At 47.3% G+C, this 71322-nt stretch overlaps 1 protein-coding gene and 4 pseudogenes across 1 annotated transcript; 2 read left to right on the top strand and 3 right to left on the bottom strand.

The window, feature by feature from the left end:
- Nucleotides 1-25005: 25005 nt before the first annotated feature.
- CDH5 (cadherin 5) lies at nt 25006-60640 on the bottom strand. The gene is made up of 12 exons (XM_066637053.1): nt 60489-60640; nt 43818-44027; nt 42479-42767; nt 41601-41717; nt 40450-40617; nt 38343-38530; nt 37261-37514; nt 35527-35657; nt 33535-33659; nt 32721-32829; nt 30775-31020; nt 25006-28044 (listed from the first exon to the last, which is right to left on the bottom strand). Exons 2-12 carry the CDS (start codon nt 43998-44000, stop codon nt 27536-27538), a joined length of 2319 nt encoding a protein of 772 aa, XP_066493150.1. The 5' UTR covers nt 44001-44027; nt 60489-60640; the 3' UTR covers nt 25006-27535.
- LOC136660874 (5S ribosomal RNA) lies at nt 46551-46664 on the bottom strand (annotated as a pseudogene).
- On the bottom strand, nt 47663-47779 carry LOC136660794 (5S ribosomal RNA; annotated as a pseudogene).
- LOC136660824 (5S ribosomal RNA) lies at nt 57127-57246 on the top strand (annotated as a pseudogene).
- A 694-nt stretch (nt 60641-61334) lies between the features above and the next one.
- LOC136660957 (5S ribosomal RNA) lies at nt 61335-61454 on the top strand (annotated as a pseudogene).
- The last annotated feature ends 9868 nt before the right edge of the window (nt 61455-71322 follow it).

Genomic DNA, 71322 nt, shown 5'->3' with positions numbered 1-71322 from the left:
GCGAGGAGGTAGATGTGTTGTCAGCAGTGACCCCTTTAAGGGTAAGGCCTGGGCATTCAGCAGAGAGTGTGCTGCACAGCTGCAGCCACTTGAAGGCAATAGGGCCCTCAGGCATAAAAGCACCTGATGAAGGGAGCATTTGGTGTGGGTAGCAGAAGGAGGAAGGACAGACTGGAGTAAGGGACTGAAGAATTGATGGCTAATGGACTGATGTGTGAATGGACTTTGAAAGCTGCTGGAACAGAAATTACTGGAGACACTAAGACTGGTGTGCCTTAGTTGTTGAGGTGCATGAAAAACACATCTATTTAGCAATCTCCCCGGGAACCCCCCCAGGTTTGCTGCTACATTGCCGAGTATTGACACCGCCCCCGACAAGGTGCTAAAATTGACAAGGCACACCACACTGCCAGCAGGGGCTCACATCCCCCAGTGGCCCTACTAACAAATGACCCTCCCCCAAACCCCCGCAGCACACCTGCAGACCATCTGCAGCACACCAGAGTGCCAAGCACAGTGGTTGAAAATGGCTTCCTAACTTGCAGGCTGGTCACCTGCACACCCTGCTCTTCAATTCAGCAAGAATGTTCCTTTGTCAACAAAATATTCGTCACTATTAAACAAAAACAGAGGTGAAGGGATCCAGGTGAAGGATCCTCCCTGGATCAGTGGATAAATGAAACAGCGGATACTGGATCCCTGGTTGTCAGTGGACACCTGTATTGCCTCCCATTGCTCCATTTCGGGTTGGAAGTCAGGACACCTGGGTTCACAGTGCTGTAGGCTATCCTCATCTCCCTGCAACTCCTGGCCCATTTAGAAATGAGAGCAAATCAGCAAACCTGGGATTTGGAGTTCCATTTTTCAAGGGTGGATTTCTTAAAGAGGTAGAATAAAAATCATTGTAAGGATGGCAATTTCAAAGCTACCCACTTTTTCTTCTGGGATGAAACTGGGAGTCTGGAAGTAGGTGTCCTCTCTCAGCATCCCTTTGTAGCCTCTCGGATTGTTCTTTGTTACAAATTGAGGCAAAAATTCTATCTGAACACTTTGGTGGTAGAAAACGTATGTCCACACATTTCTTTCCTCAAGTAAATTTTAAAATGCTCAACCTGCAAAGGGAGACACTGGTAAGAAGTTCAATCACCAGCTCTTCTATAGAACATCTATTACTTGGAAATCGAAAGGGAAGAAGTCAAAGGTCTTGGGTACACCTGAGAGTCATATCCATAAGCACTCACAGGGAGAGGATATGGATTATAAGGCAAGGAACCAAAATAGCAGAGAGAAAAAACACAAGGAGATGCTTCTTTAGGGTCACAGAATACAGAGCCTTGCTGGAAGACAGAGTCAAGGTTTAGCAAGAGATAATAAAGAAAAAGAAACTCATAACTCCAGCAGGTTTCTTAAATGTAGCACAGAAGCAGGTCATCTGGTATCTGGTAAATGTCACCTGGAACACCATTTATGCACTTTCAAAAGGGTTGGTGGTGAGGCCACACTGAAAAGGTCAGATGCATTCAGTCTGATGGGGGGGGGGGCAGAAGAAGCTTTACCTAAAATCGATTTTATATTTTACAAAGAAGTAATCAGGAAGAAGAGGCTAAGAGACTTGAGATGGAGAATGTGTACCTGGTTGAATGCTGTGTTCTTGTTTGTGTGCTAGAGAGGAGGTAGGGTTGCCAACTCTTCAGAGTTGGCCTGGTGCGTCCGGAAATCTCCCTCCAAGTGACCATAAAAAGCAATCCTGGACATAAGCAAAAAGCAATCCTGGACAATCCTGACCATAAAAAGCAATCCTGGACCATAAAAAGCAAGTCCTGGACATGCGTGTGGCCTCTGGGAACCCCAAGTGCCTCTGGGACCCCAAGTGTCAGGTAAACTGAGAGTTTAGCATCTGGGCGAGGAGAAGGCAAGTAGACCTCTGAGTTTTGGACAACCAGAGGGTAAGTGTACTCTTTCTAACTCTTTGTCTTTCTGACTCCCTGTCTTCTAACCTTAACTTTAACTTTAAATCAACCTTAAAGCAAAATTGAAAGTTAGCACCTAAGGGAGGTACGTAGGTCTACTCTGAGCAGGAGCAGAGTCCTACTCGTGAGTAAGAGCCCAAGGGTCAGGCACTTAAATCAAAGTTGAAAGTTAGCTGCACCTAAGGTAGCACCTAATCAAAGGAAGGGAGGATGATAAAGTGGAAAGCAGGTTTTTCTACTTTGTTTTAAATTAACCCTATACTCAACCCAAGTTAAACTTAATCTAAGTTAGAACATAGCCTAAACAGTTCAGTAAATTGGGACACAGGCTCTAGAAAGCTATAAATAATTAAACAAATATTTATTGTTTAATTAAACAATTAAAGCAATAGAAAGCAATAAATAATTAAACAAACTCAAATAAAAACTAGCATGAGGTTACAAAACAGTCCAGCCTAAGAGAACAGAACTAGGAGGGAAAGAACCTAGGAAGGGCCAATTCCCAACCACCCAGGCATAGTCCATTTTTAGAATTTCAGCATCACCACCTTAGGATGTGATAAGAGCCCCATTAGGCTAATCCAAGCACTCCATTCAGGAGCCTGCAGAGTAGGTTACGCCCATCAGCAGCCTTTTGTCTTCCTGAGCTTTTGTAAACTCACCTGGGAAGACCAGCCCCCCTTTCAATCAGGAAGGAAGGAAGGAGGAGGAGCCAGCCAGGAGTATAAAGCTAGGCCTGCCATCGCGTGAGGCTCTCTCCAGATGCGTGTGGCCTCTGGGAACCCCAAGTGTCAGGTAAACTGAGAGTTTAGCATCTGGGTGAGTTCGGCAGCAGGGCGAGGAGGCCAGGGCCTCATACACTGCCCTTCCTCTTCCCTTGAGAAGAGGGCTGCTATCCAGTGTAGGGTTTTTAAAAGGACCCCTAAGTAAAACAACAACAACAAAAAAGCTATGCAGTCAGACAGCCAGCAGCAGGGTGGGGGCTATCCAGTGTTCTGCATCGAGTGCCACATGTATGATTATATGCCTCTGGGGCATAAGTCATGGGTGTGTCCTCGGTGCAAGGAGCTCCAGGCTCTCAGGGAACGTGTCTGCTCCTTGAAGCCTTGGTGGCCGACCTGGAGAAGCGCAGGCAGCCAGAGGAGGACCGTGGGGAGACTTCTGGGGACGATCAGGCTTCGTCCCAACCTCAGGCGTGCAGCTCCTCGGCTGCCCGGGAGGGAAGTCTCGGGACTGGAGGACATCATCCTGGAGAGGAGGGAAACAATCCCCTAGCGGGGGACCCCTTCTCCAGGGGATGGGCCCATATCCGAACGCACTCAGGATACTCCTCAGCAGGAGGGGGGTCGGGGGCTTCTTGTAGTGGGGTATTCGATTATTAGAAACATAGAGAGGGGGGTTTGCAACGGATGTGAGGACCGCATGGTGACTTGCCTGCCTGGTGCGAAGGTTGAGGTCATCACTTCTCGTCTAGACAGGCTAGTAGACAGTGCTGGGGGAGAGGCAGCGGCTGTGGTGCATGTCGGCACCAACGACGTGGGCAAGTGTAGCTGGGAGGTCCTGGAGGCCAAATTTAGGCTTTTAGGCAGGAAGCTGAAAGCCAGGACCTCAAAGGTAGCGTTCTCTGAAGTGCTACCTGTTCCACGTGCAGGGCCAGCTAGGCAGGCGAAGATCAGGGGTCTCAATGCGTGGATGAGACGGTGGTGTAGGGAGGAGGGGTTTAGATTCGTTAGGCACTGGGGAAATTTTTGGGACAAGCAGGGCCTGTACAAGAGGGACGGGCTCCATTTGAACCAGAATGGAACCAGACTGCTGGCGCATAACATTAAAAAGGTGGCAGAGCAGCTTTTAAACTGATCCCTGGGGGAAGGCCGACAGGAGCTGAGGGGCATCCGGTTCGGGACTCCTCATCCCTATGGGATGAGGATGGGGAGGTTAGAGAACAACAAGACAAAGGCAGGGTAGGAGAAGAAATTGGGAAAGGTAGCGTGATGGGATGTGATAGATGGTTTGGCACAATGAGAGGATGCGGGGACAAAGAAGCAAATAAGCAGCCCATCCTGGGGCATTCCATGTATAAATGCTTTTATGCGAATGCCCGAAGTCTGCGAGCAAAGGTGGGAGAACTGGAATGTCTGGTGACAAGGGAAAATATTGACATAGTGAGCATAACGGAAACCTGGTGGAATGCGGAGAATCAGTGGGATACCGCAATCCCGGGCTATAAACTCTACAGGAGGGACAGGCAGGGGCGTGTTGGAGGTGGGGTGGCCCTTTATGTTAAGGAAGGGATAGAATCCAACAAAGTAGAGATTGAAGGTGGGTCCAACTCCACCGTAGAATCTCTATGGGTTAAATTACCAGGCTTGTGCAGCGATGTAATACTGGGGGCGTGCTATCGTCCTCCAGACCAGAAATCGGATGGGGACCTTGAAATGAGGAAACAGATCAGGGAGATGACAAGGAGGGACAGGGTTGTAATCATGGGGGACTTCAATTATCCTCATATTGACTGGGTCAATTTGTGTTCTGGTCACGATAAGGAAACCGGATTTCTTGACATGCTAAATGACTGTGGCTTAGAGCAGCTAGTCACGGACCCCACCAGAGGACAGGTGACTTTGGATTTAATTTTGTGCGGTACGCAGGACCTGGTTAGAGATGTAAATGTTACTGAGCCATTGGGGAACAGTGATCATGCTGCGATCCGTTTTGATGTGCACGTTGGGGGAAGAATACCAGGCAAATCTCTCACAAAAACCCTTTACTTCCGACGGGCAGACTTCCCCCAAATGAGGAGGCTGGTTAGAAGGAGGTTGAAAGGGATGGTAAAAAGAGTCCAATCTCTCCAGAGTGCATGGAGGCTGCTTAAAACAACAGTAATAGAGGCCCAGCAGAGGTGTATACCGCAAAGAAAGAAGGGTTTCACTAAATCCAGGAGGGTGCCCGCATGGCTAACCAGCCAAGTTAGAGAGGCTGTGAAGGGCAAGGAAGCTTCCTTCCGTAAATGGAAGTCTTGCCCTAATGAGGAGAGTAAAAAGGAACATAAACTGTGGCAAGAGAAATGTCAGAAGGTGATATGGGAGGCCAAGACTATGAGGAACACATGGCCAGCAACATTAAGGGGAATAATAAAAGCTTCTTCAAATATGTTAGAAGCAGGAAACCCGCCAGAGAAGCGGTTGGCCCTCTGGATGTTGAGGGAGGGAAAGGGGAGATAAAAGGAGACTTAAGAGTTGGCAGAGGAATTAAATGAGTTCTTTGCATCTGTCTTCACGGCAGAAGACCTCGGGCAGATACCGCTGCGCAAACGGCCCCTCCTGACCGAGGAGTTAAGTCAGATAGAGGTTAAAAGAGAAGATGTTTCAGACCTCATTGATAAATTAAAGATCAATAAGTCACCGGGCCCTGATGGCATCCACCCAAGAGTTATTAAGGAATTGAAGAATGAAGTTGCAGATCTCTTGACTAAGGTATGCAACTTGTCCCTCAAAACGGCCACGGTGCCAGAAGATTGGAGGATAGCAAATGTCACGCCTATTTTTAAAAAGGGAAAGAGGGGGGACCCGGGAAACTATAGGACAGTCAGCCTAACATCCATACCGGGTAAGATGGTGGAATGCCTCATCAAAGATAGGATCTCAAAACACATAGATGAACAGGCCTTGCTGAGGGAGAGTCAGCATGGCTTCTGTAAGGATAAGTCTTGCCTCACAAACCTTATAGAATTCTTTGAAAAGGTCAATAGGCATGTGGATTTGGGAGAACCCGTGGACATTATATATCTGGACTTTCAGAAGGCGTTTGACACGGTCCCTCACCAAAGGCTACTGAAAAAACTCCACAGTCAGGGAATTAGAGGACAGGTCCTCTCATGGATTGAGAACTGGTTGGAGGCCAGGAAGCAGAGAGTGGGTGTCAATGGGCAATTTTCACAATGGAGAGAGGTGAAAAGCGGTGTGCCCCAAGGATCTGTCCTGGGACCGGTGCTTTTCAACCTCTTCATAAATGACCTGGAGACAGGGTTGAACAGTGAAGTGGCTAAGTTTGCAGACGACACCAAACTTTTCCGAGTGGTGAAGACCAGAAGTGATTGTGAGGAGCTCCAGAAGGATCTCTCCAGACTGGCAGAATGGGCAGCAAAATGGCAGATGCGCTTCAATGTCAGTAAGTGTAAAGTCATGCACATTGGGGCAAAAAATCAAAACTTTAGATATAGGCTGATGGGTTCTGAGCTGTCTGTGACAGATCAGGAGAGAGATCTTGGGGTGGTGGTGGACAGGTCGATGAAAGTATCGACCCAATGTGCGGCAGCAGTGAAGAAGGCCAATTCTATGCTTGGGATCATTAGGAAGGGTATTGAGAACAAAACGGCTAGTATTATAATGCCATTGTACAAATCTATGGTAAGGCCACACCTGGAGTATTGTGTCCAGTTCTGGTCGCCGCATCTCAAAAAAGACATAGTGGAAATGGAAAAGGTGCAAAAGAGAGTGACTAAGATGATTACGGGGCTGGGGCACCTTCCTTATGAGGAAAGGCTACGGCGTTTGGGCCTCTTCAGCCTAGAAAAGAGACGCTTGAGGGGGGACATGATTGAGACATACAAAATTATGCAGGGGATGGACAGAGTGGATAGGGAGATGCTCTTTACACTCTCACATAATACCAGAACCAGGGGACATCCACTAAAATTGAGTGTTGGGCGGGTTAGGACAGACAAAAGAAAATATTTCTTTACTCAGCGTGTGGTCGGTCTGTGGAACTCCTTGCCACAGGATGTGGTGCTGACGTCTAGCCTAGATGCCTTTAAAAGGGGATTGGACAAGTTTCTGGAGGAAAAATCCATTACGGGGTACAAGCCATGATGTGTATGCGCAACCTCCTGATTTTAGAAATGGGTTATGTCAGAATGCCAGATGCAAGGGAGAGCACCAGGATGAGGTCTCTTGTTATCTGGTGTGCTCCCTGGGGCATTTGGTGGGCTGCTGAGAGATACAGGAAGCTGGACTAGATGGGCCTATGGCCTGATCCAGTGGGGCTGTTCTTATGTTCTTAAACTACAATTCCCAGGAAGCCTTGCAGGTCTTCTTGTTATCTGGTGTGCTCCCTGGGGCATTTGGTGGGCCGCTGTGAGATACAGGAAGCTGGACTAGATGGGCCTATGGCCTGATCCAGTGGGGCTGTTCTTATGTTCTTATTTTGCATGAGACCACCAGGGATTTCCAAAAGGGCGGTGGTTCCCAAACTGTGAACCTGGCTCCTATGGAAACCAGGAGGCTGTGGAATTCTTACGAAAATGTGCCACCCTATACAATGTATGGAATGGTAGCCCAAATGGGGAGCCACAGCCAATGGACCGGTAGGTCAAGGGAGCCACCAGTCAGAAAAGTTTGGGAACCACTGCAGTGAGACATCAGTCCATCGGGAACCTTCATTGCACATTGAACCACATAGGAGGAAATAATTTGTTTAGCTGAGACCTCTCCTTTACTTTCAGGTAGGGCCAGCACCAGGTTTCTGGGGGCTCTGGGTCAAAACTCTACACAGGGTCCCAATGGGTCCTAATGGTACCCCCCCAGCATGTCCTGGGCATTATTGCTGGTATTGGTAGTGAGGGTGCAGGGACCAGCCTATATAAACAGGTGGGCCCTCTAAAAAGCTTATGTTTTTAAGCAGAGGTTTACGTTTTAAGGCAGAGGTGCACATTCTCTATACAGATGCTGCTGAGAATATTTTGCATCAGAGGGTGACCTTTCCAGCATATCATTTCTGAGACTAATCTGATTACTCCATCTTGAGCAGCTAAACGGGTTTCATGCATGACAGCTGTGCGTCACCAAATAGCTATTTAATTATTCTTTTTCAAGACAGCTGAGAGCCTTCTGTGTTTGTACCAGGGACGTGTGGGCAAGGGAGGCAGGGCCTCACCTGTCATACAAGGAAAATAGCCTCGGCCTCCCTGTGACTGCACATGCGCTCCGTCTAGTTTCTGAGGAGTTGTGTGATCACCGGGGAGCTGCTAGACTAGAGCTGTTGCAGTGAGAGCTCAGAAATGGGGTGGGCCGTTTGCGCAATGTGAGTCCCTGTGATTGCACACACGCTCCACCCAGTTTCTGAGTGGTTATGAAATTGCAGGTGAGGCTGCACTCCCATCTGCCACCACTCCAGTCCCTCCCTGTATAGGGACTAGACCTGTGGCAGCAAAAGCTCTGCCTCTGCTGTGAGTGTGCATGTGCCGTGTAAAAATGATGCAGAAATTTGGTGACCTGGAACTTTGGCAGTGATGTGATGATGTCATCATCTGTGTCACTAAGCTCTGTGCGCATTGCCTCCCTAGCCTTGGATCTCACCTCACATCACTGGTTTATACTGTATTGAGGATGTATCTCCCCAATTGGCAACCTTGGATCATCCAGGTTACCAAACAGCTTTGGTTAGCCCTCCACTTCTGCAGCTCACCCTTTCATGCAAACACTGAATGCGCAGTTGCCTGGGGGCATGGCGAATGAGCAGCACCAGCCTATCCATGAGAAAGAGTGAGGTGATTGCTTTGGGTAGCATTTGGAGGAGCCATTGGTCTCCATCCACTTGCCTCCATTGTACCTCCTCCTCTTCCACCCCTGGGGGCTGGGGATAAGAATAGGCCCTCAGTTTGGCTGTACTTGTCGTAAGAGGCGACTAAACAGCCACCGGGTAGATGGGACTGGTCAGCCTGGGAAGGCAGCTCATCTGAGAGGAGGAAAACTCTGACCCCAAACCTCCACTGCCTTGTGGCTACATCCAGTTATGGAAAATGCTTCAGGAGTCAACCTCGAGGCAAAATCCGGAGCCGGAGTCCCTGAGGCAGTTCATGGCTGAACACAGTCACGTTCTGGCAACTCCTGCGACGCCGCTGGAACCAACCGTATTGGCCTCTGCCTTTCCATTGGACCATTTCAGCGACGTGGAGAGGGGGGGTTTGCTGCATGGGTAACAGCCTATCCTCCATACCTACTTTACCCAGGCTTCGCGCACTGGAGAGGACACTCTGTTCCAGAACCACCATTCAGAGCGTGACACCATAGTCTTCCGAGACTGAAGGATGCCAACAACCTCCTCCTCTTCCACCAGCTCCTTGGCTTGAAAAAGGAAGAGAGTGATGGAGCAGAAGAGGAAGTTCAGAGGACAGCATATCTGACACTCCAGCCCACTACTCTAGTATCAGGAATAGAGGAGGGAATCTCCAGGAGCGGAAGGAGTGACAAAGGAAGGCAGCAGAAACAAGGACAGGGGCAGAGAATAGAGAAGAGCTGGGCAAAGGGGTAGGCTGGCCAAGGAGAGAGCACTGTGTTACTCATGCACAAGGGGGCCTCAGGGACTTTCATTCCTACCTCATGCCTTCCAAATGAGGATGGCCAGGGAGGCTGGAGGTTCATGTACTGGGTAGGAGCAAACTAACCCCAGGGGTATGTCAGATGTTGGAGTGACTGACAGTAACTCAGCCCACCCCTCTGAGTCCAGGCTATCATGAGAAGTTAGAGAATACAGTTGGTGCTCGGTTCCCATGGGGGCCGGACCACTGGGCAGGGCCTTAGCTGGGAGGGCTGGGGGGGGGCTTAGCCCCCCCTGAGCCAGCAGTTTGCCCCCCCCAGCATTTTTTCTAAACGTATCCTCTTTTTCTAATCTGGTGTCAGTTGGGGGTGATTTGAAGCCCTTTTTGCCACTTATTTGTGCACAGGAAGGAAGACGGCTTCTGGCAGGGATTGGGGAGGAGAGAGCGAGTGCATGTGTGTAGAGTGAGTAGAACAGGGTCCTGGGGTGGCTCCTTGGAAGTTATGACCTCTGGTCACCCTGCCCCTATCCAGAGCACATGGAGAGTGGGGTTGGTCAAGAGCAGCTACAAGAAGGTTGGGAGAGATTTCGACTTGTGCTGGCTGGGGGAAAGGAGCGTGCTATTTCTTCTGCTTCTGCTATATGCTAATTGCTATAATGGTACTGCTGTGGGGGGGCAGGGAGAAATGTTTCTGTTTGGAGAAATCATGGGGGTGGGTTCTTGCCTTTCAGATATACTTTTAATATTAATGGCTGCTGTTTGGGGGCTGGGGAGACCCTTTTTCTGGTGGGAGAAAACATGGAAAGCATTTGAGCTAAAGAGAACCAAGAACTTAAGTGTGGGAAAGGTTCTAAGCAGGGGCGGATCCGGGGGAGGCTATGGGTGCAGAGCCCCCCCCCCCAACTGTCCTGCCAGCAGGGAAGGGTGCCCGCCAGGCTGGAGAGCAAAATCAGGTGTCAGGGAAACACCCACTGGGTGGGTGCCAAGGAGATTGGTTGGAATGAGAGCCCAGGTCTACCCACCCAGCAAACAGCCACAGCTAAGCTCAGTCAGGAGCCCAGGTCTACCCAGATAGGTAGACCTGGGCTCCAAGTCCAGGCAGGACCCCAGGTCTACCCACCCAGCAAATAGCCAGAGAGGCCTGAGAGGGGACATGACTGAGGCATATCAAATTATGCAAAGGATGGCTAGAGAGATGTTCTTTTTGCTCTCACATAACACCAGAACCAGGGGACAGCCACTAAAATTGAGTGTTGGGAGAGTTAGGACGGACAAAAGAAAATATTTCTTTACCCAGGGTGTAATTAGTCTGTGGAACTGCTTGCCACAGGAAGTGGTGATGGCAGCTTGCTTAGATGCCTTTGAGAGGGGATTGGACAAATTTCTGGAAGAAAGTCCATCACAGGTAACAAGTCATGATAGGTATGTGCAAACTCCTGGTTTTAGAAGTAGGCTACCTCAATGTCAGATGCAGGAGAGGACACCAGGATGCAGGTTGCTGTCTTTTGTGCTACCTGAAGCATTTGGTGGGCCACTGTGAGATACAGGAAGTTGGACTAGATGGGCCTTTGGCCTGATTCAGCAGGGCTCTTCTTATGTTCTTATGGAGGCTATAAGCTCAATTAGGAGCCCAGGTCTACCCAAGCAGGTAGACCTGGCCTCCAAGTCCAGGTGGGAGCCCAGACCCAGGTCTGCCTGCCCAGCAAATGTCCACAGAAGCAATAAGCTCAAGCAGGAGCCCTGGTCTAGATGGGAGCCCAGGTCTACCCACCCAGCTAATGGCCACAGAGGCCAAGCTCAAGCGGGAGCCCAGATCTACCCAGCTGGTAGACCTGGGCTCCAAGTCAAGGGCCCAGGTCTACCGGCCTGGTTGACCTGGGCTCTGAAGGTAGGGCTCTGCTCATGGCCCTCTCCCAAATACAGACACTGGATCCACCCCTGGTTCTAAGGAGATTCAACTCAGAAAGCTAGGAGAATTCAGCTTAACCAGGTAGATTCAATATCAAATCTTCTGTACTTTGCTTTTTAAAAGTAATGAATATTGTAAAAAATTAATGTCCCAATGGTGTTACTGTATTTGACTAGCATATCTTTCCTTTTGCTTTGATGTAAAGTAAATAAATTTTAATATGTATCAATACATCAGCAATTGTGTCATTGATAAATGTTATATAGGTGCTAGATAGGTGCTGTATAGGTGCTACATAGACGCTAGATACGTGCTAGATAGGTGATATATAGATGTTAGAGAGGTGCTAGAAAGGTGCTAGATAGATGCTAGGTGCTAGATATGCGCTAGATATGTGTTAGAGAGGTGCTAGATAGGCGCTAGATAGATGCTAGGTGCTAGATATGCACTAGATAGGTGTTAGGTGCCAGTTGGGCCCCAGTTGGGCGCCAGGTAGGCGCCAGATAGGTGTTGGTGTTAGATAGGTGCTATACAGGCGAGATAGATGTTAGGTAGGCGCCAGGTAGATGCCAGGTAGGTGTTGGTGTTAGGTGCTATATAGGCGCTAGGTAGGTGTTAAATAGGCACTTTCAATACAAGTAAATACTACCTGCAACTCAGTGATATGTTTACAAAATTCTGTGGGAGGGCCTATATGGTGCCACAATTGCTTACCTGGGGACCATATACCCTCAGATATTCAGATGCTCAGCATTTGCAGTTATTCAACCCTGTGGATGCAGACTGTAGATAAGGAGACCCCACTATAGAACGCTGTAAAAGTCACTTCCAGCTGCATCTGGGAGGTCCTCTGAGGCCCTCCGTTGCAGGCTCAGCATCCGTGGACATTCAAATCCACAAATGCTAAAGCGGGAGCGCGATCACTCAGCATTTACTTTCATTGCTGTAGAGAGCCCTGCTGCAGGTCGTGCTGGGCTCCCCGTAGCCTGGGGAGGCTGCAGGAGGCTTGGGTAAGTGCACCCAAGCCCCTGCAGCCCCCCTGGGAGCTGCCTCCTCCCTGCCTCCAGGCCGCTGCCTCTTCCAGGCCACTGCCTCCAGCCGCTGCCTCCTCCCTGCCTTCAGGCTACCCCTGCCCCTTAAGGGGGCAGAGGCCAGGGCTCACAGGCTGGGGCATCACGACGCCCCAGTTTCTTATCTGAGAGGAAATTCCATTGATCTTAGTGCAATGGGGGGTAGCATTTGGCATGCAGACTCAGGCATCAAAATGACTTGGGCTGGCCCTGAGCATAACATTATATGCAGTTTATCTCTCAGTTTTGCCTCAGTTCGTGGTTCACCATCTATTGTGACAAGATCCATTCATTCCTTCACTTTGTAGACTTCAACTACTCTGAAGAAACAAAAATAAGCCCATACAGAAAATGCTCTTAAAGACTTCAACCCCCGTGGGTTTTTGCATTGCCCTATTATTTCTCTCAGCAGGGATGGATGTCTACAGAAACACTGCTGAAGGGGTGGAGGGAAGTGGCAGGAAGAAATAGGCAGATCTTCAGCCATCCCTTTTGCAATGCCTCACCAGGTCTGGTGGTGCAAAAGGCTAAATCACAGGCCAGACTAACATTTATGGCACTGCTGCTGGTGAATGAAATGAAAAGCAAAGGCAAGAGAAGACAAGTCTTCATGCATGAATTTTTCTTGGGTTGATGCCCTCCTCAGTTCACAGTGTTTGCAATATTCAAATTCCTACAGACTTCAGTGAAACCTCTCTTTTCACGTGTGACTTAGCTGTGTATGGGGGTGCACACAATTCAGGTCAGAACTGCAACAGGGCAGTTTGGATTGAATCTGAAGGATTCTATTTAGAACAGACACCATTTGATAGAATACTCTTAGAAACAAAAGAAAAATATGTCAAAAGAATGTATATGTTCCTATTGGATTTTGAGATGCATGAAGAAACAATAAAAGAATGTATGATAAAATGGGCGCAAAATATAGGCCATAATATTACATTAGAACAATGGGAACATATTTGGAAATATAATATAAAATTTACTAGAGCAACAAATTTTAAAGAAAATGTATATAAAATGTTTTATAGATGGTACATGACACCAGTAAAACCGGTAAAAATGAATCAGAACATATCAAAAAATTGTTGGAAGTGTAAATGTGAAGAAGGGACGTTTTATCATATGTGGTGGCCATGTAAAAAAATGCAAGTATACTGGAAAATGGTAAGGAATCTAATACAAGAGACTGTTTGATTTACGATACCACTGAAACCAGAGTTATTTTTGCTTAATATCACCTTAGATATTTGTATTGGCAACCTTCAGTCTCGAAAGGCTATGGTATTGCGCTCTGAAAGGTGGTTCTGGCACAGCGTCTAGTGTGGCTGAAAAGGCCAATCCGGGAGTGACAATCCCTTCCAAACTGGGAGCAAGTGCAGTCTGTCCCTGGTCTGTCTCCCTGGCTATGGGCCTTCTTTCTTTGCCTCTTAGCCTCAGACTGTTGGCCAAGTGTCTCTTCAAACTGGGAAAGGCCATGCTGCACAGCCTGCCTCCAAGCGGGCCGCTCAGAGGCCAGGGTTTCCCACCTGTTGAGGTCCATCCCTAAGGCCTTCAGATCCCTCTTGCAGATGTCCTTATATCGCAGCTGTGGTCTACCTGTAGGGTGCTTTCCTTGCACGAGTTCTCCATAGAGGAGATCCTTTGGGATCCGGCCATCATCCATTCTAACAACATGACCGAGCCAACGCAGGCGTCTCTGTTTCAGCAGTGCATACATGCTAGGGATTCCAGCACGTTCCAGGACTGTGTTGTTAGGAACTTTGTCCTGCCAGATGATGCCAAAAATGCATCGGAGGCAGCGCATGTGGAAAGCGCTTAGTTTCCTCTCCTGTTGTGAGCGAAGAGTCCATCACTCGCTGCAGTACAGAAGTGTACTCAGGACGCAAGCTCTGTAGACCTGGATCTTGGTATGTTCCGTCAGCTTCTTGTTGGACCAGACTCTCTTTGTGAGTCTGGAAAATGTGGTAGCTGCTTTACCGATGCGCTTGTTTAGCTCGGTATTGAGAGAAAGAGTGTCGGAGATCGTTGAGCCAAGGTACACAAAGTCATGGACAACCTCCAGTTCATGCTCAGAGATTGTAATGCAGGGAGGTGAGTCCACATCCTGAACCATGACCTGTGTTTTCTTCAGGCTGATTGTCAGTCCAAAATCTTGGCAGGCCTTGCTAAAATGATCCATGAGCTGCTGGAGATCTTTGGCAGAGTGGATAGTGACAGCTGCATCGTCGGCAAAGAGGAAGTCACGCAGACATTTCAGCTGGACTTTGGATTTTGCTCTCAGTCTGGAGAGGTTGAAGAGCTTTCCGTCTGATCTGGTCCGGAGATAGATGCCTTCTGTTGTAGTTCCAAAGGCCTGCTTCAGCAGGACAGCGAAGAAAATCCCAAACAAGGTTGGTGCAAGAACACAGCCCTGCTTCACTCCGCTTCGGATGTCAAAAGGGTCTGATGTGGAGCCATCGAAGACAACAGTGCCCTTCATGTCCTTGTGGAAAGATCTGATGATGCTGAGGAGCCTGGGTGGACATCTGATCTTGGGGAGAATCTTGAAGAGGCCGTCTCTGCTGACCAGGTCAAAAGCCTTTGTGAGATCTATGAAGGCTATAAAGAGTGGCTGTCGTTGTTCCCTGCATTTCTCCTGCAGTTGTCTAAGGGAGAATACCATGTCAGTGGTGGACCTGTTGGCTCGGAATCCACACTGCGATTCTGGATAGACGCTCTCTGCAAGTACCTGGAGCCTCTTTAGTGCAACTTGGGCAAACAGCTTTCCTACAATGCTAAGGAGAGAGATGCCACGGTAGTTGTTGCAGTCACCCCTGTCGCCTTTGTTCTTGTACAGCGTGATGATGTTTGCATCCCTCATGTCTTGAGGTACTCCACCTTCTCTCCAGCAGAGACAAAGGATTTCATGCAGCTCAGTGATGATGATCTCTTTGCAGCACTTTAGGACTTCAGCAGGGATGCTGTCTTTTCCAGGTGCCTTGCCAAAGGCAAGGGAGTCCAGGGCCACGTGAAGTTCTTCTAGGGTTGGTTCACTGTCAAGCTCTTCCAGCACAGGCAGGCACTCAATGTTGTTCAGCGCTTCTTCGCTGACTACATTTTCACTGGAATATAGCTCAGAGTAGTGCTGCACCCAGTGTTCTATCTGCTGCGCCCGATCCTGGATGACCTCGCCTGTGGCAGACTTCAGAGGGGCAATTTTCTTCTGCGTTGGACCTAGGGCCTGCTTGATACCATCATACATCCCTTTGATGTTGCCTGTGTCAGCTGCTATCTGTATCTCGGAACAGAGCTGGAGCCAGTAGTCGTTAGCACATCTCCTGGCAGCCTGCTGGACTTTGGAGCAGGAAGGAGGCAAACGGAAGTTTGCAGAGGGGGAGGGGGAGAGGGAGGGATTGCAGACCTTAGATATTATAGATAAAGAAAATGATGTGTATTTAGTTATTATGATATTAACTGCTGCCAGGATTTTATGAAATTGGCCTTTTCAGCCACACTAGACGCTGTGCCAGAACCACCTTTCAGAGCGCAATACCATAGTCTTTCGAGACTTAAGGTTGCCAATACAATACAAAAAAAAGGATTTTATATGCTAGGTACTGGAAAGATATTAAAATTCCAACGAAAGATGAATTAATAGAGAAAATAATGAATGTGGTGGAAATGGATAGGCTTACATAGATTTTGGATCAACAGCATAAACCGACATGGATAGAGCAATGGAGACCATTTTATGCTTGGTTGAAAATGAAGTTGTAGATGTGTAAGATAGGGCATTTAGATATATTAATATATGATTGCCTGTACCATTCAATGGTATGTTTCTGTGTTTTGTGTGTGTGTTGTGTATTGAGTTTGTGTTTGTTTATATTTGTTGTTTGTTTTTATTTTGGAAAATAATTAAAAAATTAATTAAAAAAAAAAAAGAACAGCAACAGAGCACAGGGTCCCAATCCGGATTGCACCTGCACGTTAACACAAGAGGAAGTAAACGTGCCTGGGATAATTATTTTATTCTTATTTACTTATTTACAAATTTATACCCCACTTTATCTCCCTCATGGCATTCAAACTCATAATTAGTTCTTAGAATTAGTAATTATTAATTAGTAAGTAAATTGCTCTTTAGTAAGAAGGGAGGAGATGAAGGTTTTCAAATGTAAAACAAGAAGGACTAAGAGCATGAAATAGATTTTAATCTGGGCTTTGGCAGGGTATGGCTGGTTATAGAGACCTGGGGCAAGATATAGCTGCTACTGTTTATGGCAGATGTTCCTTCTTTGTCCCTTTTGCTCTGCTATGGTCTCCTCTCAGCCCCATTAAGGAACCCCAAGAGCTGGGGCCAACCAAAGACCTCCCTGGCCGTGTGCAATATGATATCATGATGACCAAGCAAGTTAGAACTATGTATAGAGTCAAGGCAAGGAAAAGAGAAGCAGAACTGCATAGTTTTGTCATTGTATTGCTTGAATTGAGCACCACCTAGCGTTCATTCATGTGTGCACCCTGGAAAATGCTGATTTCCTCAAAAGTCAGAGGCTTTTATTTTTCGTCAGCCCTAATCAAGCTATCCTCAGATCTCTGTCATTTGTCCCATGTATGACTCGCAGTGGCATATCCAAGGTGGGGCGGGTAGGGCACATGCCCTGAGGTGAAGGGGGGCACCACTGAGCCTTTTCTATTCAAGCAAGTGGAGGTCCTCAAGCCTCACGAGGAGAAGGAAGGGTGGGCAGCAGCCAGACCACAAGGCTGCTGAAACACAAGGAGGCAATCCAGAGAAGGGGAGACAAATTGCAAGGATTCCAAGGCTGGAACTCAAGGCTGCTGCCACCAGCACTTTCTCAGGAGAGGTGAACCTGGAAGTGACTTCTTGGGAGAGAACCCAGAAGATGTTATTGACATCATGATGTCATAACATCCCAGCCTCAGGGGGCTACGGCCTCTACCTGTGCCGCAGATGGCTTGTCTGTTGTAGTGTGGTAGCTACACGACTGAGCTGTGAACCAGAATTTTGTTGCAAATCTTGCCTTGGTGATGAACTGGCCAAGGGGCGTTAAGCAAGGCTCCCAGTCTTCTCCATCTGCAGTATTACTTACTTGATTACTTGATTACAGGTTTGGTTCCTTCAAGGTTATGCATGCAAAGTGCTGCTCACAACCTAAGCAATCAGGATGTCATAAACTCCTTGTGTTTCAGCTTGCTAGCCCTAGCAGCAACTGTTACCCTGCACATGCCCGATCTTGGAAGCTAAGCAGGGTCAGGCCTGGTTAGTACTTGGATGGGAGACCGCCTGGGAATACCGGGTGCTGTAGGCTTATACCATAGTCTTTCGAGACTGAAGGTTGCCAACCAAGGCGCCACCACCTGTGAAAATATCTCAACCGTTTTGATTGATCAGTGAGTACCTGAGACCTTGCAACTGCGTCCATGAATATGCATGCAGGGGAAAGTGGGAGGAAGAGTGGGATAGCACCTCTTGACCCTACCCCTTACCTCCATGCATTTACCTGACTTGTGCTTTCTGTGTTGCTGAAAAGGGTCATGGGGGAAGGAGCAAGGTATGAGGCCGCAAGTTTCTTTCTGAATTTTTGGGGGTGGTGGTGATGATGACAAGTCTGAGGTGGCATCAGGTAATGGATCTGGCTGACTACGTTTGGAACTGAGCCCCAGAGCTGTAACACACTGCCCCACTGCCTGGGGTAGTGAAGTCACTTCTGGGTTCTCCTTGCAGGAGGGGTCCTAGAAGGTATTCCTCCTCTTCACCCCAGGAGAAGTAATGGGATGTGCAGCTGCCAGCACCTCCTCCCTAACTAAGGTGGAGCCTGGGGCAGTCATGTGTCCCCATTTGGTATAGCACCTGGAGCAGGCTCTGTCCTAGTTACACCTTTGCAGAGCCCACACACATATGGGCAGGCTCTACGCTGGTTTAGAGGGTAGAGCCTCCGTTAGCCCGAAGATAAACATCAGAAGGTCGCCAGTTCGAGGACACCGGCAGCTCCCTGAACGGCTGAGAATGCCCTTGAAACAACTGACAGTGATTCCACCTGCTCTTGGTATGAGCAAGAAGCGTCTTGGCTGCCCTCCATGTGAGAGATGGAGCTGCTTGTCAGCCTGTGTGGGAGATCTAGAGGCCAGAAGTGAGACCAAACCAGGAAGATCCATTCTGAAATGTTGTTGGTTCTTGAAAGAGAGAACCTCTATGTTTGTAAAAATCCCTTGAGGGATTTAGATATGCCTGCTTGTGTAAACTGCCTTGAATAAAGTCAGAGGAGTAATCCGATGACCAGAAAGGCGGTATATAAATACCGAGTTGTTGTTGTTGTTATTATTATTATTAATTCATACATAGGCTCTGATGGTGCAGTTAGCAAGCCAACGAAACGTGAGACTCATTGTGGTGTAGCAGTTAAGTGTGTTCAGCTCTGACCAAGGAGACCTGGTTCTCACCGCTCATTGACCACAAAGCTCATTCTATGACCTTAGATCTAACCCATCTCACAGGATTGGTTGGCAACCTTCAGTCTCGAAAGTCTAGAGAGACTGAACAAACCCAAATAAAACCCAAATAAAACCCAAACAAACCCAAATAAAAACTAGCTTGAGGTTACAAAAACAGTCCAGCCTAAGAGAACAGAACTAGGAGGGAAAGGACCTAGGAAGGGCCAATTCCCAACCCATTAAGAGCCCCATTAGGCTAATCCAAGCAGTCCATTCAGGAGCCTGCAGAGTAGGTCACGCCCATCAGCAGCCATTTGCCTTCCTGAGCTTTTGTAAACTCACCTGGGAAGGCCAGCCCCCTTTCAATCAGGAAGGAAGGAGGGGGGAGGAGCCAGCCAGGAGTATAAAGCTAGGCAGGCCATCGCGTGAGGCTCTCTGCAGACGCGTGTGGCCTCTGGGAACCCAGTGCCTCGGGAACTAAGTGCCAGGTAAGGCACAAGAGTTTAGCATCTGGGCGTGTTCAGCAGCAGAGCGAGGAGGCCAGGGCCCCATACACTGCCCTTCCTCTTCCATAGAGAAAAGGGCTGCTATCCAGTGTAGGGTTTTTAAAAGGACCCCTAAATAAAACAACAACAACAACAAAAAAAAAGCTATGCAGTCAGACAGCCAGCAGCAGAGTGGGGGCTATCCAGTGTTCTGCATCGAGTGCCACATGTATGATTATATGCCTCTGGGGCATAAGTCATGGGTGTGTCCTCGGTGCAAGGAGCTCCAGGCTCTCAGGGAACGCGTCTGCTCCCTTGAAGCCTTGGTGGCCGACCTGGAGAAGCGCAGGCAGCCAGAGGAGGACCGTGGGGAGACTTCTGGGGACGATCAGGCTTCGTCCCAACCTCAGGCGTGCAGCTCCTCGGCTGCCCGGGTGGGAAGTCTCGGGACTGGAGGACGTCATCCTGGAGAGGAGGGAAGCAATCCCCTAGGGGGGATCCCTTCTCCAGGGGATGGGCCCGTATCCGAGCGCACTCGGGATACTCCTCGGCGGGAGGGGGGTCGGGGGCTTCTTGTAGTGGGGGATTCGATTATTAGAAACATAGAGAGGGGGGTTTGCGACGGATGTGAGGACCGCATGGTGACTTGCCTGCCTGGTGCGAAGGTTGCGGACATCACTTCTCGTCTAGACAGGCTAGTAGACAGTGCTGGGGGAGAGGTAGCGGCTGTGGTGCATGTCGGCACCAACGACGTGGGCAAGTGTAGCTGGGAGGTCCTGGAGGCCAAATTTAGGCTTTTAGGCAGGAAGCTGAAAGCCAGGACCTCAAAGGTAGCGTTCTCTGAAGTGCTACCTGTTCCACGCACAGGGCCAGCTAGGCAGGCGGAGATCAGGGGTCTCAATGCGTGGATGAGACGGTGGTGTAGGGAGGAGGGGTTTAGATTCGTTAGGCACTGGGGAACGTTTTGGGACAAGCGGGGCCTGTACAAGAGGGACGGGCTCCATTTGAACTAGAATGGAACCAGACTGCTGGCGCATAACATTAAAAAGGTGGCAGAGCAGCTTTTAAACTGATCCCTGGGGGAAGGCCGACAGGAGCTGAGGGGCATCCGGTTTGGGACTCCTCATCCCTATGGTATGAGGATGGGGAGGTTAGAGAACAACAAGACAAAGGCAGAGTAGCAGAAGAAATTGGGGAAGGTAGGGAGATGGGATGTGATAGACAGTTTGGCACAATGAGAGGATGCGGGGACAAAGGAGCGAATAAGCAGCCCATCCTGGGGCATTCCGTGTATAAATGCTTTTATGTGAATGCCCGAAGTCTACGAGCAAAGGTGGGAGAACTGGAATGTCTGGTGACAAGGGAAAATATTGACATAGTGGGCATAACGGAAACCTGGTGGAATGCGGAGAATCAGTGGGATACCGCAATCCCGGGCTATAAACTCTACAGGAGGGACAGGCAGGGGCGTGTTGGAGGTGGGGTGGCCCTTTATGTTAAGGAAGGGATAGAATCCAGCAAAGTAGAGATTGAAGGTGGGTCCGACTCCACCGTAGAATCTCTATGGGTTAAATTACCAGGCTTGAGCAGCGATGTAATACTGGGGGTGTGCTATCGTCCTCCAGACCAGAAATCTGATGGGGACCTTGAAATGAGGAAACAGATCAGGGAGGTGACAAGGAAGGACAGGGTTGTAATCATGGGGGACTTCAATTATCCTCATATTGACTGGGTCAATTTGTGTTCTGGTCACGATAAGGAAACCGGATTTCTTGACGTGCTAAATGACTGTGGCTTAGATCAGCTAGTCACGGAGCCCACCAGAGGACAGGTGACTCTGGATTTAATTTTGTGCGGTACGCAGGACCTGGTTAGAGATGTAAACGTTACTGAGCCATTGGGAAACAGTGATCATGCTGCGATCCGTTTTGACGTGCACGTTGGGGGAAGAATACCAGGCAAATCTCTAACAAAAACCCTTGACTTCCGACGGGCGGACTTCCCTCAAATGAGGAGGCTGGTTAGGAGGAGGTTGAAAGGGAGGGTAAAAAGAGTCCAATCTCTCCAAAGTGCATGGAGGCTGCTTAAAACAACAGTAATAGAGGCCCAGCAGAGGTGTATACCGCAAAGAAAGAAGGGTTCCACTAAATCCAGGAGAGTGCCCGCATGGCTAACCAGCCAAGTTAGAGAGGCTGTGAAGGGCAAGGAAGCTTCCTTCCGTAAATGGAAGTCTTGCCCTAATGAAGAGAATAAAAAGGAACATAAACTGTGGCAAAAGAAATGTAAGAAGGTGATAGGGGAGGCCAAGCGAGACTATGAGGAACGCATGGCCAGCAACATTAAGGGGAATAATAAAAGCTTCTTCAAATATGTTAGAAGCAGGAAACCCGCCAGAGAAGCGGTTGGCCCTCTGGATGGTGAGGGAGGGAAAGGGGAGATAAAAGGAGACTTAGAGATGGCAGAGAAATTAAATAAGTTCTTTGCATCTGTCTTCACGGCAGAAGACCTCGGGCAGATACCGCTGCCCGAACGGCCCCTCCTGACCGAGGAGTTAAGTCAGATAGAGGTTAAAAGAGAAGATGTTTCAGACCTCATTGATAAATTAAAGATCAATAAGTCACCAGGCCCTGATGGCATCCACCCAAGGGTTATTAAGGAATTGAAGAATGAAGTTGCAGATCTCTTGACTAAGGTATGCAACTTGTCCCTCAAAACGGCCACGGTACCAGAAGATTGGAGGATAGCAAATGTCACGCCTATTTTTAAAAAGGGAAAGAGGGGGGACCCGGGAAACTATAGGCCGGTCAGCCTAACATCTATACCGGGTAAGATGGTGGAATGCCTCATCAAAGATAGGATCTCAAAACACATAGACGAACAGGCCTTGCTGAGGGAGAGTCAGCATGGCTTCTGTAAGGGTAAGTCTTGCCTCACAAACCTTATAGAATTCTTTGAAAAGGTCAACAGGCATGTGGATGCGGGAGAACCCGTGGACATTATATATCTGGACTTTCAGAAGGCGTTTGACACGGTCCCTCACCAAAGGCTACTGAAAAAACTCCACAGTCAGGGAATTAGAGGACAGGTCCTCTCGTGGATTGAGAACTGGTTGGAGGCCAGGAAGCAGAGAGTGGGTGTCAATGGGCAATTTTCACAATGGAGAGAGGTGAAAAGCGGTGTGCCCCAAGGATCTGTCCTGGGACCGGTGCTTTTCAACCTCTTCATAAATGACCTGGAGACAGGGTTGAGCAGTGAAGTGGCTAAGTTTGCAGATGACACCAAACTTTTCTGAGTGGTAAAGACCAGAAGTGATTGTGAGGAGCTCCAGAAGGATCTCTCCAGACTGGCAGAATGGGCAGCAAAATGGCAGATGCGCTTCAATGTCAGTAAGTGTAAAGTCATGCACATTGGGGCAAAAAATCAAAACTTTAGATATAGGCTGATGGGTTCTGAGCTGTCTGTGACAGATCAGGAGAGAGATCTTGGGGTGGTGGTGGACAGGTCGATGAAAGTGTCGACCCAATGTGCGGCAGCAGTGAAGAAGGCCAATTCTATGCTTGGGATCATTAGGAAGGGTATTGAGAACAAAACGGTTAGTATTATAATGCCGTTGTACAAATCTATGGTAAGGCCACACCTGGAGTATTGTGTCCAGTTCTGGTCACCGCATCTCAAAAAAGACATAGTGGAAATGGAAAAGGTGCAAAAGAGAGCGACTAAGATGATTATGGGGCTGGGGCACCTTCCTTATGAGGAAAGGCTACGGCGTTTGGGCCTCTTCAGCCTAGAAAAGAGACGCTTGAGGGGGGACATGATTGAGACATACAAAATTATGCAGGGGGTGGACAGAGTGGATAGGGGGATGCTCTTTACACTCTCACATAATACCAGAACCAGGGGACATCCACTAAAATTGAGTGTTGGGCGGGTTAGGACAGACAAAAGAAAATATTTCTTTACTCAGCGCGTGGTCGGTCTGTGGAACTCCTTGCCACAGGATGTGGTGCTGGCGTCTAGCCTAGACGCCTTTAAAAGGGGATTGGACGAGTTTCTGGAGGAAAAATCCATTATGGGGTACAAGCCATGATGTGTATGCGCAACCTCCTGATTTTAGGAATGGGTTAAGTCAGAATGCCAGATGTAGGGGAGAGCACCAGGATGAGGTCTCTTGTTATCTGGTGTGCTCCCTGGGGCATTTGGTGGGCCGCTGTGAGATACAGGAAGCTGGACTAGATGGGCCTATGGCCTGATCCAGTGGGGCTGTTCTTATGTTCTTATGGTATAAGCCTACAGCACCCGGTATTCCCAAGTGGTCTCCCATCCAAGTACTAACCAGGCCTGACCCTGCTTAGCTTCCAAGATCATGGTATAAGCCTACAGCACCCAGAATTCCCAAGCGGTCTCCCATCCAAGTACTAACCAGGCCTGACCCTGCTTAGCTTCCGAGATCAGATGAGATCTTGTTGGGAGGCTAAAATGTGTGTGTGGAATTCCATGTGCAGCACCTTGTGTTCCATGGAGAAAGGGTGGGATGCAAACATGTATGGTCACATGGAAGGGTCATTTGTATACACGTAGAGCTCAATGTACCATCTGATGGTAGGGAGACCATCAGGGACCCAGTGCAGGGTTTTTCCCAGGGCCACTAGTAATTGTGTGCTGACATGGGGGAGCAGAGAGAGTGAGTCCAACCATTCTCTACTCTTCTCATGCTCATATCCATGGACGATTCAGGCACCCTGTGAATATGATGTGCATGTCTGATGCCACTACAAAGCTTTTTCAGGTGTTCTTCATTCCCTGGGATAGAGATTCTTATTTGCAGTTTTAAAGTAAAAAAAAAAAAAAATAGGTCACATCACCTGCTGATAATTTTGGAAGATGCCCAGGGGTGAAGCATAATTCAGCATCTGTTCCCTGCTAATTTGTTTGACAAAGATACCAGATGTTAGCAATTATTTCATAAAGCATATTTAGCAAAGAGCCGTGTTTGTTAGCTAAATGTTTTGTCCCCTGGGCCATGGATTTTAGAAAGCAAGGGGGAAAAAACAGTTCTTGGTAGATACCTTTAAGAACAAACTCCTCTCCCCCCCCCAAAGACTTGATATGCATTTTAGAAAGAAAGAAAAAAAAAAAGGATTACAGTACAATATTTTCCAGTGCAATTCTCTGAAAAGGAAAGCAAGGGTGTGGAATATTTGAGTGGTTGCAGAGCTTCAGATAAGGTAATGTAAAGCAATGGGGGTGGGCTCCAGCTTGCTGTGCAGCTTTTCTAAGCTGTCTTGTGGGTGGGGAGAGGGAAGAGACGACAGCAGCTACTTTTTCTTCCCCCTGCATCTATGTAGGTGTCATGGATGGGCCATCTCAGTGCAGAATTAATTGCAGCAGAGCTTCTCCGCACTAGTCAATTCTATCTGAAAATAGATGCCAGTTACCAGCGCCAAGAAATCCCTTCTCTAAGTGATGGGCCAAATCATTTGAGTTCTGCACCCACAGCAGGATACATGCTAGAAGCCACTTCCCCCCCTCCCGTTCGCAGAACTTTCTGGAAAGCTGGGATGGTGGAGTGGTTTGGGAGTTGGAAGATCCTGGAAGATCCAGGTTCAAATCCTCGCTCAGCCATGACACTTCCTGGGTGACCTTGGGCCAGTCACTCCCTCTCAGGGTTGCTGGGAGTACAAAAGGAGTAGAGGAACTATGTACACCACCCTGATCCCCTTGGAGGGAGGATATAAATAAGCTTTCTTGCTGTTGCTGGAAATGCACAAATGCACTGTTGTCTTGAATTACTATCTTACCAGCGAGCAGAGAAACAAAATTGAACTTGAGGTTGCCTTTTATGTAGGTAAAAAAAACAACACCACAACAAGAATGCACGGCAACAACAGAGTACATAAATAGACAATGAAACTATCCAGTGCAAAACTAAGTGATGTACAGTAGAAAATTAAGGCCAGGACTCCTTAGAATAGCGTCAATGCAAACTGAGTACAATTACAAAAACAAAGGGATAATAGAATATTTAAAAAATTGGATATTGTTTACCGATGGCGCTACAGTTGCTCTAAATAATTGCATAGCTAATCCCATGGGTTAGATAGCAAATGGGTTACTTACATAGACATAGTTTTGTTAGTAGGAATATTTTCAGTCTATAATACATTCTTTAGCAGAACCATATGCCCAGACCAGATTGGCAGGTCAGTGAATAGGATGGCGATTCTGATGTGATATGGCTGCAGCTGATGGGGCTACTCGGGCTCAGTGCCCTGGCTTGGCATAGTGGGGCAACTGCCGAAGGTCCAGAGACCTCAGAAATTCCCATTGCCGATCCCTGAGACCACCTCTGTATGCATAGCTCGTGCGTGGTGAAGTTCTCTGAGCCAGGCAGGAGAGGGTCTATGCTTGCTGAAGTTCCCCCTGAAATCTGCTAAGCAAGTTTTTGGCTTGCTTAGACAGCATATGAAATAATGATCTCCTGGCAAGGAACGACTAGTCCAGTTTTGGAACTGTCAAAGTAGGGATGAATATGTATGCGGAGGGAGCCACATCCCATTTTTACACTATCCATAGAAACACACATTCACTCACTCACACGCCCAAACACCCGCATCAAGAGAAGAGAAATATAAAGACAGTTTCACAGTCAATGAAGTTTTCAACTTTGAAAAATTCCCTGAAGCAGCTGAATTTCTTCAACTGTGTTTGAAAATTGTGTTCTTTGCAAGTACGAGTTTCGCCTGCATACAAATGGGAGACAAAAAAAAAATACTTTGCAAGCAAGTGCTACATCTATGTCTGGATGGCAGGAAATTCTGCTGCCTTCCTGAGGATCTTTCACACCCACTAGGAGGATTCTTCAAAGGACAAAGGTTAGAGGAACAAAAACAAAAAGGCAACTCGTGGTTGGCTAGGACAGGCCACTCAGTACTAGCTCACAATATTTTGGCATCCCCGTTCCCCCTCCCATATAGACTTATCCTCCACCCCTTACCTGGCTGTTCCTGCTACAGCATCCCTGTTCTTTGCTGCGGAGTGACTGTGCTATTGTACCCTGTAGAGGTGGCAGCTACAGGGGAGGAAGAATAGAGGCATGACGAGGAGGGGGAATTTTTCACCATAGAGTTGGATAAGAGTGGTAGCTCCTGTAGAGTGGTGCCAAGGGCTTGGCAGTGCTGAACAACATGTCAGAGGTGAACCAGTGGGAGTGGTGGGGGCTATAATCTGCCACTCCCCTAAATTCACTACCCGAGGCCACTCACTTACCTTTGCAGTCAGCAAGGCCAGCCCCAGAGCAGTGGTCCTCAAATAGTGTATTTGGTGTTATCTGGTGTGCTCCTTGGGGCATTTGGTGGGCCGCTGTGAGATACAGGAAGCTGGACTAGATGGGCCTATGGCCTGATCCAGTGGGGCTGTTCTTATGTTCTTAGTGTGCCTCCTTCAGGTAGCACAATCAGTTACCAAAGGAAGCACCAAGAATCTTGTTGATCTGATTTTATGCTCTTTTCAGAAGTTATGCACGTGAAACTTAAGTGCATTGTTTGAACCTTTCCCTCACTATTTGTGCCATGTGGGAACGTGGTGAATGCAGAACAGAATGGAGAAGTCAAATCAACTGTATGTAACAGCCCAGTAATGACTGGCCTGCCCAGGAAGTCATCTGAGGTGGGTGCCTAAGGTGAGAGACTGGTTTGTGCCTGGGGTGCCCACTTTCATCCACCCACCTGCGTCCATGGCTCAGTCTCCTCCCACTTCTTAATTCAGAAAGGAAAAGGGGAATGGAGTGGAAGAGAAAGTGTGGACATGAATGGAGGACTACAGAGTCTCTGATGGACAGATTGTACGTGTACAGAAGGGAACATGCCTGGGTGAGGTAGCATGGAGGGAGGAGAATCTTCATTTTGGGCATGAGAGTCCTAGATTGAGGTTCATCGGAGGTTCATCCAAAATGCGTTGTGTGGCAAATCACTATCCTTGAGTTGCGTTCCCCCCCCCCAATAAAATGGAAATGATAATGAACTCTGTCACTGAGTTGCAGCAACAATGAAATCCACCAAGGGACTGTGTGACAATATAGCTCACAGAGCAGGGAAACTCTAGCACCAGCAAGGCTTTTACGTAAAAGGGCAAGAGCAATTCTGCATATTGAAACGATTTCCATGTTTAGGAGAAATATTTTTCCCCATAATGCCATGCCTGTTTCATAATTCATGTTTGATTTCTGTGATCCTGGTTGCAGAAGCTGGCTCTGAAAATGCACGGAGAGCTGGGTGTTTGTCTTCTGAAACCAGACGTCTCTCTGTGCGATTGTCTACGGTGAAGGAAAGGAAAATGGGCCGTCAGTCGGACTAGTACCCGAGATCCTCCTGAGACTCCAGTCCATAAAGCTCTGCTAACATTTTAAACCTGGGACCCCAGCCGTTCAGAAAGTCACAATCGGCATCCGAGTCTGAGGATCCCGATCCCAAAGAGCTGAGAGATTCTGCGACAGACTCGGCGCCTTCGTAGCCGTAGATGTGGAGAGTGTCGTACGGCAGCAAATCTCCGTCGTTGTTGGCCTCGTCTTTTTTCATTTCGATTACCATGGCCATTTCCTGAGGGCTGGAGAGCCCGGTTGCAGGTGGCTTTTGAACCTGAGAATACAGGCAAGGTCTGGGCTCCAGGGTAAGCGGTGGTGATGTCATCCCTCTTTGCCGGACAGAATTGAGGACCGACACGTCGTAACTGGTGGTATCCATTTCTCCACCTCCTTCTTCATCATAGGCCACCAACTGCTCATGGATCTCTGCCACATTCTTCCGGAGAACATTGGGCTTGCTCTTGTACCTCTTCCTCAGGATGATCAGCAACACAATCACTGCAGGCAAAACAGTTGCCGTTAATTGCAACCACAGATCAGTTACAAGTCAGAGAAGCAAAGCAAGCATACAGTGCAATGCTATGCATGTTTACTTGGAAGGAAGCCCTGGAGTGTTTGATGACTTACTTCCAAGGAAGTGTGCACTGGATTACAGTCATAGCACTCTAAACTAGTACCTTAAGGTCTGGATGTAGATCAGGAGTGCCCAAACCCCGGCCCTGGGGCCACTTGTGGCCCTTGAGAACTACCAATCCGGCCCTCAGGGAGTCCCCAGTCTCCAATGAGCCTCTGGCGCTCCAGTGACTTGCTGGAGCCCATGCTAGCCCGATGCAACTGCTCTCAGCATGATGGCCAACTGTTCAACCTTTTGTGTGAGCTGTGGGATGAGGGTTCCCTCCACTGCTTGCTGTTTCACATCTGTGCTGCAGCAGTGGCAGCAAAGGAAAGGCTGGCCTTGCTTTGTGCAAGGCCTTTTATAGGCCTTGAGCTATTGCAAGACCTTCATTCATTCATATAAGTTCCATTGTGAATATATTCATTTATGTAAATTTATTCAAATTTGAAATGTAAATTAATTTATTTCTTTCCCCGACATAGTGTCAGAGAGATGATGTGGCCCTCCTGCTAAAATGTTTGGACATCCCTGCTGTAGATTAATGAAGGGATACTTAATCCAGGGAAAACAAAGAAGCTGCTGGGCAGTAGAATTGACTGGAGATGGAAGTTACAACCTATTCCGGATGGGGTTTCCCTCCCCTTGAAGGAACGGATTTGCAGCTTGGATAATAATAATAATAATAATAATAATAATAATAATAATAATAATAATAATAATAATAATAATAATAACTAGGTATTTATATACCACCTTTCTGGTCATCGGCTTACTCCTCTGACTTTATTCAAGGCGGTTTACATAAGCAGGCGTTTCTAAATCCCTCAAGGGGATTTTTACAATCATAGAGGTTCTCTCTTTCAAGAACCAACACATGGTTTGGCCTCACTTCTGGCCTCCAGTTCTCCCACGCAGGCTGACAAGCAGCTCCATCTCTCACATGGAGGGCAGCCAAGACACTCTTGCTCACACCAAGAGCAGGTGGAATCACTCAGCTCGGCTTGTCAGCTGCTTCAAGGTCTCGCCATTCTCAGCCGTTCAGGGAGCTGCCGGTGTCCTCGAACTGGCAACCTTCTGATGTTATCTTCAGGCTAACAGAGGCTCTACCCTCTAGACCAGACCATCTGCCCACTACTTTGGGATCCTACTTTGAAACTGGAAAATCAGGTGCATCCCTTACATCTTCAAAAGGGCAAGTGAACCATTGTGTTTGGGACCCTGAAGGTGCCACCTGACCCATAGTTATCACAAGGTTCAGATGTCAGGCCCAGCCAGGTGGGACCACTGTTGGCTTGGGTCCTCAGTCAGTGCCCAATCTGGCCAACCCCCGATGCCCACACCTTCAACAAGCATGGGTTATATTTTATCCTGCTGTGATCTCTGGTGGGACATGTTGTACAATCTACAACACCTGTTGGATCAGAGACATAGGGGTAGGAAAAAGGAACCCGCATACTGTTTGATTGTTGGCTTCCCATCTGCTGAAAGATGATTGCCTCTTCACAGCCTTAAAAAGGGGAAATAATTATGTCTCTGTAAAACATGTAACCAGTGGCATCACTAGGGTTTGTGGTACCCTGTGCAGGAAGCCAGCGTGTCACCCCTATGTTTGACCTCCTCCCATGCACTGGGTTAGGCAACATCCTGCACAATGGGCATAGTGATGTAGCATAGCTCTGCCCCTGCGAGTTTTTTTGGCTATATCATTTGATGGAATTGAGATATTGCAATGTGGTTTGTTTCACTGCATTCTTCATGAAATCACGCATCGATTGATATATAACATGACGGCATTATTCGAAGATACCAAGATTTTAAAATTTTTGGCCAGTAGTGGTGTCACCCCACTCACAACAGGAGAGGAAACTGAGCGCTTTCCACATGTGCTGCCTCCGACGCATTCTTGGTATCACCTGGCAGGACAAAGTGCCAAACAACACAGTCCTGGAACGTGCTGGAATCCCTAGCATGTATGCACTACTGAAACAGAGACGCCTGCGTTGGCTCGGTCATGTCGTGAGAATGGATGATGGCTGGATCCCAAAGGATCTCCTCTATGGAGAACTCTTGCAAGGAAAGTGCCCTACAGGTAGACCACAGCTGTGATACAAGGACATCTGCAAGAGGGATCTGAAGGCCTTAGGAGTGGACCTCAACAAGTGGGAAACGCTGGCCTCTGAGCGGCCCGCTTGGAGGCAGGCTGTGCAGCATGGCCTTTCCCAGTTTGAAGAGACACTTGGCCAACAGACTGAGGCAAAGAAGGAAGGCCCATAGCCAGGGAGACAGACCAGGGACAGACTGCACTTGCTCCCAGCGTGGAAGGGATTGTCACTCCCGGATTGGCCTTTTCAGCCACACTAGACGCTGTGCCAGAACCACCTTTCAGAGCGCGATACCAAAGTCTTTCGAGACTGAAAGTTGACAACAACATAGTGTCACCCCTCTGTGCATGTCACTCCCTGCATCCTGTACCCCTTGCACCAACCTGCCACCAACCTTGCCACTGCATGTCACCTCTCTCTGTTATCTGCGCTGTACAGAACCTCCCCTCCCCTTCTTCCCTGGCTTGCCTTCTGCGGAATTCGGAAAGCTGACGAAATGTTTGTACTTACCAAGGATTGTGAGAATGCAGACGAAGATGGCCACCAGGGCCTGGATGCTGACCCCAACCTGCTTGGCAGCCCCCTCGCAGAAAGTGGGCTCCCCGTTCTCGTTGCATTTGCAGACCTGGATGGTGAGGGTGTTGGTGCTACTCTGCCGGGGTGCGCCATTGTCGTGGATGACGATCGGCAAGTAATGGACTTTGACCAGTTCCCGGTTAAACAGCCCATTTTTGACAGTGACGTTTGCCGTGTTGTCTGGAGAAGGGAAGAGAGTGTTACTGTTGCAGCTGTTCATCCTGTTGTGAGAATGGATGATGGGCGGATCCCAAAGGATCTCCTCTATGGAGAACACGTGCAAGGAAAGCGCCCTACAGGTAGACCACAGCTGCGATACAAGGACATCTGCAAGAGGGATCTGAAGGCCTTAGGAGTGGACCTCAACAGGTGAGAAACCCTGGCCTCTGAGCGGCCCGCTTGGAGGCAGGCTGTGCAGCATGGCCTTTCCCAGTTTGAAGAGACACTTGGCCAACAGTCTGAGGCAAAGAGGCAAAGAAGGAAGGCCCAAAGCCAGGGAAACAGACCAGGGACAGACTGCACTTGCTCCCGGTGTGGAAGGGATTGTCACTCCTGAATTGGCCTTTTCAGCCACACTAGACGCTGTTCCAGAACCACCTTTCAGAGCGCGATACCAGAGTCTTTTGAGACTGAAGGTTGCCAACAATACTGTTTATCCCTGAATATCTTAGATTGCAGGAGGGCTGGGGTTGCAAACACCCATTCCCTGTTCCCCTGGTTTGGCTTCTTCAGCTGACCCAGGAGTCGGTCTCTTCGGCTTGGCATCCTCCTCCCACTGCCCAAATAGTGCCTGACAACCTAAGCCTGCTCGGGAGTGTCCGGGCTCATCCTATGACAGCTTGGCCCCAAGAAAAACATGAGACAGGACCCCATCTTCATTCAGTGCTACCCTCGAACAGCGATTGCCTTTTAAGATGACCAACCTGCTGGCATCGGTTCAGCTCCCGAGACTGAACAAACTTGCAGGAATGCAGCAAATATCTGGATGACCAGGACTTACAAGCCTTGAATGTAGTCCGATACCAGGGTATTTGCATACTGGACAATTCTGTCCTGGTCAAATGTGTCTTGATCATTGGCTTCCCTGTACAGTGACATCACTAGGGTTTGAGTCACTGGGTACGGGAGGCCAGCATGTCAGCCCCATGATGGAGCTTCTCCCATGCAGTGGGTGGGGAAATGCCCCAGGTGGTAGATGTGGGGATGCACCATTGCCCCACCCCACTGGTTTCTTGGCTATAACTTTTGATAGAATAGAGATATTTCCGAATGAAATGATGCATCAAATGATATACGACATGATCGTATTACTTGAAAATACCCAGATTTTAAAAATTTTGGCCCTTTGTAGTGTCACTCCCCTGTGCATGTCACCTGGTGGGGCCTGCACCCCCCCCAGTAATGCCACTGTCCCCGGACATTTGCGTCTGGTTGTTTTTTTGTGTCCTGGTTATCTGCAACCCACTATAACTGGCAACAAACCCCATGTTATATATCCCAAGCCTCTTATCCCAGCCCTAATTCTACCTTCCTGTTTTAAAAATAAAAAGTACAGTTAATATAAATATAATAGATACATATATTTGGACACAGATGTCTGAGAAAAGGAGGACATTTAGTTCTTTTCCATGACACAAGGCTAAAAAGAGGACATGTCCTGGAAAAAAAGGATGTCTCGTCACCCCTGTCCTGTCACTGTGTAGTTTGTATCTAATTTGTAAAGTAGACTTCGTCAAATTGGTCAGAACACCCCATTTGCACTGTGTTACCTGACATTCCCAGGATGATGACTCTTTTAGGGTTCGTGTGGGCAATACTAGCATGGGGTAAGCATTCTCCTGACTGGCCCTTTCAGTGTCATGAAACAGGCAGGAACATACCGTGGTTGTCAATCAGAGTGAAGTTACTGTGTTCAGAGACCAAGGAATAGGTGAATTTCACATTTGGTGGCGTTTCATCCTTGTCCACAGCAGAAATTGAGATGACCACCTAAATGGGTTGAAGAAGCCATTGTCTTTGGTTATATCAAGTGTATACACAAGCCAGGATCCAAGAACCATGCAACTAGGTCTGTGATGCACCCTGGGGGCTTCGGGCTTGAGTTTCTCCAACAGCAGCACTGCAGGCTACATGATAAGGTGCTTTGAAAAGGTGAAGGGACTTTCAAAAGCAGATCAAAATAGGAGAGAAACAGAATTCAAGAATGGGGGGGGGACAGGACTGAAGAGATGCTTTACCTCAGCCTGGAGGTATAGTGGACCCTGGGCTGAAATGCTACTTCCTCTTCCTTCCAGGGGTAACTCCATATCCAAGTGGGTTTTGGAATGCCACCAAGACACCAGGAAGTAGGATAGTAGCACAGCAAGGTTTGGAATTGTAGTGTTTTGCCAACAAATAAAACCCAGACTCCAGCTCAGAAACCAGGGCATTTCTAATGTCTGCCCACAGGAGTTATTTCACCCGGGTGCTTTTGCCACCCGTGGGGAAGACCAAAGGACTTTGCTTTAGCACCTCTTGCCCAGGATGTAGGGGTGCTCTTCTGGAGTCTCCCACAGGAGGGTAAAGCTGCCCAGAAAAGTGGAGGAATCAGGGAGTTTGCTGGTGCAGGAGGGAGTAATAGGTTAGGAGTAATAGTGACCTCCCCCCATAATCTGTGGAAGAAGTAAATGGAAGTGGACATTTGGTCAAAGTTACCTGTCCTGCAGCAGCATTTTCACATACTCGAGGTTCGTAAGGCTGAGCAAATTCTGGAGCATTGTCATTTATATCAAGGACTTTAATGTACACTTGTGCATGAGTTTCTAATCTTGGGACTATTTCTGAAAAACAACCAGAAGCAAATGATCCCAGATCTACAGTCGGGTTCCAGAAGGAAAACAAATCAGAGACAAGCACTCTTCAGATGACCTAAGAAGAGCTAGGAAGGCAAGCTGTCAAGAGTCCTTGTTAGGACTCACAGGGCTGAAATCCAGGGGCATGGATCCAGGGGCATGTGACATATTCTCCAAAACCATCCCCCCAACTTGCCCACACATGCATGGTACAATTTGATGCTGTAGCTAACAATCAATAAACATGCATTCATGAACTAGCCCAGGGTGAATTTGGTGAATGAGAGCTGAGATGTGGTGGGAAGGAAGCCCCAGAACAAGAAAACAGGTCTTATTTTTTCATACTGTGTACATGAGTACCATATAGACCAGAGGTGTCATGTACTTTCCATGCTCCCGTTCCCTGTTTCAGACCTCAGAAGATTCTTCCTGTTTGTTCTGCATTGCTCTGCTACAGGCAAGTTTAAAATTATTTTATTATTTTAAATATTTTATTTCAATTTTGAATGGGTTTATGTTTAGAAAGACGCTCTGTGTACAACTGGGTAAGAAAGTGAAACCATTGTTGTGAATCTTGTCCCTCCCCGAACCTACACACAGTGTCACCCACTGGGCTTGGAGGAGGTTTCCTTGGCAGATATGGTAATAGCAGTGGCTTGGAATAGATCTTGAAAGTTGCTGTCTTTGTTCATCAAGGTGTTAGGGGTTGGCATCACTAGGGAGGTGTGGAGGGTGCAGGATGCAGTGGGGGTGATGTGCACTGGGGGGTGACACCACTAATGGCCAAAATTTTTAAAATCTTGGTATTTTTGAATAATACCAGCATGTTATATATCATTCAATGCGTAATTTCATGCAGAATGCAATGAAGCGAACCACACTTAAATACCTATATTATATCAAAAGTTATATCTAAATACCAGCAGGGGCAGGGCAATGGTGCATCACCATGCCCACTGCCCAGGGTGTTGCCCTGCCCATTGCATGGGAGGAGGTGCATCATGGGGTTGACACGCTGGCTTCCTGCTCTGGGTTATGCAAATCCTAATGACACCACTGGGGGGGGGTTGATGGCAGTTGATGACCTTGGTTCTTGGTCAATGCCTTAGGGCTCAATTCTATCCACTTTTCCAGTGCTGGTGCAGTTTAGAACATAAGAAGAGCCCTGCTGGATCAGGCCAAAGGCCCAGCTTCCTGTATCTCACAATGGCCCACCAAATGCTCCAGACAACAGACACCCACCAATGGCCCACCAAATGCACCAAAGACAACAGACACCATCTGCGTCCCGGTGCCCTACCCTGCATCTGGCAATCAGAGGCAGCCTGCCTCTAAAACCAAGAGCTTGCACATACCTACTATGACTTGTAACCTGTAATGAACTTTTCCTCCAGGAATTTGTCCAATCCCCTCTTAAATGCATCTAGGCAAGATGCCATCACTACATCCTGTGACAAAGAGTTCCACAAAGTAATTTACCTTGGTTTGGAGATGGAGAAGTGGGGTGCGCACTGCATCCTCTGGTGAAGGCAGACACTGGGGCCTTCTTAAGGTATGGGAACATGTGTTCCCTTACCACGGGGCTGCACTGTGGCTACACTGGAGCTGGAAAGTTGGATAGGATTGGGCCCCCAGTTGGCTCACTTTGATGCCGACCTTGCTCCCCTCACAGTTGCTTCTCATGAACACTGCTATTATGTTGAAAGGAATTCTGCAAATTGACATGACGTAGGAGGATTTGTACTTTTTCTGGTTACCTGCCCCCCTCCCCCCCATAGGCAGCAGGGGAAATGGACTAGGATGGCTGGAGATAAAACTTATCAACTTCAGAATGGCACACAAGCCAAATACTTACGGCCTTTTTCAAGTTCATTGGCGATCACAGTTATGTTGTGCCAGGCATGTTCTTCTCTGTCCAGCTTGTAGTTGGCGAAAATATGTCCTGTGTTGGTCATTTTGAAATAATTTGTTCTTAGGATACTATATCTGTGGGTGGAAAAAGATATCAGAATAGTATTTGTGTAAAATGGTCTGAGCCTCATAGGAATTCTGCTCTGGTTTCAGCCTTTATTTCTGCTTCCAACACCAAGAATTCTGGGGATAGAACTAATTCTTTTATGCTGCATTATGTGCAAAGCTACTCTGAGTCACCCACAGCTCAGTCCAGAAAGAATTTCTAAACATTTTTTTCTCTCTCCGCAGGTCTCAATTGATAGAGTCTTTTTTAACCACTGGCAGAGTGAATTAACTTAGCATTGCCGGGAGGTGGATATTGCCTCTTGTGAACTGTCACCGTGAGTCCCTTGAGTACTTTTGTTACGAGACCAGATGTCTTGTATTTTCTCTTGCAGTTGACTCTGCTGTTCTCAAAAACAATATCTTTATACTCATGTTTGTGTACACACACACACACACACACACACACACAGAGTTGTAGAATGTAGGTGTGCCTCTCTTTCAGGAGGCGAAAGGCAGGATTTAAATGTTTTGAAATAAACACCTGTCAATGAACATGTCTATTAAATTGTGGGTCCATACATACATAACAATGACTGTATGCAACTTCCGGGTTTCAGAGGTAGCCTATCTCTGAATGCCATGTGCAAGGGAGTGGCAACAAGATACAGGCATCTTACTCTCTTGTGAGGCATCTTATGGGCCACTGTGGGATTCAGGAAGCTGGACTAGATAGGCCTTCGGCCTGTTTTTATGTTTTTAAGTTCATTTCTTGCATCTGATGAAGTGGACACTAGTCCACTCAGTGAAGATTATGCTTTATGAGGCTTGTAACAAACAAAATATTGCTTTACCCAGTGCATAATTAATCTGTGGAACTCCTTGCCACAAGATGTTGTGATAGCACCTGTCCTAGATGTTTTTAAAAGGGGATTGAACAGATTTCTGGAGGAAAAGTCAAGTGCAGGTTACAAGCCATGATGAACACATGCAACCTCTGGGTTTTAGCTGTAACCTTTTTCTGCATGCCAGATGCCAGGGAGTGGCAAGAAGATACAGGTATCCTGTTGTCTTGTGAGGCATCTGGTAGGCCACTACAAGACATAGGAAGCTGCACTAGATGGACCTTTGGCCTGCTACAGCAGAGCTCTTATGTAAGTCTTTATGGGAACACAAGGTTCTCTACTGGCAGGAGGTCTGGTCTAGAGGGTAGAGCCTCTGTCTGCCTGAAGATAACATCCACAAGGTCGCCAATTCGAGGCCACCGGCACCGTGCGACCTTGAAGCAGCTGACAAGCTGAAGCGGAGCTATTCCATCTGCTCTGAGCATGGGAGGATGGAGGCCAGAATGTGAAGCCAGATCGGAATGAAACACCTTGAATGTAGTCGTTCTTGAAAGAAAGAACCTTCTTTGAAATTGTAAAAATCCCTATTTAATAGGGATTTAATAAAGCCTGCCTATGTAAACCGCCTTGAATAAAGTCTTGAATAAAGACCAAGAAAGGCGGTATATAAATACCTGTTGTTGTTATTATTATTATTATTATTATTATTATTTATTACTGATGCTACAGACTAACACAGTTTCCATTTTGGAAGTTAAAACTTCTTCACGTTTATGCTTTCATATTACCTTATTGGCCGCTTTGCTTGATCAGGATCATATGCAGAAACAAATCCAATTGACTTGTTGATATCACTTTCTTCTTTGACCTCAAATGTATAGGTAGGTGGCTTAAAGACAGGTGGCTCATCAACATCGATCACTCTGATGGTTAGACTTGCGAGGCTCTTGGAGCCTTTCAATCTGGAATAGGCAGGGTTAATGTCGGTATCCGTGGCTTCAATGGTAAACTGGTAGAGGGGCGTGGTTTCAAAGTCCAAGGGCTATATTAAAAAAAAAAAAGTTCATCACACAGTGAACAGAGACCATGCTGCACTGCACAGAATGAACATAGCTGTTGCAATATGTTGGGGGAATCGGTGCTCAGTTTCTAGGGAGAAATGATCCTACTGAAATGAAAAAGAAATCTTTTGGTACCTTGTGAATTTTTATGGATGTTTTGTGCCTTGTTCCAGAATTGGTTACTCAAAATTCAGGGAAGCTGAATTCTGAATGGCAGCTGAAGCTTCACTGATCCTGTAGCAAAACAACTGTCAACATTTCAATCTCTGGAGCTCCTGATACTCTTAAATGGAGTCTCAAGGAGCCCTGCCAGTACATATGTGGCATCTTGGGGTGCCCCAGACTGCCAGCAAATGTGTAGAGTGACACAGCACTGAGCCCAACACCAAATCTTGGTAAGTGAGGAAGGAAAGGGCAGGTGGGAAGGACAGATGAGCAAACCAGGCAAGGAGCAGATGGCAGCCACTAATGGTGTGCATGTGGAGCCCCTGAAGGGGTCTCAGGAAGCCCCAGGGCTTCTAGCAGCAGACTTTGAACAATACTGCTCTAACCCATCATTTATCCTGTTCTCCACACTTCTTCCACTTCATCTCCCTTTTCCAAGGAGGAGTCTTGTGAAAGCCCTACCTGAGACCCTTGGGATTGAAACTGGGATGTTATCCTTGCTAATCATGTGCCTACAAAGGACTAGAAGCTTCTCAGTGGCTGAAGAAAAATGTTTGGACTCATAAATTCAGTTCCCCTGTCACTGAGATGTTGCTTGCTACACACATCAACAGTGATATGTCAATCCTCTGCAGGCATAGTACCTTCTTAGGTTTAACTATTCCTTCATTTGTGTAGGGGTTTGCAATAATCTGGAAGGTGCTCTGATGATTTCCTCTGACGAAGCTGTACTTTGTATTTCTGTTCTGAGGCTCATCAATGTCTTTGACTTCTACTCGACCAACTTCGCCAGATAACGGGATGTTTTCCGGGACTTCAAAAGAAAACAAGTCTGCAAAGAAAAAAAGCACTATTGAAAGCATACACACAGGTATAAAGAAGGATAACCTTAGCAGAACAATTTGTTTCATGCATGCTTGATGCCTATTAAAGGGCACATGACTCCCTGGTTAGCGGGTCAAAGTAAATAATAATAATAATAATAATAATAATAATAATAATAATAATAATAATAATAATAATAATAATAATAAACTTTATTTATATCCCGCCCTTCTCCCCGAAGGGACCCAGGGCGGCTTACAACATATTAAAAACAGATTAAAAACATAATTTAACCGCAAATAAAAACATATTAAAAACACATTAACAAATACCCATAAAAACCATAGTCAGATAAAAAGTCAGATAAAAAGAGCAGAACGCAGCAAATCATAGAAGAAACAGGCCTGTAAAAATAATAAAAGATATAGAAAAGATGTTTAAAAAGGCCATGAACTCAGAAGGCTTCTTTAAACAAAAAGGTCTTCAGGCCTCGCCGAAAAGTCTCAAGAGAGGGAGCCATTCTCAAGTCAAGGGGAAGGGAGTTCCATAACGTTGGTGCCACTATTGAGAAGGCCCTATTTCTTGCCGCCGCCCCACGTACCTCCTTAGGCGGCGGCACTTGTAAAAAGGCCTTCTCTGATGACCTAAGAGGACGAGCCGGATTGTACGGAAGTAGGCGATCTCTGAGATACCCTGGCCCAGAGCAGTATAGGGCTTTAAAGGTCAAAACCTTAAAGGTCAAAAGTCAAGTTGGGCCAGTGGGTCCATCACTTTACCTAGTGCTTCTCCCTATCTAGAATCATCTGGGGGGTAAAACTGGCTTCTTCATTTACAATATGAGAATCTCCACATAAAGAATGAGAGGCTTGTGTTAGGAGTAGGAATCACAGCTGGGATACCTCCAAAAGTGGAGAGACTCTCTGGAGATGCTCCATCACTCCCTAATCCTCTCTTCACATCTGTTTCCCCTTCCCGCCTTTTCTTTTTCAAGTTCAGAACAGAAGAGGGAGGGGGAAGGAGAATATAGAGGACCAAGAGAAGTATTTCATGCCCTGAAGCACTGCCAAAGAGGGCTCTGGTGAATGTGCTCAGTGGCCTGGCCCCATGGTGGAACCAGTTGGTAGGTAGTCAGTTGTTCCATGTGGAAAGCTCCCGTGGCAGCAGATTGGTGCACATGTGCTCACAGCCACTGCCTGATGTGACCACTTCAGCACATCTAATGGATGGGCCGACCCTGTAAATCACTAGTGTCTCATTCATGTTTTTGAGGTCCTACCTAGAAATGTGGCTGCCTCACCCAGTAAGGAAGGCCAGCTATGGTTTAGCAGAAAAGGAGACACAGAGGTAGCAGAAGACCAAGAAAAAGATTTGTTCTGGAGGAAGTAGGCATTGGGGGCACAGAGGGTGAAGATTTCTGTGGGGGGAACAAATGTTCCCTTACCTTGAGGAGGCCTCTGTGACTATCCCTCCCCCACAGAATGCAGTGTACGCCCCATTGGCACAGCTGCACCGGCACTAGAAAATTGGATAGGATTGGGCCCTCAGAATGCACCAACTCTAAGAACAATCATTACTTTCTCTTCTGTAAAATGGGAATAAGTTGACACATAAGAGATTTGACTGAAACAGCTTACTGAGGCAACACGAACTGACAGTGCAAGGATTCTAGACCAGCCATCCCTGGTCCAATGCTATTGTTTGTTGAAATGTCCCATCAAATTATCAGACACTTGCTGTACTGATTTTTTTTTTTTAAAATAAAAGGGGATGCGTCTTTCATATAGACATGCTTACAGTCTAAATGAAAACGTGCTTGGAATGAAGTTGCATTTATTTGCATCTCCCAGAAATCTGTCTAGGGCTCTGACGGCTTTCTGATCAACATCCTTTGGCTTCACAAAGCAATAGCAGCTTCGCAAAGCTTACCTCGTGTAAACGTTGGAGAGTTGTCATTGATATCAGTCAAGGCGATGAGAACAGTCACAGTGCCTGATTCTTTGGACTTCAGTCCTTGGCCGTCGATGGCTTCCACCACAATTTCATAGCTAGCTCGTTTTTCTCTATCCAAATCAGGGGCAGCTGTGAGGATGTTTCCTTCAAAGAAAATAAACACAAGTTAAAACACGTATTCGGCACGCCCGTCATTTCCATATTTTCCCGCAAGATTCATCTCTGTGCACCTTAAATTTCTGGATTTCAATGGCAGCGTCTTTGAAATATTTGACGTCTTGATTAGGGATGGTCAACGGTCTGTGCACTATAGGATGTGAACGCAAGCCTAGATGGATCTACTCAGAATTTAATCCTATCATGTTTAATGGTGGCGACTAAACAGCCACCAGGTAGATGGGACTCGTCAGCCTGGGAAGGCAGCTCATCTGAGAGAAGGAAAACTCTGATCCCAAACCTCCACTGCCTTGTGGCTACATCCAGTTATGGAAAAGGCTTCAGGAGTCAACCTCCAGGCAAAATCCAGAGCCGGAGTCCCTGAGGCAGTTCATGGCTGAACACAGTCATGTTCTGGCAACTCCTGCGACGCCGCTGGAACCAACCGTATTGGCCTCTGCCTTTCCATTGGACCATTTCAGCGACGTGGAGAGGGGGGATTTGCTGCATGGGAAACAGTCTATCCTCCATATCTACTTTACCCAGGCTTCGCGCACTGGAGAGGACACTGTTCCAGAACCACCATTCAGAGCGTGACACCATAGTCTTCCGAGACTGAAGGATGCCAACACATGTTTAATGGGATTTCTAGACCAGCAACTTCACTCTTTGTCATCTCCAATGCAAACAATGCTGGGGAGTTACTAACCTTTGAAATGCCATGGAGCTCTTGACTTGAAGGGTGAGTTAACCAGGCAGATCACTCAGCTTGAGCAGTTAATGTGGTGCGGTCTGATAACTATAAAAGCTTTCAGGTCAAAGGTTTTTTCATTGGTTTGAGGAGCAAGGAAGCCCTCCTGATTCTGAGACTGGCCTCTTTGCACCAGGCTTAGACCTTATATTTTCCAGACTTGGGAAGAGCTAGTGCTGCTGGTCTCTTTAGCCACACTGCTGATGGATGCTATACCTACCGTCATTATCTATACTGAAGTATCTCTCTCCATGAATGACTTTGTAGAAAACACTGGTATGGCCCTGAAGGGTTGGATCATCCGCATCTACTGCTGTCACTTTGGTGACGGACGTTCCTAGAAAGTGAGTTATCAAATGAGATAATTATTGTCATCATTCCTCTTCTGATAACAGTGAATAAACTGTGATGGCTATATGAGAAATTGGCTCTCTTGAATAAAATCTGATTTCTTTGTGTGATCCTTCTACAGTTTATCGTAAGGATCTATTTTGCCCCATGCAGTAAGGGGTATCTGCAAGTGGAAACAGACTCTTGGGGACCCAATTCATATGGATGCAATTACGCAATTAGTTGCGCAGGTTGTCCTTCTGTACATCAGAATACTCCTCCGGGTCCCTCTGGGCTGTATAGGTGTCTTTGCATCAGAGCCACAAGTTACTTTACATGACTAGTTGTGTGTGAGAAGAACTGGATTGGGGCTTTGGAATCTTTCTGTAAGCTAGTGGTTCCCAAATTGTGTGCCTTGGCACCTGAGGGGACCATAGTGAACGCACAGGGGTGTTGTGTGATGTCCCCTGTTGCCTTCCTGGCTCTGCCATCTTGGATCACATGAGATCTCATGAGAATTGTGTGCGATCTAGCACAATCCAAGACAGCATTGCCCATGAGAGCCAGGAAGAAGAGGCTGCCACAAAAGAAGGGAACCATGACCACAGTAAGTCTGGAACAACTGCTGTCAGCAATTAGTAGCCAACTAAGAGCTATATATTTTTATGCTGTATTTGGTTGATCTGCCCTTGGGTATTTTTAACATTCTGTTGTGTTGGCATGCAGGAAATTCACTAGAATGGAAAGAGAAAAGAAATGAAGACCTACCTACTGGGGACATCTCCAAGACAGATCCATTAAACACTCTGTGAACAAAAATTGGAGCATTGTCGTTAATGTCATGGACGGCAATACTGAACATGGATGGCGGCTCCAGCGGTTGATTGGTTCTTCGATCAAGAATGAGAGCCCTCAGATGATACTCGGCTTTCTTTTCTCGGTCCAACCTCTCGTACGCGAAGACGTCTCCGGTAAACTCATCCACTTTGAAGAGGGTTCCAGCACTGTCCCCCTCGAGAAGGTATTTGGCATTGGAATTCTTGTTGCTCGATGTGATCTAGATAATTCAAAAGACCTTCAGTGAGACTGAAGAGTTGGAAGCAAGAAAACAGGGTACGAATTAAAATGTGAACCACACCGCATGGTGGATGTGGGGACAATACGTGGACTTGCTGCTGCTTGTAAGCCAGTGCCATAACCTCCGTTTCTCATACGGAAGAGCTGGAAGAGTTAGCTCCACCTCCCCTTTGAGTCTTATTACTCTAGTCTTGAACAACTATTGTTCCGCCAAACCAAATGTAGGCCATTTTCGGTGCAGCCCTGTGCGCCAGGCACCTCAGGACTGGGCTACGTCACCAGCCCAGGCCTGCGAAAACGGTTGTGGCACTGTGTACAAGGCTTGCTAGCTTGCCTGAATTGGCCCTGTGTTCTCAGTACTTTTCTCAGGAGGGTGGGGCTTTTCCTCAACAGGGCAGCGCACTACAGAACTGCCTATCACTCGGGCGAAGTGTTTCCAATGTATTTCTCCGTTTGAGTGAGTTAGACACTTTTTCTTTGATGGCTGCAACAATGACTCTTCCTCCCCTGCACAACAGTGTGATTGTCAGGCTGTCATGGCAAACGGAAAGAGACCTTCCTGGATCAGCACTGTTGATTGACAGGCAGTTGGAGCAAGTACCGTTAGCTACCATGAGCTAAGTCTAGTCGGCCCCATTTAGATTTCTGTCTTTCTGGGAACTGTCCTCCAGGAGAGGGTTCCCGACTTGGTGCTTTTGCTCTCTAGCCTACCAAAGAGAGATCAAATATTTGATTCCTTTTCGAAAGGCACATGTTAGGTGGATTTGTAAGACTGAGCTCAGCTGTGTGGAAAGTCCAGTGCTAAATTCTAGGGCCGTGTGTTGGCAGAAGTTTTAGAGATTAAAAATGCAGATTTGAAAACAAAAGCAGAAAACTTTCAAGGGCTTGGACATTTTTTTTTGTAAGTGTTTGGCCCAAATACACCTTGGAGCAGCTGCGGTGGGCTTTCCTTACGTTGTGTTTGCTGAAGAATAAAGCAAATGCTTCTCGCAGGTGGACCATGGCTTACACGTGGTTACCAGAGCCTTACCTTTCCAACGTGATATGGCAGGGTACCGTTAAACTCTTCTGAAATGTGCATTTTGTTCCAGATCCACTCTCGTTTCACACGTTGATGGAGGCTGCTGGTCGCGGCAAGCCTTGCAAGGTCTTCTCCACAGACCAAGGTTGGCGTTAGCATCAATGAAAGGAGGAGGAAGCAGGAACTGGCCATCTCTGTAGCTTTGGCAACCTTACGATTCTGCAGAGTCATAGAAACCATTGGTAGTACAAGGGAAGCACACATTAGGGGTGTGTTGTCATCAGGTGCAGTTTATTTATGGTGTATTCCCCTGCCCTTACACACAATCTAGACTCCTTCCTCATGTTCCTTTGCCCTAGGACGGTGTTTCCCAAACTGTGGGTTGGGATCCACTAGGTGGGTGTAGGGGTGTCTGGTGGGCTGGGGGAGAAGGCAACTTCTGCTTGGGGATGGTCCCTGTTTGGGGCCCTTCAGGAGGCCTCAAGTTGGCTCAGGGGGAGGGGGTTAAGTCATGCTGGTCCTCCTCCCTGGCATGGCCCTTTAGACCGAGTCCTAGGCTGGTGCTGCTGGAGACACAGATTTCTGCCTCTCCAGTCCTGACTTTCTGCCCTCATCATGGGCCTCCTGTCAGATATATAGGCTGCTTCCTCCTCCAGCCCTGCCCTTCCTTACTGGGAAGGGCATAAAAGGGACCCCGTCCAGGGCTTCTCCTCCTAGTGTTACCTCCCTTGACTCTCCCTCCTCCCTGATCTCTTACTGGGTCCGGTCCTTCTGGCCTCCCACCTTTTCTCCTATACTAGGTGCTCCCATCAGGGAGAGATGCCCTGTCAGCAGGTCTCTTCCCCCCACACCGAGCTGGGGATGTCGGAGGTTGTTGGGCAGACTTGCCTGAGCCGGGCGGCTCTCCCTCTTGCCTGGCCATGCTGCCTTCCCCTTGTGTCTCCTTGGTCCCCTTACAAGGTAAGTCTGGGTCTGGCGGGGAGGAGGGCACCCTGACAGTGGGTCGCGAGCCAATTTCAGGTGGGTCCCCATTCATTTCAATACATTAAAAATAAATTAGACTTGATGCTCCCATGGTATGTGACTGCACTTGGGGAAATGTAACAGATCTGTACTTTTAACAGGCTACTATATTTATGCTTTTAACAATGATCGTAAATGGGACTTACTCCTGGGTAAGTGTGGGTAGGATTGCAGCCTAGGAGTGTTAAAAATTATCCTGCTTGATGATGTCACTCCTGGTCATGACATCACTTCTGGTGGGTCCTGACAGATTCTCTTTCTAAAAAGTGGGTCTCGGTGCTAAAAGTCTGAGAACTACTTCCCTAGGAGAAACCTCCTGCAAATCTGCATTAGGGCCCATTTCAGGGGGGGAAACCGAACTCTGTTGGGAACCTCAGGCAGCCCAATCCTAACAGGTGCTTGAGCCAGCCCAGGCCCCCGGCACCAGTTCCCAATACAACAGTAGTCCTTTATGATAGACCAGGGGTGCCCAAACCCCGGCCCTGGGGCCACTTGCAGCCCTCAAGGACTCCCAATGCAGCCCTCAGGGAGCCCCCAGTCTCCAATGAGCCTCTGGCCCTCTGGAGATTTGCTGGAGCCCACACTGGCCCCATGCAACTGCTCTCAGCTTGACAGTGACTTTTTGACCTCTTGCATGAGCTGTGGGATGAGGGCTTCCTCCACTGCTTGCTGTTTCACGTCTGTGATGCAGTAGCGGCAGCAAAGGAAAGGCCAGCCTTGCTTTGTGCAAGGCCTATTATAGGCCTTGAGCTATTGCAAGACCTTCATTCATTCATATAAGTTCATCTTTAATATATACATTTATGTAAACGTATGCAGATTTTTTCAAATTTTAAATGTAAATTAATTCTTTTTTCCCCCTTGGCCCCCAACACAGTGTCAGAGAGATGATGTGGCCCTCCTGCCAAAAACTTTGGACACCCCTGTGATAGACCCACACCCAGGATGTCCTGAGAAAGGTATTACCCATGTGCCAGAAAGCTGCTGTGCATCTCTTCCGCGTTTCAGTTTTAATTTACAGATCCCTCTTTTAACATCCCCAAACGCACCAGTGATTTCACTTCCTCTGCTGGCTTTGGAGCCGACTTTGTGTCACCAGATAAAAGAAGTTTGTCTCCTGATTCCCTGAAGTGTCAGCTCTTTTCTCTTTGTGAACAGCTTGTTCTCTGGAATGAACACACTCCTACCCTTTGGAGTTTGTACGTGCTTCAAACCAACCACACAGTGACTTCTCAGGTCTCTTGAATATTAATATTCATGTTTGCACAATGAACCTGTCTTCTCGACGCTCTCCTACATTTGGAGATCAGAGTGAACGCTCTGTCTTATCGCAACATAAGGAAAGCCCTGGTGGGTGAGAGCAAAGACCCAACTAGGCCAGCATTCTCTTTCCAAGAGCAACTAACCAGATGCCTGTTGGAAGCTCATAAGCAGGGATGAAAACAAAGGCCCTCCCCTATTGTTCCCGCACTTAAGAATGTTAGAATTGGAAAGTAGTGTGGAGGTCATCTAGTCCAACCCCCTGCTCAGTGTGGACATCTGCTACAGCATCCCTGACAGGTGGCCATCCAGTTTCCATCCAGTTTCTGCTTGCAAACCATTGAGGGAAAGTCCACAACAGTGTGAGACAGGCTGCTTCAGTTCTGGACAGCTCCTATAGTTGGGAAATTCTTCCTTTTGTCTGGTTGGCAACCTTCAGTCTCGAAAGACTATGGTATAAGCCTACAGCACCCGGTATTCCCAGGCGGTCTCCCATCCAAATACTAACCAGGCCTGACCCTGCTTAGCTTCCGAGATCAGACGCGATCGGGCATGTGCAAGGTAACAGTAAGAACATCTATTTCCCTGCAGCTTCGACCCCTTGTTTCTAGTCCTCAGGACCCACAGATTGTAAGTCCAGTCCTTCTTCTGACAGCCCCTGAGATACGTGAAGATGGCTATCATGTGTCCCTTAGTCTTGTCTACTCCAGGTAAAACAGGCTCTTTCAATTGTTCCTCACAAGGCTGAGGTGCCAAGTGCTTGGACTTCATACATGAAACTCTCCATATGTGTAATCACTGAATATGGCAGTTCCACGCTTGCTTTCATGACAAATGACTATCAAGAGACCTACCCTAGAAATGTCCAGTAGTGTAACTTACTGCTTAGTGTAACTTACTTACTACAGTACTTACTACATAAACTCTGATAGTTGCCATGAAAGCTGCCTGTTATTGCTTAGCTTGGTCACATAGCTCAGAACCAGTGGCGTCACTAGGGTTTGCATCACCAGGTGTGGGAGGCCAACCCTATGATGGACCTCTTCTCATGCAGTGGGTGGGGCTATGCCCCAGGCGATGGGTGCAGTAATGTACCATTGCCCCCCACTGGTTTTTTGACTATAACTTCTGATAGAATAAGGATATTTCAATGCAGTTTGTTGTATGACATTCTGTGTGAAATTACACACTGATTGATATATAACATGATGGTATTATTCAAAAATACCAATATTTAAAAATTTTTGGCCAGTAGCGGTGTCACCCCCCTGTGTGCGTCACCCGGTTTGGCCCGCACCCCCACACCCCCCAGGGACGCCACTGTTCAGAATTGCAAGCTTTTGTAAGTGAAGCATCATGACATTAAACCAAATCTAGCAGTATAAAGATGAACACTGGATACCATCAGGTAGACCCTTCTTGTTCCCAGGAGGCAGCAATGACTGAATTCACAACACCCCTTGTATTATACAGTCAAAGTGTTCAAGTGGCTTTGGGCAAGGTTGGCTCAAGTTCTCTTGGTGCCCAAGGGGTCTGGTTGGCAACCTTCAGTGTCGAAAGACTATGGTATAAGCCTACAGCACCCGGTATTCCCAGGCAGTCTCCCATCCAAGTACTAACCAGGCCTGACCCTGCTTAGCTTCCGAGATCAGACAAGATCGGGCACGTGCAGGGTAACAGTTGCTGTCCAAGGGGTCTGTGCCAAATTCTACTCTCCCTTATTCAGTCATGTGTCAGTATTCACTGCCTCCAACACTCCTCCTTCTCCCTTTCCCTGATTTTGAAAAGGAGGAGGAGAAAGAACTGAAAAGGAAGAGTGGAAGAAAGAAGAATGGTGAGCTACAGTGTCTCTGATACTTTAACACACCTCCACACTTCCCTCTCTCTCTCTCTCTTTTTTTTATTCAGGGAGTGGAAGGAGGACGACTATAGGTGGAGTAGGACAGGCACCTGTTCCCCTCCAGTAAGTCTCAAGGATAGGCCTGCCCTTGCTATGGTCCTTGCTTTGTTCTCGATTGTTCTCATTTCATTGGTTCCCAGACTTTGACGAAAGTTAACTTTGCAGTACTTGTGTCTAATCTGTCATACCTTTCACTGGGCTCTGTGGCTAAATACAGGAGACCTAAATAATAATAATAATAATAATAACTTTATTTTTACCATGCCTTTCTCCCTGAAGGGACTCAAGGCGGCTTACAACAGGTTAAAGCAAATTAAAAACATAATTTAAAAAACAGATAAAAGCATATAACACATATCATAAAAACGGTAGTCAGATAAAAAGTAATCAGGTAAAAAGAGCATAGAGCAGCAAATCATAAAAGAATCAGGCCTGTAACCAAGTATTTAAAAAATATTAAAAAGTGTTGAAAAGATGTTAAAAAGGCCGAGAACTCAGAAGGCTTTTTTAAACAGAAGAGTCTTCAGGCCTCGCAGAAAAGTCTCAAGAGAGGGAGCCATTCTTAAGTCAAGGGGAAGGGAATTCCATAGCGTTGGTGCCACTACTGAGAAGGTCCTATTTCTTGCCGCCGCACCATGTACCTCCCTAGGTGGCGGCACTTGTAAAAAGGCCTTCTCTGATGACCTAAGAGGACAAGCCGGATTGTACGGGAGTAGGCGATCTCTAAGATACCCTGGCCCAGAGCAGTATAGGGCTTTAAAGGTCAAAACCAGCACCTTGAATTGGGCCTGGAAACGAATGGGCAGCCAATGCAGCCGCTGGAGAAGCGGACTGACAGAGTCGAACCGCCTACCTCCAGTAATTACATGGGCCGCCGCATTCTGCACTAGTTGCAGTTTCCGAACCGTCTTCAAGGGCAGCCCCACCTACACAACAGAGTCAATCACCATAGTGGACATTGGTTAGCCAGTTGACTCTGGTGCTAATAGGACCTTTTTTTCTCATACTACATAACAGCCATGAGGGTTCTCACTGAAGCTGACAACTATGGTAGGGCCGGTGGTGTAGCTGGAGGGGGGACGGCGCACCCATGGTGGGCAAGTGGCCCGTCCCTTCAAAGCCATTCTCGGTGGGAGGAGCAAAATGGAGCCGTATGACTCTGTTTTGCTCTCCCTGCCAGGAATAGCTCCGAAGAGACGGGCCGCTTGCCTGTCATGTGTGCGCCGCCCCCTCCAGCTACGCCACCGGGGTAGGGCAAAGGGTTAAATCCTCCCATAATGCCTTGCACCTGATTGTCTGGCTACTGCTCAAAGAAGAAAAATCAAACACACCAGGGCCAATCACATTATCAACGTAAGATGCGATGTGGGGTCACATTCTGCCAGATAGCAAGGAGAGATTTACCACACATCTGGACATCTTCATCACCATCATCATCTGTATTGGTTTTGAGCCTTATATTTCCACTCTCACTCACAAACACATCACAACCAAGGAGAAATCATCATATGCACTTCTGAATCCCCTCCAGTCCTACATGCCCAGAAACCGAGATCTGGAAACCATCAAGCTGTGGTAGCTTCCAGAATGACTCCCTTAGGCTGCAATCCTAACCACACTTTCCTGAGAGTAAGCTCCATTGAACAAAATAGGACTTACTTCTGAGTAGACCTGGCTAGGATTGTGCCCTCATTTAATTTTTAATTTATTTATAAATTAATTTAATAATTTATTAAAAAATAAATTTTTTTAATTTATTTTCAAAAGCTTACTGGCCACCCTTATCCCATGGGACCCAATAGTGGTTTCAAAAAGAGATAATGGACAATAACAGAAATAATAAAATCATCACAAACCATAAAACAGTTAACAAAAGCCAAATGGCAACCAGTCAGCTACCAACACTACATAAATAACCGTCTCTAGTTAATAGTTTTTATTAGTGGTTATTTCTACACCTGATGAAGAAGAATCACATTTCCATTGGAACTACATTAGGAACAAGTGCATCAGGCACTCGTTATCCCTGAGGATATCATTATCGTTATCATTATCCCTAGGATTAATTTAAAGTGGTTAAAATAGGAATTATTATTAATTCCCCGCCTTTATTTCTACCCCGACTTTCTCCCCGGAGAGACTCAAGGCAGCTTACAACAAGGTTAAAACAAATTAAAAAACATAATTTAAAAATTATATTACTGAATATTATTGAAATCAAGAAATTACAATACCTGGGCTGTTGCTTCTTCAAGACTCCCTGAACTGGTCTTGGTTTCTTTAACGGTTTTTCAACCAACTGTTGAAAGGGTCACTTCAGGTCAGTTGGGAAAAATGCTCAAACCTGCATTTTTTGGAAACCTCAGAGCATGTAGAAAAAGTTCATGTCATCGCTGGGGCTCTCTTATGCGGAAGGAAAGACTGTGCTTGAGACCTCAGATGGAACCCTGCCTTGGGGTTACAGCGATCGTGCACATGATCACATGATGAGTGATTATGGTATGTTGCCATATTGGGGTGGTGGTGGTGGACAGCTTAGTTGGAAACATGAGGTCACTGAGAGAAGAGCCACAGGGATAAAAATGGTTATTTTTATCGGCATAAAATAACCGGCAGGGTGATGCACAAGGGTTGACCAGGCTGGGTGGGCACTAGCTGAGAGGCATGCCCATCAGGGGACCCATCCACTAAGGCCAGTCCCCAAAACCTCCACTACTAGTGGCAGCGATGGCATGGATTGGCTACAAGACCTGTGCTGCCACCTATACTGGAGGGGTCGGGGTCATTGTGGGGGCCTCTGAGACATGCTCCTATTGGCCAGTGGCAAGAGCTGGATGAACTACATTGCCTCTCACCTGGCACTAGTAAGTGTAGAGGTTCCAGAGGCCCAACATAGCATGTGAATACCAATGCAATACTTTGCTTTGAGGTCTCCAGTACTGGTGTAGCACTGGTAATGTAGGTAACCAAATAGTTAAAACAAGTATGCCATTGATTACTGCTGGGCAAGTGGCCCTCTGTTTCCACATGTAAGTCCCTGATTTCTGTTGATTTTTGATACTTTCCTGTATTTTTAGACATGTGTCACTTGCCACAGGCTTCTATGGTATCTTAGCATCCTAAAGGCTAAGACATCTTCTTGCAGCAAGACTGTTCTTTCTAAAAATTGTTATTGCGGAAGGGCTGCAGGGCATCCCAAATAAGTATTCTGTGGACTCCCTGACTTCATGTCTTGAACTCCCTAGAGCAGTGGTTCTCAAACTTTCTAGCACAGGGACCCACTTTTTAGAATGACAATCTGCCAGGACCCACTGGAAGTGATGTCATGGCTGGAAGTGATGTCATCGAGCAGGAAAACATTTAACACCCCCAATCGGTAAAATCAAATCTAGTTAATTAATTTAGTTAATTAATTTAGTAAATTAAAAGGTTGCAATAAATATAAATTTAAAAATTTATTTAAAATAAAGAAGAACTCTCCTAACTCTTCCAAGCAATTGCTCACCTGTTTTTAAAAAAATAAAATTACCCAACCATCCCAAAGGCTGCAATCTTATTCACACTTACCTGGGAATAAGCCCCACTGATTATCATTGTTAAAAGCATATACATAGTAACCTGTTAAAAGTACAGATCTGTGACCTGTCCCCAAATGCAGTCGCATACCATGGGAGCATCCGGTCTAATAGATCAAAAATAAAGTACACATTGAAATGAATGGGGACCAGTGAAATTGGCTCACAATCCAACTAGTGGGTCCCGACCCAGTTTGAGAAAAAACTGCCCTAGACACAAAGATTCTGGCTAACTCTCCTGCTGAGATTTGTAAGCACTTGCTGATTGGGTAGCCCAGCCCACCTAGTTAGGTAAAGGGGGTGAAATGAGATGCCCAGGTGGGAGAGAGGGGGTTGCCATGCATGACAGAGTGCTACTGTTTGGTTTTCAGTGGGGTTCCCTCTTGGAGTGGAGATTCTTTTCTAACCCAGGGCAAACATTTTTCTAAGGTAGACTTCCCATCTGGGGTTCTCCCCAATCTTAGGTGCTGGCAGCAAGAGGCATGCAAGACAACTGACTGTATTGGCAACCTTCAGTCTCGAAAGACTATGGTATCGCGCTCTGAAAGGTGGTTCTGGCACAGCGTCTAGTGTGGCTGAAAAGGCCAATCCGGGAGTGACAATCCCTTCCACACCGGGAGCAAGTGCAGTCTGTCCCTGGTCTGTCTCCCTGGCTATGGGCCTTCCTTCTTTGCCTCTTAGCCTCAGACTGTTGGCAAAGTGTCTCTTCAAACTGGGAAAGGCCATGCTGCACAGCCTGCCTCCAAGCGGGCCGCTCAGAGGCCAGGGTTTCCCACTTGTTGAGGTCCATCCCTAAGGCCTTCAGATCCCTTTTGCAGATGTCCTTGTATCGCAGCTGTGGTCTACCTGTAGGGCGCTTTCCTTGCACGAGTTCTCCATAGAGGAGATCCTTTGGGATCCGGCCATCATCCATTCTCACGACATGACCGAGCTAACGCAGGCGTCTCTGTTTCAGCAGTGAATACATGCTAGGGATTCCAGCACGTTCCAGGACTGTGTTGTTTGGAACTTTGTCCTGCCAGGTGATGCCGAGGATGCGTCGGAGGCAGCGCATGTGGAAAGCGCTCAGTTTCCTCTCCTGTTGTGAGCAAAGATTCCATGACTCGCTGCAGTACAGAAGTGTACTCAGGACGCAAGCTCTGTAGACCTGGATCTTGGTATGTTCCGTCAGCTTCTTGTTGGACCAGACTCTCTTTGTGAGTCTGGAAAACGTGGTAGCTGCTTTACCGATGCGTTTGTTTAGCTCGGTATCAAGAGAAAGAGTGACGGAGATCGTTGAGCCAAGGTACACAAAGTCATGGACAACCTCCAGCTCATGCGCAGAGATTGTAATGCAGGGAGGTGAGTCCACATCCTGAACCATGACCTGTGTTTTCTTCAGGCTGATTGTCAGTCCAAAATCTTGGCAGGCCTTGCTAAAACGATCCATGAGCTGCTGGAGATCTTTGGCAGAGTGGGTAGTGACAGCTGCATCGTCGGCAAAGAGGAAGTCACGCAGACATTTCAGCTGGACTTTGGACTTTGCTCTCAGTCTGGAGAGGTTGAAGAGCTTTCCGTCTGATCTGGTCCGGAGATAGATGCCTTCTGTTGCAGTTCCAAAGGCCTGCTTCAGCAGGACAGCGAAGAAAATCCCAAACAAGGTTGGTGCAAGAACACAGCCCTGCTTCACTCCGCTTCGGATGTCAAAAGGGTCTGATGTGGAGCCATTGAAGACAACAGTGCCCTTCATGTCCTTGTGGAAAGATATGATGATGCTGAGGAGCCTGGGTGGACATCCGATCTTGGGGAGCATCTTGGAGGCCGTCCCTGCTGACGAGGTCGAAAGCCTTTGTGAGATCTATGAAGGCTATAAAGAGTGGCTGTCGTTGTTCCCTGCATTTCTCCTGCAGTTGTCTAAGGGAGAATACCATATCAGTGGTGGACATCGTCTGTAAAATGTAAAAGGCCATACAAGGCCTTTTGTAAAGGCCTTGTATGGCCTTTGTAAATGTAAAATGTAAAAGGCCAATGTAAAAGGCCATTTTACACCTCTGTAAAATGACAAAGGCCATAATGCATTGCGACTGCAAACTGAACCAACCATTCTGGGACATTACTAAAGGGAGAGATCGACCATTTTATATGCAATCTACAAACCGCTGCAGTTTGAACTGACTGCCAGATTTCCTGCATGCCCACTAGGATGAAACAGCTTTTATTTCAGAAGCACCCACTTTAAACAGAACGTGTACCTAAGAGGATTCCTTGGCCCAGATTATGCTGGTGGGGCTGCATGCTTGCAAAAGAAACAACGTTTTACAGCATGGAACAGAGCAGACAAGGGTACCAGCCAAAGGGTCTTTGGGCCCCAGTATGTTCTGCAGAATCGTATTTATTTTGTGTCTCCACCCAATTCATTCTTCTGGCACAGAAGAGGTCTTTGCACTGCACGGTCCACGTAGAAGCCAGGAGCAACATTCGCAGCAGAAACAACTTGTGAGTGGCATGATAGAATCAATCCTTTCATGAAATGGAAGTGTTGATTCTCCTGGAGTGCTTGAGATCCTCCTTGACTCACAAGAGCTCTTCAAGAGGAAACAGTTGGGGGATTGCAGGCCATGACCCCAAGCAAGCTACGTGCACTTCACTTCACTTAGAAATGGTTACTTGAAGGTCCTCCATGGCACAAAGTGTAGGGGAAGTATCAGAGGACTGCCAGATGGCTGGTTTCCTGCAGATGGCCAAACGGGAAGCCCCCGTGACTCTTACAGATGCCGTGAGAGACCAGACGGCCATGCCTTTCTTCCTAATACAGGAAGGGGGCAATGGATGAATGTACCTTGGAGAAGTACTAAGGCTGATTGTTCCATCATCGTTTCCTGTGATTCTGGGGAAAGCTGTACTGTTGCAGGCATAAAATAGAGGAAGAAAAAGAGAAGGGGGCTTCATAATAGCAGCCCATCGAGTGCATCATCTGCTTTACCAGAGCAACCAATCAGATTGTTTGGGGAAGACTAGAAGCTGGACATGTAAACGCAACCTGGCAACCAATGTTCTAGTGAATGCTAATTTGACCTCCTTGCTACATAAGAACATAAGAAGAGCCCCACTGGATCAGGCCAAAAGCCTATCTAGTTCAGCTTCCTGTATCATAGTGGCTCACCAGATGCCTCAGGTAATGCACAAGACAAAAAGATACCAGCATCTGTTGCCACTAATTTGCATCTGGTATAGTGGCCTACTTCTGAAACCAGGAGATTGCACGTACCCAGCATGACCTGTAATGGACTTTTCTTCCAGAAATCTGTTCAATCCCCTTTTAAAGACATCTAGGCCAGGTGTCATCAACACATCCTGTTGATGTGGTGGGGAGTTCCACAGGTCCGTTACACACTGAGCAGAAAGAAATATTTTCTTTTGTCTGTTCTAACTCTAAACACAGTTTGTATTAAAGACAATTGGGGCCAGTCCATGATGGCAGCCCAAATGCACCTGTTTACCTGGCCGGCACCACACCAACCACCTGTTCCCGCTCTTGCTGTCTGGATTAAAACAAAAAGGAATGAAATGAAAGAGGACCTTGGTGCTGACGTGATATTGTTGGCAGCCTGTTCTGCCAAATCCCAATCCACTGGGCCTTGTAAACCAGTCCAATCAATCAGAATTGCCAATAAGCCAAGTTACAGTCCAAAGTCAGGTTCCAGGTAGGTCAGTCCAATCCATCAGGGTATCCAAATCAAAGTCCAAAGCCAAAGTCCAGTCACAATCCACAGTCTGATTCCCAATTCCATAAACCAAGTCAGTCAGTCTCCTCTCCTACCTCCAACCTGCACTCCTTCAAAACCCACCAACCCTTTCTGCCTCTGGTACTCCTTATATCCCTGAGGGCCCTATTGCCTTCCAGTGGCTGCAGCTGTGCAGCACACTCTGCTGGATGCCCAGGCCTTACCCTTAAAGGGGCCACTGCTGACACCACATCTACCTCCTCGCCAGATCTTCCAATACACAGCCGCCGCCACCTGCTCCTCCACACTCCCTCTTCCGTCTGGTTGGATCCAGGGAATGGGAGTTGGAGTTGAGTGGAGGTGGGTCCATGGATGAAGCAGTTGCCCTCCAACGGTCCCCCAACTCAACTCAATGCTTGAGGCCTGATGAATGGATGCAAGAAAGCCAACGAGCCATTCTTTCCCCCTCAATCTGTTTTCCTCTCCACCCCTGAAGGTCAGATGCTTAACTTTTGAGGGAGCACAATCGGGAATCATTGTTTTTTCCAAAATGCAAACATAGGAGAACACTCCCTTCCCTCCCTCTTGCAGAAGGGCAGGAGAATGCCATGGCAAGCGTCAGGAAAGCATGTGATTTCTCTTTTGTTTGAAGGGAAGAGAAAGAGAAGGATTTTCCTTTAAATGGTATCTGATGCCTACACAATTCAGCTTGGCAAAAGCTATAAATCAACCGTGCCTCCAAAGGTTAAAAGACTGCTCAAATCTCTTTACATATATCCTGTTTTCAATTACTCAATTCTGCCTCAACAATAGCAGGATATGAAGCAAGCCTCTTTGGCTGACAAATCTTTTTCAAAACCATTAACTGTTTCGGTGAAAGCGTCTTCTTGATTTTCAGTTTCTCTCCTGCATTAGGGCTGTTGCACTCCAATGCATCCCTAGTCACAGTCGTTATTATAGCGCTGAATATCCCACCCATCCTCGGAGGAGCTGAGGGTGATGAATATCCATATTTTAATCCCCATGTTGTCCTCACAGCAACAGTGAGGGCGGTTGGCTGCAAAAGTGAGTGGTGCAGCATCAACCAGTGGGGTGGAGACTTGAAGTCTGAATGAAAGCTCATGACTTTGGGAGGTGCAAGCACCAGAACATGATATGTAGAACACATTCCATTTCATGGCAAAATACTGGAGGTAAAATTCCATTCTGAAGTCATGTGAGCTGCTGCAAGTCTCAAATATGTCATTTATAGGATTAACTCACAACCAGAACCTGCAGGACTTTCTACACAGCTTCTAGCACAGCCAGTAGTGTAGCTAGAGTCAGCAGCAGACCACCCCAGCCCCATGCCAGGGGCAAAGATCTGATGGTGCCCCCCTGTGAGCTGGCGCTGCTCCCCCGCACAAAAACCCGCTCCCCCACTCACCTGAGACTCACCGAGCCTTGCACAACCTCCACCTGCGTTGGGGAAGCCTCACTGAGGTTCCCTGATGCTTTAAACTGTGCTACTGGAAAACTAGTAGTTTCCAATCCCGTTGGGAAACTACGGGGTAGTTTTCAATCCCATCGGAAGCCTCAGAGAGGCTTCTGTGGGCTCCTAGCAGCTCTCGCACGGGGCTTCTGCCCCATTGAACCTAATGACAGGTCCACCACTGGCTAGAGGGGATGCAAAGCACTAGGTTTTGCAGGGGGCCTTGCTGCAGTGTGCAAGGGGTCCTGCCCCCTCCCCTTCTGAGCCATTCCAGGAGGTAGGAGCAAAATAGAGGCAAAACAGAGGGGAGGGGGAGGTGCCTTCCTGCAAAATTTAGCGCTTTGCACGGCTTCTAGCTAGGCCGCTGAGCACAGTGATTTTTTCAGCTCATAGCAACTGTTACCCTGCACATACCAGATCTCATCTGATCTTAGAAGCTAAGCAGGGTCAGGCCTGGTTAGTACTTGGATGGGAGACCGCCTGGGAATACAGGGTGCTATAGGCTTATACCATAGTCTTTCGAGACTGAAGGTTGCCAACCAGCTAGAGGTGGGTTTTTTTTTGTGATAATGAAATAAAAACACATAACACTGCTTTCTGCACTTCTCATTTTTGTAAAAAATGAAATCTGCAAAAAATAAAACCGAAAAAGCACACCTCTGCTCATGGCATGCTGACAAAGTGCTAAAATTGTCCAGGTATGTCATCAGTTTTTTTTTACAGTTGACAAGGCACACCATGCTGCTGGTGCAGGGCTCACATCCTGCAATGGCTCTGCTAATATATGACCCTCCCCCAAATTCCCAAGGCACACCTGCAGACCATGCATGGCATGGCATACTGGTTGAAAAAACCACTGTTCTGGCAAATCATTCTTTGATGATCACCACTGTGGTTCAAACTCTATGATATTTTTGTGAAAAGTGCCCCCCCCACACCTTCCCTTTATGTGACAGTGGGTATTGCAGAAGAGGGCAGGCTCTTTCCCCTGACAATGCTGGGCCTGTTGCAGCAATTACAGCATTCAGCCTGGACTGAGTCAGCATACCTTGTCTAAGGTCACCTTGTTGAGTAGTTTGAATGGGGGAGGGGCTCTAGCCAGTGGCGTCACTAGGGTTCGCGTCACCCGGTGCAGGATGCCAGCGCGGCACCCCCATGCAGTGGGCGGGGCAACACCCCAGGTGGTGGGCGTGGTGATGTACCATCACTCCGCCCCCCAGTGGTTTTTTGCCTGTACCTTTTGATAGAACAAAGATTGAACAAACACATTCTGCATGAAATTACACATTGATTGATATATAACATGATGGTATTATTCTTCCAAATTATGATTTTGGTGATTTTGATCACTAGTGGTGTCACACCCCCCCTCAAGGGTGTCAACTTACTAACACCTTATTGCAGCAGTTCTCAAACTTTTAGCACTGGGACCCACTTTTTATAATGATGATCTGTCCAAGACCCACCAGAAGGGATCCATGCATTTTTTGTTCTCCAGTTTTTTGGCCATAACTTTTGATAGAAAGGAGATATTTTTGTATTGCATTCTGCTCAAAATTCCTCATCCAACGGCATATAATATGATGGGCTTACTCCTAAACACCACAATTTTAGCACGTCATCCCCCCTATGCATGTCACCCGGTGTGGCCCACACCCCCCGCACCCCCCTAGTGACACCACTGGCTCTAGCATAGTGGTAGAAAACACACCCAGCCTGGCAAGGGTCCCAGGTTCAATTCCCAGGCAGGGCAGAGAAAGACAACTCATGTGAAACCCTAGTAGCCAGCCAGCATCCACAATAGGGCAGATTGGCTTCTATTGGGTTGGACCATTGGTCAATCTTCCATGCTCTCAGCACCCCATATAGCCAATGTTTAACATACAAATCTGATCCACACTGAAAGACAAGGTATAAAATCAAGTAATTCTAACCACATATTCCCAGTAAAAGAAAACACAGTCTAATTTTCTCCTTGTTATGTCTTGTCCTCTATTAGCACCATAAGATTCCAGCAACTGATGAAGGCATGAGGGGTTGCTCAGCTGCTGGCTGAGGGCTCCATGCCCATTGAAGATTCCACCCCACCCCCAATCCGCACCATCAGTGATAGTACCCATTGCCTCCATTGGGAGTGCCATGAAAGGCCCTATGCAAGCCCCCCAGCAATCTTGCACCTGCACTGTGTCCACACAGTTTTCAAATCAACTCTCTCTATTTTTTTGGGAAAGCTCCAAAAAGAAAATCTGTTGATTTGAATCATCTGGCTTTCATTAACTTTCAGTGGCACTCTCGGTATATATTGCTCTGGGTGTCTTCTTTCTGATCAACATTGCTCAGCGTGCAACACATAAAGTCACAGTCTGTTCTTTGAAATCAGAATCTAACTGGCAATTACAAAGCAAGGTAGAAAGATGGCTGTCAACGTTAGTGCTTCAAAAGCTTCCACCTCGCGGTTGCAGGCAGTTGCCTCAAATTGATACCCCTCTTTTGATCTATTCCATATTTCCCCCTAACATTCTTCAAATTCAGTTGATCATGATATGGAATGTGGCAAGGGATTATGAACACTGGCTATACCTCCCTTCCCCAAACTGGCATTTGCAATTCCCTGGGGTCCCCGGAGCAAAGACTTCTCATGGCTCCTCACCTATGCGCTGATGACACTTTGACTGGGTTACCATTCCCCTGGTACTTAGGGTTCCTGGGTGAGCCCTTTTGTGGGCTTGGCCCTCAACCAGTGTCTCACCTGGCTGATCCCAGATGCAAGTAACTCTTAGACTGGAGAGACCCAGGTTCAAATTCCTGCTCAGCCACCAGGCCTACTGGTTGCCCCTGAGTCATTTTTTCTCAACCTATGTAACCTCCCCAGGGCATGAGGGCAGGGAGATCATGCATACTGCCAGAGCTTCCTGGAGGAAATGCAATATAAATACACCTGTTTCATCATGCGCAGAGTATATCTTTTTGCTCCATTGAGGTGGATAGAAAGTTACAGCTATGTAGCAGAGACACATGGACGTCTGGAACGGAGCTTTAGTGTCTAACCATGAACAATTATTCTCATAAGAGCAACTCATAGGGTTGGCTACAAATGCATGGCAGTTGTCCAGCCATTAGCAAGTGTTTCACTTGCTAGAGGCTAAAGAGCTTCCATTCCTAACATTTGCTGATGTTAAAAACAAAACAAAACAAAATCTCTTGATGGCTCTTTTAGCCCGAGGAAGTCAGCACAGGATGCCTGCAATTTTTTTCTGCTCTGTTCATGTAAGAAAGAAGCCACATCTGATCATGCAGGTTTTTTTTTTCTTTTTCCAGTGGATAAGAGTGAAACCTGTTGCTTTTGGAGAGACAACAGTTGTTAACGGCTCTCCAGGTACATATTAGAGAACTGTCTGTCCATTTCATTTTAAAGTTATGTTGGCAGCAACTTGGAACCAGAGTTTACAAGGACAACTAAAGCTCCATAACAAACACGCATGATTTCACACACCCCTCCCCACGCTGGCAATCTCAGAGCATCTGGGGATGGTAGAGGCAGGCTCTAGATGCTCCTTTCCAGTCGTGCGCTTTGAGCAGAAGGTCATAATTGACAAAGCCAGCTTGTACCAGAACATCCTGCACTAGGAGGTGCCCCAAGGGAACACCTGGCCCTTCTAACTTTGGTAGCGACACAAAAGAGCAATGAACTAAGGAGACACAGAATCCCCCAAACAACCCCTTCTCCCCCAATCTCCTTATCTGTACCTGAGTCAGCTCTGATCCCAAATGAAAGAGGGTCTGTCCTGCGTCCAGCTAGCAGACTCCAAACACAGGCACAGCATAGAGTGAAATGAAATCAGTTATTTCACTGCATGAAGCAATGCAAGGGAGTGTTCAGCTTTCCAGTTCCAGGCTTTCAAGTTGGGTGTCTGCCTTTTCCCATCCTGAATCCCTGCATCCTGTTATTGTTCCAAACCTTACTAATGCCCAGTGAGAAGGGAGTGGAGGAAACCAGATAAAAACCTTTTGACTCATTGCTGCTTCTACTTACCTTCGGGGAGTAACACATGAGAAGTGGCCATGGATGGGCCGCAGGAGAGAGTCCTTTCAGGATGGCTGCCATTCACAAGGGTGTGTAGCATCAGTGCAACACCATTGTTGTAACATCAGGGTTTTATTAGGACTCTGAAGAAGAGGCCTGCTTTTTCCGCCCAGTGCCTGCCAGGTTGATCCTACGGGCCAATTTAAACACAAGAGTCCATAAAGGGAAAGCTGTCAAATCACATCTGTATGGTTTTGCTCAAGCATAACTTGAAATTTGAGAGCCGGGATGCTGGAGAGTAGAGACTGTAAATGGGGAAGCTCCTCATTCCAATCTCTGTCTGCTTATTGAGCTCATTGCTATCCTGTGTTTCAATTAAAAAAATAAAATCAAAATAGCTTAGTCACGCAGCATGGTGTGCCTTGGCAACTGAAAAAAAAAACGGAAAAAAAAACTGATGGTGTGCCTTGACAATTGTAGCGCCGTGTCAGTGTGCCATGAGATGAAAAAGACTGAAAATCACTGGCTTAGAATACATGTAGCAGGTGGCAACCAGTTTTAAAAATACATCCAAAAGGGACTGTTACCCTGCACATGCCCAATCTTGTCTGATCTTGGAAGCTAAGCAGGGTCAGGCCTGGTTAGTACTTGGATGGGAGACCGCCTGGGAATACCGGGTGCTGTAGGCTTCTACCTGATCTCGGAAGCTAAGCAAGGTCAGGCCTGGCTAGTACTTGGATGGGAGACCGCCTGGGAATACCGGGTGCTGTAGGCTTATACCATGATCTCGGAAGCTAAGCAGGGTCAGGCCTGGTTAGTACTTGGATGGGAGACCGCCTGGGAATACCAGGTGCTGTAGGCTTCTACCATGATCTCGGAAGCTAAGCAGGGTCGGGCCTGGTTAGTACTTGGATGGGAGACTGCCTGGGAATACCGGGTGCTGTAGGCTTATACCATGATCCCGGAAGCTAAGCAGGGTCAGGCCTGGTTAGCACTTTGATGGGAGACCGCTTGGGAATACTGGGTGCTGTAGGCTTATACCATAGTCTTTCGAGACTGAAGGTTGCCAACCAACCAAAAGGGATACAGGGCTGCTCTGTCCGTACGGCTGATTGAGGCGGTTGCCTCAAGTAACATTCACAAAGGAAGAGGGTAGCAGATGAGAAAAGAAAGTATGAAGCAGAAGAGAAGGGGACAGCCACTAAAATTGAGTGTCAGGAAAGTTAGAAGAGATAAAAGAAAAGATGTCTTTATCCAGCAGGTAATTCATCTGTGGAACTCCTTGCCATAGGATGTGGTGATGGCACCTGGCCACCTGGCCTAGATGTCTTTAAAAGAGATTGGACAAATTTATGGAGGAAAAGTCCATCACAAGTTGCAAGCCATGATGGGCGTATGCCACCCTCTGGTTTTAGAAGTAGGCTATCTCTGCCTGCCAGCTGCAAGGGAGTGGCCAACATGATGCAGGTATCTTGTTGACTGTCTGCTCCCTGAGGCATCTGCTGGGCCACTGTGAGATACAGGAAGCTGGACTAGATGGGCCTTTGGCCTGATCTAGTGGACTCTTCCTATGTTCTTAGAATGGTGGGCACTAGATTGTTCTGCTTTAAAACATTCCAGTGTTTTGCAAACATTGTTCCTGCCATTCTCACAGTAGCCGTGTAATGCAGATTACAGGTTGAGAGTGAGAGGCTAGTGAATTTCTGAAGGTCATCTAGTGAGATTATGGCTGAGATGAGACTTGAACCAAGGTCTTTCCAGCTCACAGATGTCACAGCTGAATAGCAGTAGGACATCTGGAAAGTTACCTTATTGCATTCAATAGAAATATATCTAATCTTGTTGCAAAGTGCAGTCGGAAACATTGGTTCTGTAATTTATTGCTGCAGTCCAGTTTGAACTAGGGGTAAAAGCATCTGTAGAGCAGACTTATTGGCTAGCACCTGTGCCATCGCGACTACATGTCCCCTCCAATCCCTGGAGCAGCGTGCAAACTTTTAAAAAAATACGTATATGTTTTGTCTAAATGGAAATATGCCTGGCTGACGCATTGCCAGGAGGCGGAGAACAAATGGTTGAACCACACATGTATAATATACAGTGGCATAGTTAGAAGAGGTGCCAAGCACTAAGTTTTGCAGGAAGCCTCACTGCGGAGTGCAAGCGGTCCCTCCCCTTCGGAGACATTCTGGGTTGGGGAGCAAAACGGAGGCATTCACCTCTGTTTTGCTCCCACTGCCTGGAATGGCTTTGAGGGGGAGGAGCTGCTTGCACACCGCAGTGAGGCTTCCTGCAAAACTTAGTGCTTTGACCCCCCTCTAGCTACACCACTGATAATATGCGTAAGGCAAGTTGCAAAGCCAGAATCCTACAGAAGATGCAGGGCCCAATGCAGCCATTATTCTCTCTAGCCTCTTTTATAAACCAGAATGGTTGAGAATGGGGAATGTTTGAATTTTTGTGGCTTTCTGTATCACTCCTAATTAGTCCATTGGGCCCTGAGGATTTGGTTGCTTTGCCTCTTTTAGAAGTTGGTGATTCCGTGCAAGGAATTGGAGAGGGGGGCGATTCAGTGCAATGTAAATATCACTTCGATGCTTTTTTTCTCTGCACAGAACCTCCACCCTTGCTGTGTTGTGTTCTCAGGGAAATAACTGCAGTTCCTTTCAAGACCCCCACAACCTTCCTGCTTTCCTCCTCCCTCTTCCTCTCCACTGGATCAGGAGCTGTGCATCTCTTTGGAGGACACTTAATGGTGAACCAGCTCCACTAAGAAGCCTTTGAAAAATGTTCTCTCATTAGTTGCTCAACCTTCCTGAATAATAGATGCATCGAAATGTTTAAAGTGCCATTCGTCTTTGCTGTTGCATGTCATAAAAATGTGGAATGATGACAGCGGAGCTCTGTCTTCTCATACATGGGGAGGAAAGGAGGTGGCTTGCCTGTCTTCCCATGTTTAGTTGCAGTGAAAAAGAGAGGTGAAGGAGGATTGAACTCGAAATTGTCATCCTTTCGTGTCTCCTCTAAGAAATGCAATTCCTGTGGATGCATTTCTTGTGAACAGCCCTGGGGAAAATAATGTTAGCTTCTGGCTCACTCTTGTTTGTAAGAACATAAGAACATAAGAACCGCCCCACTGGATCAGGCCATAGGCCCATCTAGTCCAGCTTCCTGTATCTCACTGCGGCCCACCAAATGCCCCAGGGAGCACACAAGACAACAAGAGACCTGCAAGGCATTCTGGGAATTGTAGTTTAAGAACATAAGAACCGCCCCACTGGATCAGGCCATAGGCCCATCTAGTCCAGCTTCCTGTATCTCACTGCGGCCCACCAAATGCCCCAGGGAGCACTCCAGATAAGTGTATACGAGGCACTTCAGTGCATGCCTCCTATAACAATTTGCTGCTAGAAGCAGAGCACCAAACAGTGCTGCATCCATCCCTTCTTCTTTTTTCTCCTATTAAAATCTCACCCCCAATTCCCTCCTTCAAAACGAAGGAGAATGAGAGCCAGCCTGGTGCAGCCTTGTAGAACCAGGATCGAGAGATGGACTTTGACCTGGAAGATCCAGGTTCAAATCCTTGCTCAGCCATGAAATGTCCTGGGTGACTTTGGGCCACTCACAGCCCAATCCTATCCCCAACAGTGCCACCAGGTGCAGTGGTGTCAAAATAGCTGCTTCTGCATCCAACGGCACTGCTGGGGTCTCAGGAAGTCTCCTCGGGGGAAGCCCCAAGCCCACATTGGGGCATCTCAAGTCTGCACTGGCTATTTTGCTGGGGCAGACTTGAGAGTGTTTGTGTCAGACTGTGTCAGACTTCTTGTTGTCTTGTGTGCTCCCTGGGGCATTTGGTGGGCCGCTGTGAGATACAGGAAGCTGGACTAGATGGGCCTATGGCCTGAGCCAGTGGGGCTGTTCTTGTGTTCTTAACTACAATTCCCAGGAAGCCTTGCAGGTCTCTTGTTATCAGGTGTGCTCCCTGGGGCATTTAGTGGGCTGCTGTGAGATACAGGAAGCTGGACTAGATGGGCCTATGGCCTGATCCAGTGGGGCTGTTCTTATGTTCTTAACTACAATTCCCAGGAAGCCTTGCAGTTCTTCTTGTTATCTGGTGTGCTCCCTGGGGCATTTGGTGGGCCGCTGTGAGATACAGGAAGCTGGACTAGATGGGCCTATGGCCTGCTCCAGTGGGGCTGTTCTTATGTTTTTAAACTACAATTCCCAGGAGGCCTTGCAGGTCTTCTTGTTATCTGTTGTGCTCCCTGGGGCATTTGGTGGGCCGCTGTGAGATACAGGAAGCAGGACTAGATGGGCCTATGGCCTGATCCAGCGGGGCTCTTCTTATGCTCTTATGTTAACACAGAGGAGAGGATGGAGAGGAGCAGGACTCCACTGGTCCCATCCTCCTCACACCCTGGTTCCTTCCCTACCCCATCCTCCCCTGCTTTGGAATGCCTCCTCCCCATCTCTTAGGGCCTCACTGCTGCCTGGATCTCTTACTGTGCTCCAGGTGTTGTCTGTCTGGTGCTGGAATCAGTGCTGACTGGTGCTGTGCTGGTGTCAGTGCTCGCTCCTCTCTGGGTGTTGCAGATGTGCCTTATGGCACATTTGCGACACCCAGCACCGGTGCTGGAGCTCAGTGCTGGTGCTGGCCCACCATAGGATTGGGCCCTCACTCTCTCTTAGCCTTACCCACCTCATAGGGTCGTTGTGAGAGCAAAAGGCGGGAAGAACCATGTTCATCACTCTGAGCCCCTTGGAGGAAGGGAGGTATAACAAAATGCAAAATAAAATCTCTCCCCCTTTGTCCCTTGTCAGGAAAGGGAAAATCCCGGAAACACTGTCACTGAAACAGTTGAAAGCTTGCAAAAGATTTGCCAACCAAGCCTCAGATCCTCATTGTTGAAGCAAAATCGGGTAATTGAAAACAGAATGTATGTAAAGGGATTTGAGGGTCTCTTAACCTTTGGAGGCACAGGTGATTTATAGCTCTTGCCAAGCTGAATTGTACCAGCATCAGATACCATTTAAAGGAAAATCCTTCTCTTTCTCTTCCCTTCAACAAAAGAGAAACTACCTGCTTTCCTGACACTTGCTGTGGCATTCTCCTGCCCTTCTACAAGAGGGAGGGAAGGGGAGGGGGTGTTCTCCTGTGCTTGTTTTTTTGGAAAAACAATGATTCTCAATTGTGGTCTTTTGAAAGTTAAGCATTGAACCTGCAGGGGTGGAGAGGAATGCAAATGGGGGGAAGGATAGCAGACTGGGGGCCCAATCCTATCCAATTTTCCATTGCTGGTGCAGCTGTGCCAATGGGGCGTGCACTGCATCCTGTGGTGGGGAAACAGTCTCGGAGGCCTCCTCAAGGTATAGGAACATTTGTTCCCTCACCATGAGGCTGCATTGCGGTTGCACCGGCGCTGGAAAGTTGGATAGGATTGGGCCTTGGTTTACTTATGGCAGGTGGCATAGCTAGAGGGGGTGCAAAGCCCTAGGTTTTGCAGGGAGCCTCATTGCAGCATGCAAGGGGCTCCTCCCCCTCCTCTTCGGAGCCATTCCAGGCAGGGGGAGCAAAAAGAAGGTGTATGCTTGGAATGGCTCCAAAGTGGAGGGGGAGGGGCTGCTTGCATGCTGTGGTGAGACTCCCTGCCAAACTTAGTGCTTTGCCCCCCTCTGGCTATGCCACTGCTTATGTTAATTAATATTTTTACTAAATCATTTCACAGTCACTGAGACAAGTGGTTTTGCTACTGTTGGCTTTTCACAGGTAATCTACATATTTTGTTTACTTGCAGGCCTACACGTATGCAATGCTGTATTAAAATGTGCTTAGATTCCTTTGGTCCCGTGAACAGACATGCGGTTTTTAAGCGCACCTTCCGATTGTGCCCTGCAGTGCTGAGTTGTTCTGATGCTCCCATGATGTGTGGAACAAAAGTGGGTGGGGAGGGGCAGGGCCAGTGGATACAGTCCTACGACACGGGCATGCCTGACATTCGTGCATTTAGTGAAACATCACAAAAGCTGCAACATTGGCCAGAGGTCCTGGGGGGAATGCTCTGTATTGGGGCCCTGGACTGGCTGGCTGGCAGTGGCTGCTCCCCAGCAGAGGAAATGGAGGAAATCTAGAGAAACTGAATAACACTGGAGGAGGTTCAGGGAAATCCTTCCTCTTTTCTCCCTGATTTATGCCTGCAGCAGTACAGCTTGCCCCAGAATTTCAGGAAATGATGATGGAACAATCAGCCTTGGTATTTCTCTAAGTATGTATTTCGCTAAGTTTTCTTGGTATTTCTCTAATCCATTGTCCCCTTCCAGCATTAGAAAGAAAAGTGCTGCCATCAGGCCTCTCATGGTATCTGTAGGAGTCGCTGGGGCTTCCCGTTTGGCCACCTGTAGGAAGCCAGCCATCTGGCCATCCTCTGAGGTTTCCAAGGCATTTGATGCCACGGAGAACCCCCAAGGAGCCATTTCTAACTGAACTCAAGTGCACGTAGTTTGCTTGGGGTCATGGCCTGCAAGCCCCAAACTGTTTCCTTTTGAACCGCTCTTGTGAATCAAAGAGGATCTCAGGCACTCCAGGTGAACCAGCACTTCTGTTTTGTGAATAGATTGATTCTGTCCTGCCACTTAAAAGTTCTTTCTTTCAGGAGAATGTTGCTCCTGATTTTTTACATGGACTGTGCAGTGCAAAGAACTCTTCTGTGCCAAAAGGATGAAGTGGGTGGAGACGCAAAACAAATACGACTGCAGAACGGCCTCAGTCCCAGGAACCTTTGGCTAGTGCCCTTGTCTGCTCCATTCCGTGCTGTAAAATGTTGTCTCTTTTGCAAGCGTGCAGCCCCACCAGCATCATCCGGGCCAAGGAATCCTTCTAGGCACAAGTTCTGTTTAAAGTGGACACTTCTGAAATAAAAGCTGTGAAGAGAGGCTTCATCCTAGTGATAAAAAAGCAGGCATGACAATGTTCATTTTATCCAATATAAGAGTCCTGAGTTCAACTCCAAGCCTTAGAAGGCCCTGGTCAGTGTCCTCTCTTTTGTGGGTCTGATCCTTCAGGCTCCCCCTGTTCCTGAGGCCTTGGGTGGCAGGCTGGTGGGGGTTGCTGGACCACCGCTTCCACCAGTCTTTCATTCCACCCTACCCTTTCACCCAGCCTCCACCCCGCTCACCCCCCCTTAAATGGCCTAATGCAGTCTCCTTCTCGCACTCCCACCTTGTGACAATGGCAGAGGGGATGCTGGCTAAACCACCAATGCTCTTTCTTCTCCACACCCTTCCTCTTCCCCTCCAGTTTGCCTTTTCCAAGCAGCAGGAGCAGTAGGAAGAGGAGGCAGTACTAGGTGAGAGGGTGCACACATGCACAAGGGACAATAGCAAACTTGTGTGCCCCAGACATCAGGGGCCTTGGACCAGCTTGCAGGTTCTGGGGACTTAATTTGGCAGCAAGACAGCAAACGTAGTGCAACTTTTCTCAGTGGTTGCCATTTTTTTTAAACCCATAATGCCTGTCAACCATCATGTAGGGTGGGAAAGACCCCCCCTCTGACACCTTTTAGCATGAGGAATTGAGAATATGAAGTCAAGTAATGTGCAACTCTAATGTGCTGCAGTTTGAACCGTCCCCCCCCCCAGATTTTCTACATGCATCAGCCCGTTAGGATGGAGAAGTGACTCCACCAAAGGGAATTCACTCAGTGCATTTTTGCCCATTGTGCTCAGTTAGATGTCCTGTTGGGGACTTCTTTAGCCTGCACTCCCAGTGAAATGAATGCCTGCCAGTTCCATTCCTAAATTCCCAGCATAAGTAGCAATTATTTCTTAATCTCTGTTCCTGTAAGGCAATGATTCGATGTGAAAGTAACACAGCAGGTGGGATTTCATTACACAGCAGTGTTGTTGGGTTCATGAAGGCGTTTTCCATGAGCACAATACCGCAATGGCCTTGACAACATCTGAAAGCGCCAGAGACGAAAGTAGCCTCTTGTTTTCCTTTCCTCAGCAATGCAGTTCAAGCAGACCACCGATTCCCTCTGGGCTTCTATCTAAAGGATTTCCTTTGTATACAAATCTTTGGACTGGCTATAAATGGGCGGAAACATATTGTGAGGGCCAGTCTTTCTGAACCCAACCGTAGGTTGTGCTTGCACTTAATGAGTGCCAGACCTCTGACCCGGCTCCTCAAAGTGTATTCTCTTTTTTCTTTAAAAAACAAAACAAAAATACACTTTTCCCATGTTAGGAAAAGGCTGAAGGAAAAATAAGCAAGGGAAGCTCATTTGCTATAATCATAGTCCGGCAGCACTTGAAACGTTAATAGTAAATCTTCTACAGTAAATAGTAAATCGACAGATCTTTTACATTTGCTGCTCTGCACTCAAAGAATTTAATGTAACCACCAGTATTTCCCTTCACATACATTAGGCTATCTAATCTATAGCACGTAAATAGAGACAGAAGATAAAAGTATATCTCTGCAACAAACATTGAGTTTATATCACTTTAACTTTCAAGACACCCCCCCCCCCCCCCAAATTCCTGGGAGCTAAAACATTGGTAACTTTAGATAGGGATGTTATCTGATTCCTCTCTCAAATCCAAAATTGACAATGGAACACATAGTTCCAGGCCTCTCCCATAGGCTTTCCATAGGCCAGTGTTTCTCAAACTGTGGGTTGTGAGTCAATTTAGGTGGGGACCCATTCATTTCAATGTGTATTTTATTTTTAATATATTAGACTTGATAGTCACATATCATGGTATGTGACTGCATTTGGGGAATGTTACAGACCTGTTCTTTGAACAAGCTACTATGTATATTCTTTTAACAATTATAGTAAATGGGTCTTACTCCTGGGTAAGTGTGGGTAGGATTGTTAAAAGTTTTCCTGCTTGATGATGTCACTTCCGGTCATGACATCACTTCCAGTGGGTCTTGACAGATTCTGCTAAATGTGTGAGAACCACTGCCATAGGCTGTTTAAAGATACAGTATAAGCCTGCCTATTCTTTGCATTTTGTACATTTGCTGGGGGGGGGGGAAGTGTTGAAATGTGTATTTTGCAATGTATGACTGCACCAGCTGTTTGGATAGGAAATGTAAGAATATTACATGGAAAGATATTGAATTTTCCATTGGTCTTCAAGCTTTTCCATGCCACAAGCCAGGTAGATAGATAGATAGATAGATAGATAGATAGATATGAGAGTGGAGATCCACTACTGATCCCACCCCCTCTCCTGGAACCGTATCTGCCCATCCTGCCCCCATTACTGGGGGCATTAGCATTAACCTCTGCTAACTGAGTAAGAGGCACTTTTTCAAGTGGGTGCTCCTCTTTTTTAGCAGGGGGAGAGTAACTGGCCCTCCTCACCCCAGCAGTGTCTTTTCTAGTGGCTGCCTGCTGGTGTTCTTTTGCATCTTTTTAGACTGTGAGCCCTTTTGGGACAGGGAGCCATTAGTTGTTTGTTTGATTTTCTCTGTAAACCGCTTTGTGAACTTTTCGTTGAAAAGCGGTATATAAATACTGTTAATAATAATAATAATAATAATAATAATAATAATAATAATAATAATAATAATAATAATAATAACTAGCCAATCCCCACCCCCGTACCATCCTCCCAGCATATAACCAAATATTCTTATTAGAGAGAGCAGAAAAAGTTACCATGAAGCCTGGCACTAGTGAAGTCCATTTTAGCACACTGCTAAGAACCCGACCCATTCAACTTTTTCTATGCCGTGACCCAATAAAATAAATAAATAATTAAATTTATATTATTGGCAGCTCTGCCTGCTTTTTTCCCTTAAAAAAAAAAAGATAAAAATCCCCTCCTCCTGATGAAGGAAGAGGTGGCCCAGAATTGTGCACAGAGAGGCTGCGAGTTGCAGCCACTCCAGGTGGGATTCCACACTGCCCTGGAGGAGGAGACGAAAGACTCGCCACAGCGTGGCATCATGCCAGGAATTGCAGCCACTCTTGGCATGATTCCGCGGCACTCTGGGCCGCATCTTTCCTCTCCTTGGAGGAAAGGAAGTGGGGTGGCCCACGGTGGCACAGAATCACACCAGAAGAGGCTTCAACTCTTGATGCAGTTCTGGAAGTGATTGTGGTGACGTGACAACATTAACGCAATTACTTCTGAGTTGGGGTGGGGGGCAGCAAAATGGGTCGTGACCCCAGGTGGAAAAAAGCCCAGGACTGCCTCTGCATACTATGCAACATCTATAGATCAGTGTTTCTCAAACTGTGGGTCGGGACCCACTAGGTGGGTCACGAGCCAATTTCAGGTGGGTCCCCATCCATTTCAATATCTTATTTTTAATCTATTAGACTTGATGCTACCATGGTATGTTACAGCATTTGGGGAAATGTTACAGACCTGTACTTTGAACAGGCTACTATGTATATGCTTTTAACAATGATAGCCAATGGGACTTACTCCTGGGTAAGTGTGGGTAGGATTGCTAAAAATTTTCCTGCTTTATGATGTCACTTCTGGTGGGTCCTGACAGATTCTCATTCTTAAAAGTGTGTGAGAACCACTGCTATA

This window comes from Tiliqua scincoides, chromosome 9, assembly GCF_035046505.1.
Source record: "Tiliqua scincoides isolate rTilSci1 chromosome 9, rTilSci1.hap2, whole genome shotgun sequence".
Classification (NCBI taxonomy): domain Eukaryota; kingdom Metazoa; phylum Chordata; class Lepidosauria; order Squamata; family Scincidae; genus Tiliqua; species Tiliqua scincoides.
The sequence above is the reverse complement of the archived record's forward strand: the minus strand, read 5'-3'. Positions and strand labels throughout refer to the sequence as shown.

Bases quoted from the DNA above. Each gene is read 5' to 3' on its own strand.
- CDH5 (XM_066637053.1), bottom strand. From the start codon at position 44,000: ATGGCCAGTTCCTGCTTCCTCCTCCTTTCATTGATGCTAACGCCAACC. The intron at 40,618-41,600 runs GTAGGTATAGCA...TTTTCTTTGAAG, and splicing joins CTTCAGTATAGATAATGACG to GAAACATCCTCACAGCTGCC. The intron at 38,531-40,449 runs GTAAGCTTTGCG...TTTTCTTTGCAG, and splicing joins CTCTCCAACGTTTACACGAG to ACTTGTTTTCTTTTGAAGTC.